General features: G+C 44.4%; 2 protein-coding genes across 2 annotated transcripts; one reads left to right on the top strand and one right to left on the bottom strand.

Annotated features, from left to right (window-relative positions):
- Positions 1–10549: 10549 nt before the first annotated feature.
- NSDHL (NAD(P) dependent steroid dehydrogenase-like) lies at positions 10550–22883 on the bottom strand. Its single transcript, XM_054996688.1, has 8 exons — positions 22821–22883; positions 20996–21110; positions 19844–20005; positions 18444–18590; positions 17559–17687; positions 16619–16761; positions 12824–12926; positions 10550–11429 (listed from the first exon to the last, which is right to left on the bottom strand). Exons 2-8 carry the CDS (start codon positions 21014–21016, stop codon positions 11097–11099), a joined length of 1038 nt encoding a protein of 345 aa, XP_054852663.1. The 5' UTR covers positions 21017–21110; positions 22821–22883; the 3' UTR covers positions 10550–11096.
- A 346-nt stretch (positions 22884–23229) lies between these two features.
- Positions 23230–34772, top strand: CETN2 (centrin 2). Its single transcript, XM_054996559.1, has 5 exons — positions 23230–23315; positions 27583–27741; positions 29063–29191; positions 30359–30496; positions 31473–34772. Exons 1-5 carry the CDS (start codon positions 23313–23315, stop codon positions 31560–31562), a joined length of 519 nt encoding a protein of 172 aa, XP_054852534.1. The 5' UTR covers positions 23230–23312; the 3' UTR covers positions 31563–34772.
- Positions 34773–62911: the final 28139 nt, after the last annotated feature.

Below are 62911 nucleotides of genomic sequence, written 5' to 3'. Positions count from 1 at the left end.
GAGAGACTGGGCAGGGATCCAAGTATCCCAATCCAGAATGTAATTGGGTGCCTCGCTGCTTTCCTCAACAGTCAATCTCCCATCGAACAGAGGCCAGGAACCTTCCCTCCCTCTCTCCCTTTTTCAAGCCGGGTGGCTGGCTGATGTTGAAAGTCAACCAGCAGGGTGTGGAGGTCAAACCACCCATTTGATGCAAGGGAATAAAACTGGTTTTTCATGAGTCGCCACAGAACCTCTTCCCTTCTTCACTTCGAGTGGAAGGCAGAACGCAGCTCTCTTGCCAAGACAGACATGAAATGCAATATGCCCTTGGGGAGGCAGGACAGCTGCCATGGCTCGCACGGAGCATTGGGGTTTGTCATCACCGAGTACATATTAACACTTTCATCTGCCATTCCATTGCATAGTTAGCTCATTTGGAGAGATCCTGGTGACACTTTTACCGTCACCGTGGAATATTCAGTAATTGGACACAACTAGCCAATTGCCTTCACATTCAATTCAAATATCCTCATTCCAGAATCAGCATGCCAACACCAGCAAAAAGGAAAGATTAGCTCAAAAGCCTCTAGTTTCAGTCAGAAAATAAACTAAAACTGATTTCATTTTACTCGCTGGAATCTTTCACCATTCATCTGCCTTATCCCCAGAGACTTAACTGTTTTCTTAACTATTTATTTATTTATTTCATTTATACCTTGTCTTCCTCCCCTGTGGGGACCCCAAGTGGCTTACTTTGTTCTCCTTCCCACTGTTTTATCCTCACAACAACCCTTTGAGGTAGGTTAGGCTGAGAGTATGTGTCTGGCCCACAGTCACCAAGCAAGTTTCCATTGCAGAGTGGAGATTCGAACCTGGGTCTTCCCGATCCTAGTCCAACAATCTAACCAGTGCACTGCACTTTTTATTAACACTTTGGCTGCATTCAGACATGACTTATAACCACAGCTATATGGGATGTCTGAATGCAACCTTTAAGGTTAATGCAAATTTTTTGAAGTCCTGTTTTTTTAAAAAATGCTCTTAGTTGTTTTCATATATACTGGGACTTTATAACAGTCCTGGAGCAAGCTGAGCCAAGGCAGTGGTATTGCCACAGGGTCTACAATGACACAATTACAATGCATGTAGGCACACTCCTTGGGGGTCCCATTAGGTGAGCCTACATCCGTTGCCATTAGCCAGGGCCAAACAACCTGGGGGGAAATCTCACAATCAGAGGTGTAAAACTAGAACAAGTCCTAACAAATACAGAGAAGACAATATGCCACATTTACAAATTTTAAATGTGCATTCACAAAAAGTGCATGAAAATCTTAAAAGTGTCAAGTGCTTACAATAAATAATCATTCTCATATTGCACAAAATACATACTAATATCCTGTCCATACATCTCAGTAAATATATCAATATATATATAAATATGTCAATAAATATGTAAAACAGCGGTGTTCTGCAAACGATTGTATAAGTATAATAGTTCACAGCCGTAACGTACCATGGTGGGTTGCACCGGGTTAGTGCTATGTAAATATTATTAATCCTTGTTTATTCTTTTTCTTTCTTGCAGGTGTGCCAAAAGAAGGTCTTCCATCAAACAGTGTATTCAGTGGTGGTAAATATGATTATTTGAATTTCAGGTGCAATACTGATACGTTCTTTCCCCAGCCCAAGAAGATGCCAGCGAACTCAGCTCATTTTGGATATCAGCTTTGTCAGGGGCACCGGAATGATCCTTCTTTCAACCATATCCAAGAGAGATCCAAAATTCATGCTGGCATAACGCCAAATGACGACCTTGCACCGGGGCCAAGCTGAGCGGATTCTAAAGCACTGCTAGCACTGCAGGGGCCACTTGGCTCATCTTGCTTCTGGATGCCGGTGGTTCCTGCGCTCCTCAGCGGCTCCAAAATGGGCCCGATCTGTGCCGAAATGGGCCTGTTTTGGGCACTGCAGAGCACAAGAGCGTTCCTATGCTCCGCAGTGCCGCAAAACGGGCCCAATCCACCGCAGAACGGGCCCATTTTGGGTGCTGTGGAGCGCAGGAGCATTCCTGCGCTCCGCAGCGCCTCAAAACGGGCCTGGCCCATGCTGAAACGGGCCCGTTTTGGGGCGCTGTGGAGCACAGGAGCACTCCTGCGCCTTCAGCTGCTGAAAACGGGTCTGGTTTGCCATGGATTGGGCCCGTTTTGAGAGCTGCAGAGCGCAGGAGCGCCCCTGCACTCCACAGTGGCCCTGAACCGGGCCAAAATGGGCCTGATCCCAGCGTCTGCGGTGCGTGGGAGTGCGCCGCACCGCGGGGGAGCGCACAAGGAAGGTGCACGTGCCCCCGCTGCTCAGGTAAGTGGGGGCAGGGTGTGGGGAGCGGGGGCAGGGGATCCTCTGCCCCCACCGGGGGTCTGGGATCCCTAGCAGAGCACAATATGGGAAGTCCCAAGGAGAAATGTTCAAACTCCATGGCCAAGAGGAGCAACAATTGACAAACCAATGGAGTACTATTCAGTTCAGATTCTTTCTCTCTCACCCTTCCTCCATTGCAACAACTATTTCAGCAGCTGTCACATCCTTTCCTGTTTGGAAGGAAAGACCTCTCAGTGGTGATGTTGCCTTTAGAAGGCTGCAGGTTCAGTCTCTGCCATCTCCAATAGCAGGTGATGGGAATGACCTTTCTCAAGATCCCAGAGAGCTCTTGCCAGTCAGAGGAGACAACGGCATGCTACATGGACCAATGGTTGGTAGGACAATGACGTGTATGTTTTCTCCCGTGGTTACTGATTAGGACTAGTGGCTCTTTCCACACATATAAGGCAGCCAAGAACCACCATTGGGCCCCCTAAATAAAGATTCCCTTTTAGTTGTCCGTGACATCACCTATACCAAACCAAAACCCCAAATGAAAATAAATCACACATCTTGCCCAGCTCTACGGGCTCCCAGGGCCTCTGAAATTTTGTTCTTCTCTCCGGGGGGGGGGGGGGCTACGTGCACATGCTCTGTCCTTTAGGGGGAGACCACGAGGGAGTCATGTCCAGTTCTGGGAGTGTCACATCAGCCCCACCCCTTTGTTTAAAATTGGCAGCAAATACGGCAGCTATGCTGTTCTGTGCCAATTTACACCTGTTCAGAGATACTGCACATTCTTCTACAACAAAAACCAGGCTTCACCTGTGCCCTTTTTTGCTACTGGGCACACCCAGAAGAGCTTTACACTAGCTCTGACTCATGGAAGAAGACTGCATGGAATTCGTTACAATAGAACGTTGCCCGGTACTCCCTTCATCCCCTGTATCTCCTGAACACAAACCCTCAAGGGTTGACCGCAATTCGTTGCCCCTCCCTTGAGACTACCTGGCTGCATCATCACAGGTTGAGGCCCTACAGGTGCTTCAATACTTCCCCTTTTCTTAAGTATCAACGCCCTTTGTTCACTCAATTTTCTTGAGAATCCAGACCGCTGCATTTCTGGTTGCCCAGCTGCAATCCCAGTTTGTAGAAGTACTGATACATACAATTTTTGGATCTTCCATTACAATTATGGTCTCTTTTTTTCAGGAGTGAGCTGATGTAGCCCTATTCTCTCACCTCTGGAGTTGCAACTGCATGCAGCTGCCTTCTATTGAATCAGGCCCTCGATCTTTCAGAGTTGGTATTCCCTACTCTGATGAGTGTTATCAGCCTTTATTGGCATATAACAAAGAAAACAGGATGGTACAGAGAAAAAAGTACAAGTTGAGCCATGTCAACAGTTATTTCTGAAACTTCTCCTGGTGCAGCTTTATAGCAAGTTGTAAAATCTTTGCTCCCTTCTCAGTTATATTGAAGGAGAAATCATTGAAAAGACAGTAAACCTTGTGGGAATCAGAAGAACCCGCTGTATTAGCTAAAGTAGAACTTAAATATTTAAAACAAATATCGGCATAAAAAAAGACGGTAGAAAAGAACATGTGGCATTGTCTTGGAATTACAAAGACAGCGCCTGGCCGCATATGCTATCTTATGGAATCTGCCATATAAAATTCCAGATGGCAAAGCATTAAATCTAGCTGATGAAAAAGCTCTGCGTTGTTGTGGAATTTGCAGGAAATAAAAGTATGGAGCCATAAGACCCAGTTATAAAAAAAAAATAAAACCCTTCCTAGATGTGTGCTGTCTGCCCCAACTCTGGCTGTTTCCACACAGCTTACCTTCCCTCAGAATGACCCGGAACATCGTGCAAAAAATGTGGAAGATTGCGTTTTCTTGCACGAGATTTGTGCGACATCGTGCAAATCTCGTGCAAGAAAACACAATCTTCCACATTTTTTGCACCATGTTCCAGGTCGTTCCAAGGGAAGGTAAGCTGTGTGGAAACGGCCTCCATCTTGGCTAAACTCACTTTTCAGAGTTAGCAACGCCTTACTTTGGAGAAGGTGAGGACATAGTGGTCCATAGGATACATACATTAATGATGCAGAGGAGTTAGACGTGTTAGTCTGTAGTAGCAAAATCAAAAAGAGTCCAGCAGCACCTTTAAGACTAACCAACTTTATTGTAGCATAAGCTTTTGAGATCCACAGCTCTCTTCATCAGAGGCATCTGACGAAGAGAACTGTGATTCTCGAAAGCTTATGCTACAGTAAAGTTGGTTAGTCTTAAAGGTGCTACTGACTCTTTTTGATTTTGATACGTTAATGAGTGGCCAAAACTTTGGGCAGGAGACTGTTTCACTGATGGGACAGCTGCATGTCTACCTGTCATTGCAAGGGCTCACAACACTGAGCCTCCACCTCAGTCCATTAATGTAATTTCATCAGCACTTCTGGGAAGCCCACTGCTCCCACTCAGTCAGAGCCAGGAAATCCAGAGAGACTCATCCTGGACTCACTCCAAACTCCTGGACTCTCCTTCCTTTGTGCTGGCTCCTATAACTGTTGCTGCTCCACTAGCCAAAGTGGGGGGGGGGCTCTTTCCCTTTCCCTCTGTGCAGAGGCTGCCAACTTCACTTTTCTTTCTTTGGATCTCTGTGATTTTTCCTCGCTACACAGATACATTCAGGGCTTTTTTTCAGGGGGAACGGAGTTCCGGAACCTCTTGAAAATGGACACATGGCTGGTGGCCCCACCCCCTGATCTCCAGAGGGGAGTTGAGATCACCCTCCACGCCACTCAGCGGCGCGGAGGGCAATCTCAACTCCCCTCTGTCTGGAGATCAGGGGGCGGGGCCACCAGCCATGTGACCATTTTCTCTGAGGGCAACCCACTGAGTTCCACCACCTCTTTTCCCAGAAAAAAGCCCTGGATACATTCTCCCACTATATCTTTTTATTATTTCCCAGGACCTTTGGAAGCTCTGCCCCAAATCCCCGGTTCATAATCTCTGGATCATTGAAATGGACAAGGTATTCTAACCAGTTCGGCTGTCTGAGGGAAGGTAAACTCCTTTTCTCTCGCTGGACTGAGATTTTTCATTCCTCGTCTCTTAAACACTCTCTCTCTCCCACTGCTCCTCATGGGCATTCTCCAGTGCAGAATTCTTTCTCAGCCAGTGCCAGGGGTCTCTTTCGGTTTCTCTCCTCTTGATTAACTCTTCATACTCAAGTCCTCCTGAACACAACCATTTCATTGTTCTTATCATGCCTGAGTACTTTTCAGTTCAATAAATTCTAGAGCTTGGTTTGGAAAAGATTCTCTTTTTTGTTGTTTGTGGTTACTGGTGGCCAGGGGTGGATCTACTATGAAACGAATGACACTTAAGCTTCAGGGCCCCTAATGCTGAAGGGGCCCTGATGCAACTTTTTTTTTTAAATGAATTTTTCAACAAAATTGATGGAGGCTTTTTTTTTTTTTTAAAGTGTTTGTTATTAAAATAAGGCTGTTTTAGGGCCAAGCTACAAGTGACGAATGACACTTGAATGGCAAGTGAACAGACTCACGCGTATTCCTCCCTGTTCACTTGCGCTCCACATAGTGATCAAGTGGAGCGCAAGTGGAGCGCAAGTGAATAGGGAGGAATACACGTGAGTCTGTTCACTTGCCGTGTCATTCATCACTTGTAGCTTGGCTCTTAGTGACAGAATCATAGGCCAATGGGCAGGGCTGGATCTACGGTTGCCGGCGCCCAGGGCAACCGAAGTCCGGTCACTCGCATGCACGCTGCGCGCGCTCTCCTGGTGCTGCGTGATGACACCACTCTATGATGTCATCATGCAGGCGGCGCGTGCTGCGCTGCAGCAAGCCAGCTGTCCCAGCGCGCTGCAGAGCTGGCGGTGGCAGCGCAAGTAGCTGGGAGGCCACCTGCACCATTCACCTGCCCCGCAGGACAAGTGGCAGCCAGCTTGCCATGCACCCCTTGTCCTGTTGGGCAGGCGAATGGCACGGGAGGCCTCCCAGCCACCCACGCTGCCAGTGTGCTCCCAGGGCTGGCAGCTGCACCTGGTGCCCCCTCTTTGGTGGTGCCGGGGGCAGACTACCCCCCCTGCCCCCCCATCGATCCAGCCCTGCCAATGGGTTAAAGTACTTAATATTGACCTTAGAATATGCTCTAATACCCATTTCATATGGCCTCAAAATGTCCCTGTAATTGGTCAAATTTCAAAATTTTCTGTGTGGCTTGCAGCACCTGAACCCCCAGCTGTTGCCCTATTGTTGCTGGTGAGAAGCCCCCCCCCCAACAGTTCAAGCTTCAGGGTTCCAAAAACGTAGGTCCGCCATTGCCGGTAGCCTTCTAGAGGCATTTGCTTGCCCATTATCCAGGTAAAGATTCTTAAACCACATGTTCTGCCCTCTCTAATTGACAAAGGGAGCTCTGACTCTGAAAATCTTGTTGGTCTCTAAGGTGCCACTGGACCCAAATCCTGTTGTTCTGAAACAAGGCTCCCCCCACCCCCTTTCAAGAGCCTCTTACAATTCCTACTTTAAAAGAAGTGTGGTGGCAACTGAGCTAAATATACAGCTTCAGAGAACTGATTACGAGAACTAGCATTCTGCAGTGGAGCAATATGTACAATGTTGGTGGAAAGGCTTTCTACTCTAGAACCAGTTGATAGTATGCTAATTGACAAATGGAAGACAATCCATGGTTGTAGCTGGCTACTGAGCCCCATCTACAGGCAGGACTTGACATTGGGCTCATTGGTTTTAATTGGTTTTAATTTCCTTTGAGCTTATAATGTAATTGCTAAATTTAAAGCAGACAAACTTGTGTCACCAGTGCTGTATTAGCAGGGATTTTGCAAGAGATAATTTAAAGTTTCCAGAAAAATGGTTTGACTCTACTCCTCTGCTGTCTTAATTGTTTTTTATTAAAATGTTTATACCTCACCTTTCCTTTTTGGCTCAAGGCAGCTTACAAATCCACAATTAAAATATACAAAGTACAATAAAACTACCAATAACTCCCCCAAACACACCAAATGCCTTCAGACTACACTCAATTAAAAGCCCGAGCATATAAAACAGACTTGCAGCTCCTCTTAAAAAATAGCAAGAAATGGCATCCTTTTTATTAATTCCATAGGGTGAGAGTTATGAAAAAGCACAGCTATTGTTCACACCTGGCAAGCCACTTTAAGCAGGGGAACAGGAGGCAATCTAAGTGCTTGAGTGCTTTACACCCCAAAGCCACAATCCAACACAGTTAAGTGGGCTTAAACCCATTGATCAGTATTTTACCCTCTCTGTTAAGTAAAGTGTGAGCCCTCCTTTCAACCTAAGGAGCCTTCCTCCAATTTGTGGCTCTCTCCAATGAAAGAGACAATAAATTTGGAGAAGTGCTGTTTAAGCAGGAGAATGTTTTACCAGACTAAGGTAGGATGCATGCCGCTGTAATCGAACTGGCTTCAAATTCAATGCCCTTAACTCTTATGTTTTTTATAGCCTAGCGAAGCACTCCTTAGCGAACAAGTTAACTTATCAGTTATTTCAAAAACAAATGCCACGTAATACTTTTTATTATGGCATTGTGTACGAGTGTGCAAGCTTTCAGGTTCTCCATAACTCTTCATCATGCTGATGTTTAAAAAACTAGATGTGAGACAGGAAGGAAAATGTCTACCTGCAACCTCTTTCTGTGTTATTTTGTGGTCTAAGAATTTAAAGATAGCCTAAGCACTCTTTAGCCATCTATTTTTCCCTTTTCAAGGTATAACGCATGATAAAAATGCATGGAAAGAGAGGCAGGCGGGGGGCTTGCCCTTTAAGCATGAAAACTAGCAGCAGGTCCTTCCAAAAGAATGCCAGCTTTATCAGGGCTTCTGCATCAGTAGACAGGGCATCACATCCCACCTAAGGCAAAGTTTTTCAGTTCTGTGGAATCACCTTGACTAATAGCCATCAATGGCCCTACATGAGTCAGTCAAGTCTCCTTTAAAGTGATCTGAGCCAGCGCAACTCGCAGCAGTGAACGCTGTAAGCTATTTATGCTTTATGCCAAGTTCTGTATCTTGCCCATCCTTAATCTACAGCCAGTCAATGTCATTGGACAAAGTTTCTTGTGTTATAAGAGACTGTGGAAAAATTCCCTCTCACTAAATCTTATTCAAAGGCAGGGCTTTTTTTCAGCTGGAATGCAGTGGAACGGAGTTCCGGCACCTCTTGAAAACGGTCACATGGCCAGTGGCCCCGCTCCCTGATCTCCAGACAGAGAAGAGTATAGATTGCCCTCCGCTCCAGCAGCACGGAGGGCAATCTAAACTCCTCTCTATCTGGAGATCAGGGGGCAGGGCCACTGGTCATGTGACCATTTTCGCCGAGGGCGATTTAAACTTTTAAAAACCTCCCCCCTTGTTCCAGCTGACCCAAAGTGACGTCATTGTGCAGTCCTGAGTTCCACCACCTCTTTTCCCAGAAAAAAAGCCCTGTTCAAAGGTATAATCAAGTCCTTTCATAAGGGCCTTCATTTCTTTATAAGAGAGGCATTCCTATCAACCCCACCCTCCAGAAGTTCACCATGCCTTGCACTAAATGTCAACTCATGGGTTATTATTGATTAATTTACTTCACTTATATGCTGCCTTTCTCCCCAGTGGGGACCTAAATCAGCTTCTATCATTCTCTTCTCCTCCACTTTATTCTTACAACAACCCTGTGAGGTAGGTTACGCTGAGGGTATGTGACTGGCCCAAGGTCACCCAGCAAGCTTCCATGGCAGTAGGGATTCAAACCTGGATCTCTGAGATCCTAAGATGACTCTCTAACTCCCACAACCACGCTGAGCGTCTATAGCTGTTGGGCTTGCTAATTCCAGGTTGCAAGAAACCCTGGTCCCGGGTCCTGTTTTGTTTAGACCTGGAACTTAGCCGTGGACTGTATTTTCCTTCCCTTGAGTGGAACTGTGCCAACAGATTTGTATTGCTGCCCTGGAGAGAGAAATGCCCATCATCTATAGTTTAATGGATTGAGAATCTCACCACCTTATCAATATGTGAACATGTGACATAGATGACAATTGTGTATAGTCTTGTTCTTAGCTACCCAGAACCCTTTTGTAGATGCTTATCTGTAAACCTGCCACTATAGTTGTCATCTTTTTATTTCTATTTTGTACAAAGTTCAATTTTTAAAAATTAAAGAAAAGACTAGAAGAAATGTTGGGCGATCAGAGATCAGATTTTCCCAGCAGTTTTAAAGGCCGTAAGCAGCTGGGCAACTCCACTTCGCCCATGCTCTCTCTCTCTCTCTCTCTGTGTGTGTGTGTGTTTCAATGGTTGAAACTGTCCAGCGCTGAAGGGTTCCACCTGTTTTTGTGCCATAGTTCCCACTTCAATTAGTGCCTTGGGTGGCTGCTATTGATCTTTTTAAAAAAGACCTGGCAATATCCATTCCGGGATCTGCCAGCATCTCATCTAGTTAAGCCCTGGAGCACAAAGCCCAAAAGACAGAATAAAAGTCAAGAACCTGCACCAAGTTGCTACACTGCAGAGAATTGCTCTTCTATAAATACAGTCCTAGCACCTGCCTTTCGCATACCAGCTCCATCTGACAGGGAGAATTCTAGGAAAGCCACAGCATTGGGGCTGGCATCTAATGAGAAAAATGCCACAATTATCCCAATCACTTATACGGAGCTTAATCGCTCAGCCAAGCAAGAAACTGGGAGAAGTTTTGGCTGCAAGTCTGATGGTTCTTAATAATGATGTTAGATTTATATACTGCCCTTCAGGACGACTTAACACCCACTCAGAGCGGTTTACAAAGTATGTTATTATCATCCCCACAACAAAACACCCTGTGAGGTGGGTGGGGCTGAGAGAGTTCCAGGGAGCTGTGACTGACCCAAGATCACCCAGCTGGCTTCAAGTGGGGAATCAAACCCGGCTCTCCAGATTAGAGTCCCACGCTCTTAACCACTATTCCAAACTGGCTCAATGTCATGCAAATATGCTACAAATCAAGGGTCAGCATTCCGGCTCTTTTCTCAGAATCATATTACTACGGAATGCTGCCCTGACACTGGCGGTCCACAGCTCTTCTCACAGTAAACAGACCACTTAGCATTAACCCACTAACTGCAGCTTATACATCTCCGGAAAACCAAAAGTCATTTACAGCATGACACTTCTGGGGGGGAAAGAAGAGAGCTTCACATTTTTATTTGGGAGACACCACCCAGTGTCATTTTTTTCATACTACACAGATAAACTCTTCCCTGTTGGTTAACAAGCAAAGTTCTCATAGAGTCAGCTTTTCAGACAGAATGAGCCATAACTCCAACTTTGGCATTTGGCCACAGATTTAGCCCCTTGCTCCAAGAGTGGCCTTGTTTGGGAAGAGAAAGTAGCTCCCCCACAACAGTGCAAGATTAAAAAAACTCTAGTAAGGAAAATTTGCCTCCCATGTGCTTTCCTGCCCTCTGAAAAGGCAAGGTATACTCAGAGCAGGAACGCACTCAAGCCGTGGAAGGAAGCAGGTAAGTTGGTCACGCTGGAGGTTTACAACCATTCAACCATGACTGGGACAGTCATATTTTGAGACGCTGGTCATGGCAGATCGGTCACAGGCAGTTCACGGTATAAAGTCGTTTCAGGTGGTGGCTTCCAAGATGGAGACCAGAGTGGAAGCCAAGAACCCGGAAATCCAGAGAGGTGAGATTCCGCTGATGGACTCTGAGGCCTTTGACAGCTACTTGGCACGGCGGAGGTGTGGGTAGCTCTTGATGGTTTTTGCCACCGCTTCGTCCAGGCTGACCCGGGGCTTGTAGCCCATGTCCCTCTTGGCTCGCTCACAGCTGTAGTAGTGGAACGTGCCAGCGAGCGCCACCCGCATGGGGGTGAAAGTGGGGTTGATTGTGACGAGGGGGCTCAGCAGCAGCACGACCACAGACAGGAGGAGGGCCAAGTAATAAGCCAGCCAGTAGGGGATGCGGTACTTAGGAGCCTCATAATTCAGGCCGGTCAGGACGCGCGACATGAACTCCCAGAAGGGGACGGGCTCATCGTTTGTGATGTGGAATGCCTGTGAGACAAAATGGGGAGGGAACAGTTAATAAATTCAACACTTGGCTTCTCTGCTGGGAAAAGGTTAGCAGAGAGAAAGCATTCTGAGCCTTGCAGCCGGTAGTTTTGAGCACGTGAAGCTACCAGACTGAGTCAGATGACTGATCCATGTAGCATAGTATTGCCCAGGGCTCATTTTGAGGGGGAACGTGCAGGAACGCAGTGCCGGTAGTTCTCTAAAGAGGTCACATGGCAGGTGGCCCCACCCACCTGGTTTTTGGTCATTTGGGGCCCGTTTTGGCCTGGATTGGGCCCAAAATGGCCAGGATCGGGTCTAAAACAGCCAGGATTGGTCCCAAAATGGCCAGGATCAGGCCTCTGATGGGTGGTGGATCACTCTCCCACTCAGCAGCAGCTGACCATTTTGGGCCCCTTTCTGGCCATTTTCAGCCCCTTTTTGCCATTTTGGGCCCAATTTCGGCCCTGAATGGCCAGGATTGGGTCCAAAACAGCCAGGATAGGTGAGGTCAGGGGGTGTGGCACATGCAAATCAGTTATTCTAATGACACACTTCTGGTGATGGCAAGGGGTGTGGCATATGCTAATGAGTTATGCTAATAAGCGCCTGCAGCTCTTTTTCTACGAAATGACCCCTGGTATTGCCTACTCTGACTGGCTGCCATTCTCTAGGTTCTCAGGCAGATCCAGGTCTCTCAGCACCCGCTTTCTGAGATCCTTTAACTGGAGATACCAAGGAGCACACCTATAACCTTCTGTATGCAAATCATGTACTATAGCACAGCCCAAGATCCCTCAACATGGTGCCAGTGGGCACTGTGGCACCTGCAGACAATTCTCCAGGTGCCTACCATGTGCTTCAGGAAAGTCAGTGAAAGGTAGAACAATTTTATATGTTTTATCCTCCATGTTCCACCCTTGGTCTCTGCATGTGTGTTTATTTTCTCTCCCTTCCCCCCTTGGCAGTCTTGTGCGTGTTTTATCCTTGTCTTCTGTGTGTATCGTCCTCCTTTGGTCTTCTCTGTGTGTGTTATGTCCACTTTGTCTCTTCCTCTCTCCGTTTTATCTTCTCTTTCCTCCATCAGTCATCTTCTTCCATGTGCATGTGTGTTACCATCCTCTGGGTTTCTCTTTTGTGTACGCACATGAGCGCATCTGAGTATTTATATCCCCCACCCACCTTCCTCTTGTGTAAGTGTGCTTGGCTCCACCTCCTGTGGCCACACCTGCCTAAAAATTCAAAAGTTGTCTGGCCGCAGGCCCCAAAGAGTCAGAGACCCCTGTTGTAGGCCATCCTTGGGGGAAAAACAGAAGCAAAGGACAGCTTGCAGCTTTAGTGGGGTAGTTCATAAGTGTTGCGCGTTCACTATGTAAAACAAAAAAAGGTGGCCTCACCTTCCCACACAGGGGAGAGTCTCTCTGAAGTTGCTCTGCAGCCAGTATATGTCCATGGACCACATTTTCCACAAAGGTAAAATCCACCAAGTTTTTCCCATCCCTGTCCAGACAAAGAGGAAAGAGGTTCAAATTAGTGCCACCTCACAAGAACCAAGCAGCGGACCACAGAGACAAGCGCTCCATTCCTACTTGCTCTGCTCAAGTTGAGGCGTAAGGAATGAGCAGGGCTTTTTTCTGGGGAAAGAGGTGGTGGAACTCAGTGGGTTGCCCTCAGAGAAACTGGTCACATGGCTGGTGGCCCCGCCCCCGGATCTCCAGACAGAGGGGAGTTGAGATTGCCCTCCGCGCTGCTGAGTGGTGCGGAGGGCAATCTCAACTCCCCTCTGTCTGGAGATCAGGGGGCGGGGCCACCAGCCATGTGACCATTTTCAAGAGGTTCCGGAACTCCATTCCCCCGCGTTCCCCCTGAAAAAAAGCCCTGGGAATGAGGCAGCCCCTGCTACTTCACCCATCTTTTAGCCTGTCACTTAAAGCTCTGCGAGACTGAGGCCAAGTCTTGTTTGCTCCCCAAGCAAAAAAAATCTCATCCAGTGCTTGCAATTACAGCTTGTTAGGATAAATGGTAACAAATGTATAGGGCCAAGATGGAAGAACAACCCTGAGAAATAACCACTATGGACCTGCAAAGCACTTTCTTCCTGAAATTTCTTCTCACATTCCTTTGACCTCTTGAAAAAGTAACCAGAGTCCAAACTCTGTGATTCTGGACCAGTACCAAACCAACTAGCAAATCCTTCAACTTAAAAACAGGAAATATGCTTCTGTTTTACAGGGTACATCAACCTTAACATTTGATCTCGGTGGGCTTATGTTCCCTGTCCAATCTTCTCAATACAAATCTGTTGCATACATCAGAGCAACAACATATAATCTTCTTTCAATAATACATACCTCCTGGCAATTCTTTTTTAAAAATCCCATCTAATTATATATATGGCATAAACCAAAATGTATCTTACTACATAACTGAGAAAGTGTATTTGAGACGATGCACATTTTATTCCGGTGCACCTGCGCAGGAGCATCAGGATAAAAAGTGTGTCTGGGCCAATGAGGCTTCTGGAGGGAGCCGCTGCCGCAAAACAGCCAGGCGAGGCCACCTGCTTGCCCCTCTGGAGGGAGCCATGGCAGCAGGGAGGCCACGAAAACCTACCCACCACACCTCTGGAGGGAACCACAGCAGCAGGGAGGCCAGGCGAGCTCGCCTGCCCCTTCGGAGGGAGCTGTGGCAGCACGGCTCCCTCCAGAGGGGCAGGTGAGTTCATCTGAATGGGGATTCACCCGGTGAGTTGGCAAGAGCAACAGTGCCCGGTTGCCTCCTCCCCGTCTGGGCAAAACGCGCCTCCAGCCCACCCGGTGCGGCCCCGAACAGGGCTGCACCAGGTGAGTTGGCAGGTGCAGCAGCGCCCAGCCATCTCCTCCCCCCTGCCACACAAAACATGCCTCCAGCCCACCCAGTGCGGCCCCCAACAGGGCTGCACCAGGTGAGTTGGCAACAACCAGCCGCCGTCTCCCCCCCCCCCCCCCGGCAAAACGCACCTCCAGCCTGCCTGGTGCAGCCTCGAACAGGGCTGCAACAGGCAAGTTGGCAAGCACAACAGCTGCCTGGTTCGCGCCACACTGCCTGCTCTCCTCCCCCACCCCCACAAACAAGGGCTAGGTCTCCTATCCCTTTGCTGGCCAGTAGACCTGGCCTCTGATCGCTTGAAGACCAGGTTTACCCTCCCTTCCTTAACTAGAAGCCTGGTCCAGTAGACCTAGTTTCTGGACCCTTAGAGACCAGGTGTACCTACCATGGCTCTGCTGGCAGGGTAGACCTGGCTTCCATACTCTTGGAGGCCAGGTCTACCTCCTATTCCTTTGCTGGCTTCCATACTCTGAGGCCAGATGTACTTCCCATTCCTTTGCTGGCCAGGTAGACCTGACCTCCATTACCTCGGGGAGTGCCCCCCAGCAGTGCTCCCCACCTGCAGCGCCCCCTTTTGACCCCAAGAGGGCTGGAACGGGCCTCTGCTGGAAGCAGGAGTCAGCTAGGGCGCCTTGCGCCCCCCCCCCCCTCGTGGCACTCCATGCCTGCAGCGGCTGGATCAAGCACCAACAGAGCCAGAACAGTCTGCTGCTGGGCGTAGGAGCCCACCAGGGCCCCTGGCACCACCCCCCAGCAGCGGTTACCTGAATTGGTCTCCTTGTGAGTAAGAGAATTTGTGGGGGAATTAGCAAGGAAGACAGCTATGTGAGTGGCCAGTAACTATGGGATCTTGTGCGCTAATGTCTATGAGGATCCCTTCCTCTACAGTACCCTTTCAATAAGCAGGCAGATATTCAATCAAAAAGGGGTTTTTGTTTAAAATATTACAGTCTGCACACAAAACACACAGCACACACACAGAGCTAACTAGAAAAACAGGGAGGAAAACTGGAGACAGTTGCAGAGTCGGTTTTACAGTTACCGGGTCCAGAAGATTGGGGGGTGTCCGAGGGAAAGCAGCTTCAATGACCAGTACTTCACGGCGAGAAGGGCTCAGACATGCCATCTGAGGGCGTGTGGAAGGTCCAGAACACACACACACACCAAGCACATGGCAGGACAGTCAGATATACTGTGAAACACACCTTGAGGCAGGACTGAGTCTCTCTGCCCTAAAGCAATGCCTTAATGGTTCTTCCCAGGGTGGGACAAAGGACTCCAGGGTGCGACAATAAACTAGGAAGTTTTGATTAGATCTTCCTGAGAGGAACTATAGGTGTAAAATGATTATTTGATGACTGGATGGGTGAGGCTATAATAGGAGAATGGGTAAAGGGGTAGAATTGGCAGGGTGTGTGAATGGATTCATTCAAGTACTTCTGGAGACCTCCATTGTTCTGTGGTTATGCACAAACTCTGGGGTGTGGGGCTAAGTTAGTCTTACTTCTCTTTTCACATTCTAGTACCTTTCCATCTCCTGCGTAGCCAGGCAGCTTGTCTGTGTTTTAAACACATGAGCAGAGGCGCTTATGATATCGCCATATTCATAAGCCTTAATATCGTGTGAGGGCACTTACAGCGCTTCCTGTCTGCAGTGGCCTGATTCAGTGCCAATGGGGTTGGAACAGGCTGCTGCCGATCGCAGGAGCCTGCCATGGCGCCTGCCACCCCCCATTGTGGCCCTGGGGAGGGGGCAGTGCCAGGCCCAGCCACCTTGCTCTCCCCCCTGACCAAATTGAGGTGCGGCAGAGGCAGCAATAGCTGGCTCGCCCGTCCTGCCCTTTCTATAGCCCGTTGTATTTCCCCCCCACAATGGGCTTTGTTACTAGTATTGCAATAATTATGCTAATTTCATAACTTCTAATTGATACATATGAACCTCCCCACACACAAAAATACACAGATTGCCGCATTTAGCCACTTTTCTGTATCCACACCGAGGTTTTTCTGGATGGCTGCTCTGGAGATTTTAGTTGAATGAAAAGACTGTTACTTCCCTGTGATTTTGGTCAGTACAAAAGTCTGAATGCATCCGCATCACAAACCCTTAACGTAAAATGAATGGCAAGGGAAGAATGTCTTGTTTGCAGGGACAAAGCTGTGCTCCAAGAATCAGAGGCCTATGATTTAGGAGATGTGCTTCCCAGGATATTATGCATACATTGGATTGTCTGACACAGTATTATATTCTATTGAGATGCAGGGGAACAGCCTGCCGCTCAGGCAGCACTTTTTGCACCACCGGAAAAAGGACTCACACTCACCCAATCATGAACTTCATCTTGCCACTTCGGGCTGCCTGGACAAGGATGGGAACCAGCTGGGGGTCCCGTGGACCAAATATGCCATGGGGGCGAATAGCGGCAGTGAAGAAATTCCTCTCTGGATCACTGGCACTCAGCACTTCCTGTGGGAGACAGAGACTCAATGGAACGACTCCTGGGCACCAGGGACCAAAAGGAATGAGATTTCCTCAACTCCAGCGCTGCCAATCTCTTCTTTTGCAGCCCCTTGGCGTGGTGGAGGGGGAATAAGAAAAAATAGTGTGGCACAGTAGAGATAGACTGAGGAGACCCGGGTTCAAATCCGTACTCAACAATTAAATCATTATCAGCGCAATCCTAAGCAGAATTACACCTTTCTAAGCCCTCTGACTTCAGTGAACTCAGAAGGGAGTAACTCTGCTTAGAACTGCACTGCAGATTGCTATGGCTCAGCCTATATTGGGCTACCATGAGGATCTAATCAGCATATTGTTGGAGAGACGATGGGATACAAAAATGTTACCAATAAATCTATTTTTCTGTCTACACTTTTGCAGCGGCTTCCCCAAGCAATTCCAGTTCCTATTTGTGCAATTCCCTCTTAGCTTTAAAAACTCAGCCCTCGATAGCCCACAGAGGGAAAAGAAGACTGATGGGGTGCTGCTACATAAGATGCCTGCCACAACGGCCTTTTGTGGCCAGGGTCCACACAGGCCTGGCTTCCTGGTTCCATCTTGGAGGAAGGATCTGATGGCTGGCCAGCGAGCCATCAGCATACAAAAACTTGCTTCCTAATGCAGGTGGATCACTGAAGGGTCACATTGATGGAAGTTTCTTGACGGTTCATTTTTCACTTAAGAGCAGAAAGTAACAGCTAAGCAAGACTCCTGTCTCAGCCCAGCATCTATTGGTCCCAAAAGCAAAGGAAGTACATGGGCACCTTCTCCTGCAGAATCTTAGTCTCCGTATAGTAGTCAATGGGTTTTTTTGCATATGGTAGATCTTCAGTCCCATTCTTGATGTCGGTGCCCTCAAAGACAACGCTGGCACTGCTGGTCAACACCAGTTTCTGTGAAGGGACAAATAAAGAAAAGAGGCATTTTACAGGAAGACACAGAATGCTTGGTGGGAAACCAGGGACTCTGATTGCATTCCCAAAGCCAGACATTTGGGGCAGAGAGGCCTAAGGGAACATGGCGGAGGTTGTGAGTGGCTGAAACAATTCAGGACAGCAGCAATTAAAACACAGGAAGTCAAATATACTTAAAAGTTATTTAACCTGTGGACAGGCCAATTTTTATAAAATGGAAAAATGAGTGCCGTGCTTGTCAATCACTCCAGTGCTTTTGCATTCAGCAGGCTGAATGCTGGAAGGCAGGAGCTGGTTACTGAGCAAACAACTGAGTAGGATTCTGCCAACACGTTTCCCCTCATATCTTTGCAAGAGAAAGGGTGAGAGATTTACATTTTGAAAAAGTGAAAGCTGACAATGTTGAGGGAGTGCCCTGGGTGGGAGGGGGCACTCCCTCACAGGCCTCCCAACAGCTTTGACTCTGCTTTGCTGTGTTTTGTGCAGGCATCCATGGGTACCTGGAAAGAATTCCCGCTCCACTCTGTTAAGGCTCTGGGCCACAGGATTTCCGCAGGCACACTGTGACTACACAGTAGCTTAGAAAATGAGCAACGATCCAAGAAGTCCTGTGTTCAAATCATGGCAATGCACAATCCCACACATGCCTGCTTAAGATCATCCTGCACACAGAAAAGCAGTCACTGGAGCATCATCCACCTGCCATGCACCTTCGGCTTGCTGCTCTGCCCTTACCTGGACACCAGCTTCTTTGCAAGTCTCAATGACCACTTTTGTCCCCAAATAATTGACCTTGTAGAAAAGCTCTCGGTTGTTGCTGGAAGGTGCTGGTGACGCGCAGTGAAATACCACAGTCACTCCTTGCAAAGCTGGAAGCAGATCCTGGGGGCATAGAGAAGATGGTTAGGGTCACAAATCTGTGACAGCAGTACCAGTTGTGATAGAGAGTCAAACTGGTTTATAACTGCCCTGCTGCAAAGCCATTTCGATTATTCTGTTGCAGCGAGCACATGTGGCTGAAAGGCAGTTTTGGGGCAGAAACCCAAATCTCTCTAGATCTAGGTCTGGGATTTGAGACTACAGTGGCACAAAGGCATGAGAGAGCATGGCCAATTTATAGAACAACAGAAGGAAGACACAAACCATTTGTCTAATATAACCTGGCAACCGTTTATTGATATAATAAGGTTGTGATCATATAGTTTCCTGGGAGTAAACCTCATTAAACAAAATGAGTCTTGTTTATGAGGAGACCTTGCTTAAGATTTCCTCCCTCTGGCTCCTGTGTCAACATATGTGTAGTACTGAGTTAATTTATTATAATACAATATTTTGTATTGTTGACCACTAGGACCAATTGTCATGCAACCTATATTTTTAAACAAATAAACGGAAAAGGATAGGGTCTTATTTGGGATCCACCAGCAGCAAGAAGGAGTTCTGGACAATTCTGCCCCTCCTTTTGGAACATTCGAGACCCGATCACCCTGGAAGTCCATGCAGTTCAAACTGATGCACAACCACAAACTCAAAAGCCAAACCACACAGACGTTAAATTATTTAATTTCCTTAATTTATACACTTTTCCTCCCCAATGAGGACCTAAAACAGCTTACAACAGAGTCTCCTCCTCCATTTTATCCTAACAACAACCCTGTGCCTTAGGTTAGTCTGAGGGCCAAGCTACACGTGACGAATGACACTTGAACGGCAAGTGGATCGAGTGGAGAGCAAGTGAACAGGGAGGAATACGCTTGCCATTCAAGTGTCATTCGTCACGTGTAGCTTGGCCCTAAGGGTGTATGATAGGCCCAGCAAGTTATCATGGCAGAACGGGGGATAGCAGTCACACTATCTCAGGAAGGGAGCTTTGACTCTCGAAAGTTCATACCTTGGAAATCTAGTTGGTCTTTAAGGTGCTATTGGTCCTGGACCATGTTCTTCAACTATGACCCACCTGAAACTAGCCACAGATTAGCTCACTTTGCTCCATGAACCCTAACTGAGCAACCTGCACACACGGCTTCAATCTCCTGAATCAACCCCAGGTAGGACAACCAACACTGAGTGAAGCACGCTGATGCAGCTGGCATCTCTCTGCTTCTGCACTCACCACAGTTTCATCTGGCCCGTACCTCTTTGCTGCAGAGATCTCCCAAGAAGAATTGCACCTGGTCATTCTCAAAGCCCTTTCGGACATCAAACACATTGACTGAGTAGCCTTTCTCCAGGAGGCGCTCCACCAGGTGCTGCCCCAGGAACCCCGAGCCACCTATCACGGTGCATTTCTTAAAGGCCTGCAAAGCATAAGAAGGCAGAGACCAAAGATTTATCACTGACTGCAAAGGAGTTCCCATGTGCACGCAGCTCTTTGGGACAAGAGGAAAATGTTACAGGAGAGCTCATCCAGATAAGAACCATAAACAGGAAGCAACAAGCCGTCTTTCTGAAAGCCCGCACAAAGAGTTAGAGGTGGCTTGAATGCAAGACAGCTTGAAAGTAGCATTTGGGAAAACACAGGCACTACAAGTTGGTAGTCCTTAAGGAATGCTCATCCCGCATTCTGCTATCACTCAGCCAGCACCAATGCACGCTTTCATATAGCCCAGTATCCTGGTACCAACAGTAGCCAGACATACAGGAAACTCATAAACCTGTATAAAAACCTTGCTTTGTATATCTTCCAGCATCTCATTTTCAGATAGACTGCTACTAATCATGGATCATTCACCTAGCTATCACAGAAAATTATCATGGTACAGAGTTACCTACCAGGAATTTATCTAACTCTTTAGGAAATATAAGAAAAACCCAACGGGATCGGAACCAATGTCCTTCTAGTCCACCATCCTAGCTCGTCAGATGCCTTTGGGAAGCAGGGATGAGGGAAATAGCTCTTCCCCACTGTTGCTTCCCAGAAAACAGTTTCAGGTGGGTAGCCATGTTGGTCTGTAGTAGAAGAGCAAGGTTTGGGTCCAACTGTTGGTCTCTAAGGTGTTACTGGACCCAAATCTTGCTTTATAACTTCCCAGAAACTGGTAATTCAGTGGCAAACTGTTTCTGAATACAGAGGTTCCTTTTAGCTGCTATGACTAACAGCCACGGATGGATTTCTCCTCCATGATTACATCTCATCTCCTTCCAAAGCCATCTATGACAGCGGCTGCCACTTCATGTTATGGCAATGAGTTCCATCTTAGGTGACATTTCTTACCGACCATAATGAAGTGGAAGCAGTCAGAAAAGGACTTTTCCCAGAATGAGATCTTTCAGGAAAATCAACTTACCGGCCTCAGTCGTGTAGCCATGTTGGGAGATTAGTGAGGACTGTGCAGCAGATTCTTCAAGAAGGAACACCTGCTGAGCAGTTCAGCTCTCCAATTTCCTTTTGGGTTCAGCCACCTGCAGAAAGCAAACATGCCAAGAACTCTCATTTCCTTTTCGCACAGTCTGTGCCAATCAATAACCTCATAAGCCTGTACATGCCTTTTTAAGAGAAAACCCCGCCCTACCACATGCCAGCAGTCTTTTCAGTGACCAAAGTTCCTGTACCTGGAACATCTACACATCTGTATGATTTTATTTTATTTTTTTTTAAACTTTATTTTTAAGTTCATTTATTTTCTTTGCCTCTCTTCCCAGTGGATGCCCAAAAAGAGTTAAATATTTCTCCTTTCTTCCATTTTATATGTATATTTATCCAGCCAAGGGGATGCCCAATAAGGGGGGGACATCCCCAGTCATGTTTCTCTGTCCCTTTAACCATTACTCAAGATCATAGCCTGGCCATTCCATCTAGACTATTCCAGTCTGCACACTGGGGCTGCATTGTGCCCAGTAATATCTTTTCCTCTCTTGTCCTCCACATCCTTTAGCATCAAGCTTGACAAAGGGTTTTGATGAATCTGGAAGCTTGCTTTCTTCTCTGTGCCATTTTAATTGGCCCCAATGAAAGCCCTATAGCCCTGTTGATTAAAAAGCTTCCCTCCTACACACACACACCCCTGTGCAATAAGCATAAATTTAAGCTATTTTAATCCTTACCACATCTCTGCAATGGATGAGGGAAAATATATCCACTGAACCCACCAGCTGTCACTCAACCATCAGAAGCATGGAAAAGGTGGCAACCCAAAGGGTGAGAAAGAGGCTGAAAGAGCTGCCTGTGGTCACTTGACCAAACAGAGAGACTGATGGGCAACTCAAATCATATAAAACCCACTTACACAATGGGCATCAGCTTCAGGCCCTGATCCAAGGCATGTCTACTTATGTGGTTAAATGGTTTGGTTGCAAAACAGCACCCTGCTGATTCCGATCTCATGGCTGCCATGAGCTCAGCAGGTGGCCTTGGGTAAGCCACTCCTCTTAGTCCAGCTCCCCAGCTGCATTGAGGGGATGATAATAACACTGATTTTATTCAGTGCTCTGAGTGGGGCTCTAAGCTGTCTAGAAGAGCGGTATATAAGTGCAGTTACTATTATTGTTATTGTTATTTATTCAACAGAGATTCTTTCTAGGTAGAAAGAAGCTATACACAGCTGTGTTGATCCAAAGCAAAATCCACATAATACCTTTTCTTACAGCCAACCAAAAAAGACAGCAGATGTCTTGTGTCTTGATCTTATGACCTGAAAGCATTCAGCCTCATGAAGAGCTCGCGTGAACTCGAAAGCCTGCTCGCTGGTTTGTGTCATTTTGGCCGGTCCTAAAAAAAGGTATTGCTCTGACCTGGATAGCGCAGGTGAGCCTGATCGTCAGATCTCAGAAGCTAAGCAGCGTCAGCCTTGGTTAGTATTTGGATGGGAGACCTCCAAGGAAGACGAAGGTTGCAGAGGCAGGCGATGACAAACAACCTCTGTTAGTCTTTTGCCATGAAAACCCCAGCAGGTTTTCTATGGCCATAAGTCAGCTATGGCTTAACAGCACTCGCCACCACTAGTAAAAGGTATTACGTGGGCTGCATTGGCCATAGGACGGCCAGTTTCAGTCCTGATCCTGGGCATGTTTACTCCAAAGAAATCCCCACAGGACTTACACCCAGGTAAATGAGCACTGGACTGCAGCCTTCCGTGCCATCCCTTCCCTCCGGTCGCCCTGAGCATCACTTACCTGCTAACAGGAAGAAGTCGCTGCAGATCCCCAGCAAAGCAACTCAAATCCCTGAAACTGGCACGGCTTACCGACCACAGACCTAGACCACGCCCAATTACTCTTCTCTTCCAATGAGCGGACGACATCATTCACGACTCCTCCCACTCCGGCCCCTCCTCCCACCCCGCCCCTATGCCGAGAATCTGCCGAGCGCCGGGCTGCTCGCTCATTGGCCGCATAGCAATTCCCCGGGAACCAATCGGTTCCCTCTGCAGAAATAAGCCCCGCCCAGCAAGCGCTCTTTTTGCATTAACCAATAGTCGTCGGGCGCGGTCCCGGCGCGTCGAAGTCGGTAGCCAATGGCAACAGCGGTTGCTATGGCATCGGCGTGCGGCGGGGCTGAGCCAATGAGGTGGCGTAGTATTGAGCGGGGTTGCTGGTAACTGTTGCGCCTCTTGTGTTTTCCTTTCGCCTCACGATTGGATCTGCTTCGGACGGTCCCTGCGCGGGATGGTCAGTGTGGCGGCGGCCGGAGGGGCGTTGGCGGCTCGGGGCACAGGACGGGGACGGGCTAGGGCAGCTGGTCCCTCGGCGCTCGCGGGAAAGAACCTCGCACATGCTAATTTAAGCAAATAATGGATTTGCATATGCTAATTGAAGCAGCCGAAGCCCTCTTTCTCTTCAGGATGGGCGGGGAAGGTATTGGGACTTCGGTTGTTTTGGGGGGGGCGGCCAGTATCGGCTCTTCCCCCCGCGTCAAGGTTTAAGGGGTCGGGGATGTTTGTCCTACTGCGCATGCGCTGAAACTGACTGTTGGTCATATGGATGTGGTGGTTGGTTTGAATCTTGCTTGCGCATCTGAACTAACTGGCCCTTCTGGGTGATTCCTCGTGGTTCGAAGCATTCACTATCCTTGCTCTTGGGAAACGTAGCAGCACGTAGGTCTCCTAGGGTTGCCAACCTCTCCCGCAATTTCGACTGATCTCCAGGCCATAGAGATGAGTTCCCCTGGAGAAAATATAAGAGTCCAGTAGCACCTTTAAGACTAACCAACTTTACTGTAGCATAAGCTTTCGAGAATCAGAGTTCTATGTATTGTCGAAGGGTTTCACGGCCGGAGAACTGTGACACTGAGAGATCTCTGTCTTTTGGTGCTACACGTCTGAAGATGCCAGCCACAGCTGCTGGCGAAACGTCAGGAACTACAATGCCAAGACCACGGCAATCAGAGTTCTCTTTGTCAGATGCATCTGACGAAGAGAACTGTGATTCTCGAAAGCTTATGCTACAGTAAAGTTGGTTAGTCTTAAAGGTGCTACTGGACTCTTTTCTATTTTGCTACTATAGAATAACGTGGCTAACTCCTCTGGACCTGGAGAAAATGGCTGCTTTGGAGGATGGACTCTATGGCATTATACCCCACTGAAGTCCCTCGCCTCCGCAAACACTGCCCTCCCCGTCCGCCCTAAATCTCTAGAAATTTCCCAACTTGGAGCTGGCAACTGTAGGCCCTGGTGTGCTGGGTGTTGTTTGTTTGGAGTCCTGGAGATACACATCGAGGGAGTTGTATTCCATGATGCAAGACCACCCCGCCCCCCCTGCAGCCTGAAGTGCTATGGAGTGACCGCCTTGGTGAAAACTACCCATAAAAACTCACCAAAGAGGATACTGGGAGATCAGTTGAATCTTCCCTTTATGAGTGTTTTTAAAGGTAAATTGCAACTGCGGTTTTGAATGGGACGGGGTGGTGGTGCATAACTCCCCTCCCACACATACCATGTAGTATTGCTTTTGAACACATGAAGCCCCCTTATCCAGAATCAGACTGTGGAGTCAGTATTGTCTACTTAGGCTAGCGGCTAGCAGTGGGTCTCCAGTGTCTCAGGCAGAGTTCTTTCCCATCAGCTGTTTTCTGATTCTTTAACGAAGGTTCAGGGAATTGAACCTGGGACCTTCTGCATGCTGTGTAGGTGCTCTGCCTCTGAGCTACGTTCCCTCCCCTTTTGGCACTGATCTGGGTCATTCATGTCTGCTATTTTAAATATAAAACCCCCAGGGTTTTGTCTAGTTTGACCCAAGGTCTGACTTGCTCTGTCTTTTGGCTGATCAGGCCTGTATTAAATTCTTCTTGAGCTTTTTCCTGTGACAATCTCCCAGTTTAGGTAGGTGAATGGAAAGGCTTAAGTGAAGATGAAAGTAATTCTTTCCATGTTTTCCTCAGGCAGAAATTGGGGCAAGTGTTCAGTTTTTTCGATTTTTTTCAATGTTTATTTCAGTTGAAAACTTAAAAAGCTTCATACATAATAGAAACAAACATATGACAACACATAAGCATGCATAAAAGGTTTCCAAATATATAAAATGCAGTTATCTATATGCCATACATTCAAATATAGCTAAAGTTTTAAGGTATTCTATCCATTGAATTATAGGAGGTGAGCAGTTCTCTCTCCAATGTAATATAAGTTTTTAGATACAGTAAGGACATGGGTGGACACCATTTCCATTGACCATCAGTTATATTCTAGGATACGGGCAGGTAATTTAAAAGTAAGTAAACATCCTCAAAGAGCAAAGAGTATTTCAATACAAAATTAATATGAATAAATAGCTTCCTCTCAAAAAGGTCAAATAATAACTGGACATAGCCAGAGTATAGCCAAGAGATGTCTCCTGTAAACTACAGTGCCAGCAATTAGACACTATTATTTATTATAAAGGCGCTGTGGTGTCCAATGTACCCTAAACATATTTTTTCCTGAATAAGTTGCAGCTTAAGATCCATAGAAGTAACCAGTATAGCATTTAAGGACTTATCCCATTGCTTTGGCAAAATTGGGCAGTCTAACTCCTTATTCCATTTGTTCCTAAGATTTTGCATATCATGTTTAGTAACCAACATCAAATATTTATAAGCATAATGATTATTTATGTGCCATACTTTCTAACTGCAGAAATTGCTGGAGGAACACAATCCAGTTTAACACGAGTAGACCCTAATGTGCTCCATTTAAATAGAGGGAACAGACAAGAAGCCTCCAAAAGTGTCAAAAATGGACCATCCACCTGGGAGGAGCAGTCCCAATAATTAGTACAAGTTAACAAGTATGCCTGATGATATAAACTTAAGACCAGAAAGCCTTCATTAAATGGAAGTGGAATCCTCTTTAGAGAAATCTGGGGTGGTAAGGAATGCCACATAAATTTTCAAAATAATGTGTTTTATGAATATTTCTGCAAGGTATATGAAAAGAAATTGCATGCAATATATATATAATTTTAGACAAATAATCATTTTGAGGGTATTCACTTTTTCCCTTAGTGATAGGTTTAAAGCTGCTGCAGGGGTTCAGATTTGTGCATTTCTGTTACTGAGCTGAAGATCCTTTTCATTCAGTGCTTCATTTTAAAGTGTGTTAGGCGAGATTTCTCAGACCATGAAGAGTTGCACTGGGGGCTGAAAAAATCCCTTTGCTGGTGGATGTTAAAGCTATCTAAACTAGCTTAAGGATGTCTTAGCGTTATACATTTGACTATTTTGGTGCCAATGAGGGAATCAGGTATACTTTGTGAACAGCATTTTAAGTTACTGAGGATGTGGTGCCTGTATTATATTTATGACTTTGCAACAGCCCTGCAAGGTAGGTGAGTATTATCCTTGTGTGGGTGAGCAGGGAGTGAGTAGCTTGCTTAAATCCCCCCTCCCCTGTGTATTCATGCAGAGGGTGTTTCAGACCAGGGGTTTCCAGGTTCACAACTCCACTTATTAGCCATTAGTAGCCACTTATTAGTTTCCTTGGATATGGTATAATGGCTAGACAACAGTTAAATTAGCTTTGAACATTAAGGTTTAATGTCTGCTATGCATGAAGCTGGCAGGGTGGGCAGCCTTTTCAACCCTGCCCTAGTTCAGAGTTCTGGCTAGAATAAAATAAGAGAATCCTAGATATGCACTGAACAGCAGAGACAACATAAACTTGATAAGAAGTTGGTAGCTTTCTGTTCTTCGAGGGAAAACCATAACAATTAAATTAGTTTCTTTACATATTTGGTGTGAACATGTCTTAAAGTTGCCAGGTGGTGGGGAGGTCCCACCTCTAACTCAAAAGTAACCCTTTCCCAAGGAAAGCTCCATTTGAACTTGCTTGCTTTGGCGGCATTCCCCTTCATCTTTTGATTTGCAATCATATGCTAACTATGGTATGGGTCAGAGTGCTACAACTTAGTAGATGACAGAAGATAATACTCCACAACTCTTTACTGCTGTTTTGTGAAGAATACTTGAGATGCTGCCCAATCCTTGTTTCAACAAGCTAGTCTAGAAAAATTATATGCCACGTTTTCCACCAAGTAACTTGTAATCAAACAGCAAGAGATTTCTTTGCAGTCCTAGCTTTGATATCTGCTTACATTGTATTGATGTATAGTAGGTTAAGTGGGAGATTTTGAGCTTTCATTGTATGAGGTGCGCTTTTCTATGAGTAGAGCCTTTCTATATCAGCTGAGTTTGTTCGATGAGATTTGTATTTTTGTTTTGTATTGCTCTGCCCATATAGAAGATCTGTAACTGAATATGAAATTAATATTCTGACAGTTTCAGTTTCACCTTTTTTTAAAAGATAGAAATATCCAAGCCAATAGGGTTTTGGAGAAGTGTTTGCAAAACTGAGCCCAGTGTCTGTTCAGTCTGGGGAAGGGGGTTGAATTGTAGCTTGGACATCAGAATCCTGCTTGTGAATAGACTAAACAGGCTTCTTTTTGCCTTTTGATATGTTTTAAGGCCTCCAGCTACAAGAAGACGCCACTGGGGGCTCCCTCTCAGAGGAAGAAGACCGCACCCAAAACTGAACTCACTGAAGAGCAGAAACAAGAGATCCGGGAGGCCTTTGACCTGTTTGATACTGATGGGACTGGAAATATAGATGTGAAGGAGTTGAAGGCAAGTGGCAAAAACATAATTAATCTGTGTCAGAGTTGTTAAACCTGAACAAGCCTAGAGACTGAAGTGACCAGGACTCAGTATGCGTGCTGACTCGGAGGGATTGTTGGGTCCTCCTCCTCTCTCACTCTTGCTGCCACTGTTTCCTTTGTGTATTTTTTCCGAGGCACAATCAAGGATGTACTGATTGTTATTTGATTAGAATGGAATAGAGAAGAAGGGAGATTTGTCATACCTCCTGCCAGTTTAGTCACTCCAGCAGTGCCAAGAGAGATCTTTTCCTCAGGATAATTGGTAGCTATCTTAGAGGATTGGATTCTACAGGAAACAGAATAGTATATATACTGTGTTTCCCAAATGGTCCAAATCCATCAGCTGAAGTAAATGAACTCTGGATGGCTTCTTAGAAACAATTTGGAGTTGAGATTTTATTAAATCAAGTTTATTTATCACAGCAATATGCCTATATAAAAGATTTCATTAGGGGAGAAAGTCCTTTTATTGTAACTGTTACCAAAGAACTTCCTATGGGCCCCTGAACCATATGCATCGGAGACAGAATGGGGGTCATCTTCGCACTGGGAACTAATATGGTATGTTCAGAATTTTCTGGTGAACTTTATTTGTCATATCCTTCCATGTGCAAAGAAAGTACTTCTTCACACAGTGCGCAGCTGGCTTTGGGAGGTTAGTGCTAAGGGATGGCTTTAAAAGAAGAATAGACAATTATTTTAGCCAGACAAAGCTAAATGGAATTGTCTTCTTCAGACATAGTGTGCCTTTAATCAGCAGCTGGAAAACCATAGCTGTGGAGGGCTTTACCATCACACCCACTTGCAGGCTTCCCACAGGCATGCCTCTGATTGGATCCTGTATGAATCTGCATACTGGGTTAAGTAGACCTTTGGTCTGGGCAGCAGGACTCTTGATATTTTCTTATATTATTTTTCATGGATGTTCTGAACACTTTTGGCCCAGTATTGGATAAAGAGCACGGGTTTCCATTTTCCAAAGCAGAACTGAGTTGTTATTGGCAGTTCAGAGTCCAGCCACTCCTTCTCAGCTTTTTTAGCAATTTAGCACTAGGTATTCCTAGTGCTGCTCCTCAGGCCAGCTTCACTCTATTTCCAGGAGCCCCATTATAAGCACACTTACAAAACCTCCGTAGTCTTGATGCCCCGGAACCTGTTGATGAGAATACCAGTTCTATCTTTCTCAGATGCAAAGTTCAGCTTATGTCACTTTTATATCCAGGCTTGTGTTTTAGATTTTTGCTTTTAATTTTCCTTCTGAGATGCCACATTGTTTTCCTTGTTTGCAGGTCGCCATGAGAGCACTTGGGTTTGAACCTAAGAAAGATGAGATCAAGAAAATGATCTTAGACATTGATAAGGATGGAACTGGGAAGATCAGCTACAATGACTTCTTAGGAGTGATGACCCAGAAAATGGTAGGTTGACCTGCTGGGAAGCTTTGCCCAGGAGCCTGGCTGTTTGCCAGCGTTTTTGGAGAAAGTTCAGAGGGACCTTAAATTCCCCATTTAAATTAAATCTCTCCATCCAACTATGCAAAAGTTGTTGTTAAAATGGGACTCTGTCCTGTTGTACCTCTGGGTTTCATGCTCTTACTGGGATGTCTATGGTAGGGCCAGTTTCATGGCCTTCAAATATTTGTGAATGCAAACCAGGAAACCCTGCAGGTTAAGGATTCCTCCTTCAGCCTCTGTACATGCAAGGGGCTTCACTATTCTGCACTAGACACAGATATCTGTTGGGAAACTCTGTGAAGGGAATAAAAGCCCCAACTCTGCAAGGGTCAGGAGATGCACCCTGCCTTAGAAGGCTGTTGTTAGACCTGCCTGGACTTCCTTCCTGGCTAGCTCCTGATGTTAGAAACTTAGCAATGCATACAGAATAATGAAAGAGAGAGAGAGAATGGACACAGGACAACTTGTACATAGCAGGGAGTGGCTGAAGCGAAGAAAGCTATAAATTGATTTCAAGTCAATATAGGATTGGATTCTCTCATCTTTTGTGCTAGTGCAAAAGGAAGGTGGGAGAATCTGGTCAGGTTCCCCTCTTTGCCACAGGAACCAAAAGGAGTCCCTCCTCCCTCTTGTGCTAATGGAAAAGCTGCTAGGGTCCTATTCAATAGTTAGCAATTACACAATGTTTTTAAAAGTTCAGACAGCTTCACATATATTTTTGTTATTTGTACAACAATCCTGTAAGTTCATAAATAAGCATTAATATCCCCATAGTGTAGATGGGGTGAGGGGCACAAATGCAGAGTTGGTTGCCAGTGACATTTTGAGCCAACGGTTTCCTGATTTGGAATTCAGCCTCTTAACTACTTGCCACACCATCTCTCTGTTTTTTGGCTCATGAAAATCTGTAAATATTTAAATATACTGATGGTGTGATATAATCATAACTGTTAATAATAATGAATGACCAGCTAAATTCTTGGACAGCTGCTCTGTATTTTAACCTTCATTTGATTTTGATTTCTTCAGTCAATAGGAAAGAACTGGCATTTTAATTTTCAGCCACTGATTGCTCTCATTCAAAAGTACACATTGTCTGAAATGTCTGTTATGATTTTCCTTTTTCATAAGGCTGAAAAAGATTCAAAAGAAGAGATTCTAAAAGCCTTCAAATTGTTCGATGATGACGAAACAGGCAAAATCTCTTTCAAAAACCTCAAACGTGTGGCTAAAGAACTGGGGGAAAACCTCACAGACGAGGAGCTGCAGGTTTGCAATACGCAAGCAATTGTGTGGAATGCTTTAGTCCTTGGTTAATCTTTTCTATGTAAAGATTTAATTAGGTTACATTTCTTAGAAGATCTCTGAATTTATACAGATTCTGCAGTTTATCATGTTGAAGACCACAGATTCTGTACATTTTTGAAAGAGGAAGAATTCTCTTTCTGTGAGCTATTTCAGTACTTTTTGCACCCATTTCTCTAACTTACAAAAGTGTTTTATAGGCTGCTTTCAGATATGACTGACCCATCACTAGCACGTTTTCTGTCATGAGCATTGTAGCTGAGGAAGACGGGTGAAGTTGTTCCCACCATTTATTTGCAAGTTAGGAAAAGCTTTACCTACCCACTTAGGTTTAATTTTTATGTACTTAATTTTGAGAGCCACAGCTCTCTTCGTCAGATGCATCTAATGATGCATCTGATGAAGAGCGCTGTGGCTCTTGAAAGCTTATGCTACAATAAAGTTGGTTAGTCTTAAAGGTGCTACTGGACTCTTTGCTATTTCTCTCCAGTGCAGTCCTCCATTTGATCCTGTGAGATATGTTAGGTTGAGTGTGAATGCCCCAAGGACACCCAGCAAGCTTCCATGGCAGAGTGCGCATTCAAAACTGGGTCTTCCAGATCCTAGTCCAGCATTCTAACCACTCCACCATACCGGTTCTTGTTCAACTTACTTTAAAAGCCATAGGAGCAGAGCCAAATGTTTGAAGCCTTCCTGTGTGCTGACTGAAGCACAATGGGACAATACAGATTTCAATGCCAAAAGTTACATCTACGTTGCCACCCTAAGAACACTTTCCTAGGAGGAAATCCTAGGGAATAGACTTGGAGTAAGGCTCTGCGTTAGACCTGTTTAGGCACTATTAGTCCCTTTGGGAACTTTCTACTAAGAAATAATGCATTGCCCCCTCCCTGCCACTTTAGTTCACTGGGTCTTCTTTTGATTCCTTGTCATGATACAGGAAATGATTGACGAAGCTGATCGGGATGGTGACGGGGAGGTCAACGAGCAGGAGTTTTTGAGGATCATGAAGAAGACTAGCCTGTACTGAGATTCTTGGTGTGTTTTCTCTGTGTTTGTCAAGCCCTTTTCTGTCCGTGGACTAAGTCCAGACTCTCCCTATGTCTGTTGGGAAGAGCTGAGCAGCTATCCGGATCTTACCAGCTTTGTGAGATGTCCCTCACGGATGACTTTTTTTTCACCCTCATGATATCTGTTGACTCCTCCCTTTGCCTTCCTTGTGTTGTCTTATAAAATACATATTTTATATTTTCAGCAGTCATGTGAGATGTCCTATTGGATTAAGTTGCCTTTGAAGGTAGTGATGTGCACGGGATATGAATTTGGCAGTGATCATTCAGGCATTCTGAGAAACAAGGATGATGCTTTTTAAAAACTTACTTAAAAGAGCTGAGGCTTCTATTGTACGGCCCTTAGTCTTGCCAAAGGAAAGATGTCAGAGTGGGCGGCTTCAGATCCTTTTCTGCTCCCACCCTGCCTTAATCGGTCTGTTTGTCTGCTACCCAAGAATGTACTACGTGCTGAACCTGGAGTTTAGATGTTGAGGTTGAAGCTCAGAGCCTAAGCTTTCACTTTCAACACTTACTAGCCTTTGTACTTTTTCAAAAGATTGAATGTGAGTGTGTCTTTAATGCCTGAACCTTCTGGAAGCAGCCTGTAAGCATATTTTCCAGATTCCTGTGGTTTATCTTATTAGCCATCACCTGTAACCATGACATCAAACAGTACATTGCAGCAAAGTTGCCTATGTCCTTCATTAGCAGATCTTTAAGGGGAGGCACCTCATTATCCTGTGAGTGAGGTCATGTTTACATTCACTCACAATCCATAGAACTAATTTAATCTCTCAGTGGTGTCACAGTAAGGTACCTTGTGATGCTGCCAATACAGAAGTAAACTAATGCCATATGGGAGCAAGGATAATGTCCTTGCTCCCTATTGTGGAGGTCATCAACAGAAGGCATGAAAGACCCTACTGTCAGGGCACTTTAAGGAGTGGAGGTTAAGGCATTAGCCAGCCATCGCTTCTCAAAGAGATCTTTTAGGAAGCTAGTTGCTGACCAGAGCACCATAGCTCTCCTGTTATTGCACCAGTAGTTAATTTCAATATGTGCCATTGTTTCTTGAAAGTTAGACTGTCTTATGGCAGCTGAGGCACAGCTGAGAATTTCCTGAGATCGGTGATAGCAACTGAAGTAAGTGTTCCTTGCACAGGAATCCAACCCCGCTTCCTGTCTCTCTGCTAGTTAGCAGTAGTATTGTGACGCCTTCTGTGCTACGTAGTCCTCTCATGGCATGACATCTCAGTTCCGCACAAGAGTTGTTATGTGGTCCTTTCTGAGGTGAGGGCAGAGGAAATCCTACTGTGATATCCTGGTAGCCAAAAAGGCTACAAGAGACCCTGAAAGCCTCCACGATCTTGTATGTGGTTTCCTGGAAAATGGGCATGGGGAATAGGTTGCCCTAGACAAGGAGCAGAGCCAGCTGCTTTAATAACAAAGCTAAACATAATTTATGCAAGATAAATCTGTAAGACCAAAGTGCATGTGACATTCAGAATATTCGAAAGATTTCTCACTTAAAGAAGTTCTGAAATCTTTTAAGATCCTCTGGTATTATTACAGGCCCTAACTAACAAACTGTTCGTTCAAACAGCTTTTATATTCCACTATAATCTTTGCTAAACATTTAAACACTCTAAGTTTCATCCACTCACAAATTTTAAAATACCTTTAATGAACAGTCGAAGATGTTACACTTTCTAATTAGAAATCTTTCAAAGCAGAAACAAAAATGAGATCTGGGAAGAGTTTGATTGCAAATCTAGGACCAAACTGTTTTGTTTTTTTTTTGAAGTAATTATTAGTCTGGTTTTGACCTTTAGCTAGCTCTTGTTCAAAAACCAGAGAAAGGGGATGTCTCTGCTGGGCAGCACTGATCAGCTGTGCGACCCAGAGGTGACAGCCTTGGCAGGTACTTGATTTAAGCCCCTAAAAGAAAGAAAATAAATCTCAGCATTAGAGATAAATATCCTGGTGCTTGCTTCAGTCATCTGTAGTGTCAACTTCTGCTATTAAGGTCCAAGTTTTATTTTTTTCTCTGCAGCATGTATTCAGCTTTATATGTTGTTTTTATTGGCTCAAATAAGAGTTGGGTCTCTAGTTGGTTAAATCCTGTGAGATGCTGTACTGGAGCAAGAGGTTGTAAGACTTGTGAATACAAGTTCTACCAATACCACAAATCTGTGTTATGAATAAGGGTTACGTGCCTGCGGAACCATTTAGTCTACTAAGATACCACCAGCGCTGCTTTCTTCCGCTTTTGTGTTGTGCAGTCCACACCTCCAGCTTGCCAGCTAATGATCACCCTGGGGCTGGGAATGACACTTATGGTAAGAGACAGAGCAGAATGCGTCCCAATGGACCTGTAAAATCCTGATGTGGACCTGAAAATGCATTTCCTTTAGGTGGAGAGGCTAGAGGGTTTTCCCTGTGGTTTTCTGCAGGCAAACCAGGTATTCTATCACAGAGCATGACCCTTTCAGTGTACCTGTTGCTATTCAGCAATTTCCTAGCAGATGCAAAAGATTCCATGAAATTAAGGCAAATAATAAATACCTGCAGGTAATGCAACACCCTACGGATCACAATCTAGCAGCCTCTATCAGATTGTCATCAGCTGGAAAACAACCCAGTTGGAACCATGCAGAGAAGCTTCCGCAAAGGAGCAGTTCCACAAGTGTGTCACGCATGCAACCATTATTGTGGTTGTGATACTTTTTGCAAGCCATTTCACTTGTACAAGGTGCAGTGGCTGTGTATGCAGTTTCCATAAGGAAGTGCTGGTTTGTAGCCATGTGGATGGAGTGTCTGGATTAAGCTGCAACTCCTCTGATGATCCTTGTCCATTTCTGGTGGTAACTGTTGGGTGGCTTTATATGGCCCTCTGGACAGGACTGGAATTCCTGTCTTTCAGTGTCAGAACTGTCCGTCTTTATTCCCAGGCTCTTTTGAACATGTTCAGCCAGTGTCCATTTGGAGACTTCATGATGGTTCATGAGATCTTGAGTTGGCAAAGCCTTTTAAAAGCAGATCGTCTTCAGGATCCAAGGAGAATGATTTCCAAGGTTAGATGTCCTGGTGACAATTTCTCAAGTTGCCCCCAATAGTTTTTTTTACAGTTAAAGAAAAAGTGAATATTATTGTAATCAATTGTCAATAAAGCATGTTTCTGAATAACATTTTCAAGAGTTTCCTATTTTCCTCCATCTGGTCTGTTTCAAGTTATACCACTAGAGGGCATCAAAACATTTTCAGGGAAAGGAGAGTCTCTTCAAAGTTGTCATTGTCTTCCAGCCCTAAAGCAGAATGTTGAGATTGTACTCTTTCCACAAAATATTAATTATCATCTCTATGCAATAAAGATCTTGAGTCGCTGCTTGACAGCTGTGGCCAATTGGCTGCCAGCAAACAAACTGAAACGGAACCTGGACAAGATTGAAGTGATGCTGATTGGAAAGTCAAAAGACATTACAGGACACTGGGCTCTACTTTCAGTGAGTTTCAGCTGACTTGCGCTCTCAGTTGTGAGCCTAGGGGTTATACTTGATCCAGTGCTGCTGGATCAAGATGCCGCCTTTCCCTGGCACGGCCAACTTCGCCAACTGAATTCACGAGACTACTGAATGCGCACACTCTATAGGTCTGTCAAATTCAGCTTGGAGACTGTGGCGCAGAATTCTGCATCTCGATCATTATCAGGTACTTCATGGAGCATGCTTATCACTCCCGTTCTGCAGCCACTCCATTGGGTACCCCTCAGTTAATGGGCTGAATTCAAAGATACTGATGATCATTTACAAAGCTCTTAATGGCCTTGGTTCCTCACTGCCTTTCACGCTATGTTCTGCTATGGCAACTTCGCTCGTCTGAACAGGGCCTTCTGCAGGTGCCACCCTGCAAATGGCTGGAACGGCAGCTGCCTTTCCATGCACCTTCTCCGTGGTGGCCCCCATCTTGTGGAACGGCCTGTCTGAAGAAGTCGGGGAAACTCCCACTCTTTGTTTTTGGTAAAGTGCAAAACTGAATTATTCAGGGGGGCTTTTTAACACAAGGCTGTGCTGTAAGATAATGGTTCAGAGAGATGCTTTGATAAAGGGACTAGCCTACAGTACTATGTAGTACATGTTGCAGTAACTATGTTTCTCCTTTGTAGTTTCCATATTGTTTAATATGTCAAATTGTGTTTTTTTTCAACATTGTACTATGCCTATTAGATTTCTACTCATTTCCAAATATATTGTCTACTTGAATGTCCCAGCCATTAATGATGTTGATTTATCCTGTGTAATCCACCTTGTGGCTCAGTGAGAAAGGCGAAATAATAATAATAACCTGATACTGCACTGTAATTGTACATTGGACAAACCAAACCGGGTGCACTAGATTGCAAAACGAGGAAAATCATGACAGCCAATCATTCCCTACTGTCTCCAAGCAACATAGATTACCTTTACTGCCATGAAATAATGGTGGTCAAGGATTGTTACAACGAACAGTAGAAGAAAAAAGTGAATACATCAAAGAGCAAGAAAGATGCTGGCTGACATTTACAGAGAAGGAATAAGGGTACAAAAAATGACTAGGAAAGAAACACTGGAAAACTGCTTGGCAAAGTAAACCACTGCATGGTCAGTACATGAAGTATACTGAGGGTAAAGTCAGCAAGAGTAATAAATGGAAATGTCTAATGCAAAGGATATTGAAAGAAAGGACAAGCTGCGCAAGAACAGACATTAAGAACGACTGAAAGCAAAAATTGAAAAGATCATGAATGATTGCAAGTGTTGATTATGTAACAAAGCAGATGAAACTGTTGACTATCTCATCCGTGGGTGCAGTAAGATCGCACAAACTGACTATAACAAGTGCCATACTAAGGTAACTGCAATGCTGCAATGGAATTTATGCAACAAGTATGAGCTACTGTCCATGAAATATTGGTAGGAACATTAGCCCGAGAAGGTTGTTGAAAATGAGAAAGTTAAGATCTTGTGGGATTTCAAAATCCAAACAGATAAGTTAGAACATAATACTCTGGATAATACTGTGGTTCAAAATAAGGTCAAACTTAATGATGTGGCAATCCCAGGTGACAGCTGAATTGAAGAAAAGGAGACTGAAAAGATAAAATATTTAGATCTAAGATTTGAAGTTCAGTATCTCCGTAAGAAACATACAATTGTTATTCCAGTAATAATAGGAGTGCAAGGTGCGATTCCAAAAGGACTAACTAAACATACCGGCTTAGTCAAGAATTGGACAGTTGTAAACAGCCACACTGCTTGGAACATGCCACCTACTAAGGTGATAACTCTCTGACTCCTAGATTCTTGGATAAAATCTGAGTCAGTGAAGGACCAAATAATCCCAGCCTAAATATCTGGTGGACTGTGATCTCCAGGGATGTGAAAGAATATGTGTATGAAGACACTGCATTCACAGCACAGTCACAAGACTTTGCTTTATTTAGATTTCTTTAAAGTTCCTGAGGCTATGAGCAAGGGGCCACTGCCTGTGATTCGGGTTTGTTAAGGAACTAGGACCCCTTTTGCTTGATGCTATGCTTCTATGCCAATAGAATGTAATCCAAATGTATCCAGTGAAACTTTTTTTTTTAAATTTCCACCAGTTTCCATGGGAAAGGCTTAAAATCATCAAGGGTTTTCTGATGAAATCAAGAGAACTTTGCATAACTTTGACTGGATTATACACTTAGATTTAAACATTGGATTGGGAATACCAGGATAGAATAATGCCAGTGAGAATACCTGATTTTATAAAGGCAGAAGGTAAGCTGATTTATAATAGGCTGATCCCATGCTCTGTCTCACTAATGTCAGGCTTGCTCCTTTGGAAGAGTTACGTTCTTCTGAATGAAGTATCTGGTGCTTTCTGCACTAGAGGAAGGCCCTGCTGCTAGGGAAATGCATTTGTAGGATCTGATCCTCTGCTTGCAGGTGTGAGTAACCACGTTTGTCTGCAGTAGAGCAACAAAATCTGAATCCATTCGCACCTTAAAGACTTACAAAATCTGCAGAGTATAAGCTTTCAGAAGTCAAGCTCTCTTCATCAGACCTGTCAAAGGACGTTTGACTCTCGAAAACTTAAACTCTGCAAATCTAATTGGTTTTTAAAGTGCTATTGGACTCGAATCTGCAGGTGGGAGTACAATCTTATTCAGCCTGGCTTGGCTCTGGAAAATAACTACAATGCTTGGCGAGCCCCAGATTCAAACTCAGCCACTGAAGTTTGCTGAGTTTGTTTAGACCAGCATTGACCCTCAACCTAACCTACTTCTCAAGATCATTGTGAGGATAAAATGGAGGAGAGGAAATGATGTAAAGTGCTTTAGGTCCCCATTGGGCAGGATATAAGTAAGTAAGTAAATGATTTTTGATGGCTGTCTCTACACAAGGCATTCCATAGAATGAGTGCTGCCATAGAAAAAACCTTGCTCAGTCCTTGATAATATGAAAAGAGGTCAAGTGAGAAACACAGCTTCTCCCAATCCTAGAGGACTAGGAAAGACTCAAGATGGTGTGTGCTCAGATATAGAACTGGAAAATCACGCCAACTATTTGCATCTCTTAAAGGCAACTAGAAATCAAAATATATCAAAGGAAATATCCTAGAAGATACCTGCATTCATTTTTTTAGCAACACTCAGCTCGTCTGGAATAACTAAGAAACTCAATTGCCTGCCCTATTTGAGACCTCTACATAGATTCTGCATTTCATCTCATTTACTCAAGAGATTCAGGATTAGTTATCGTTCTGTCTGAAAATATGCAGAGCAGCTGCTGTCTTATTAAGGCAGTATTTCCTTGGTATAAATTGACCTATTAATTCTTCACTCAGCGTTAGGCCTTTACATTTCTCTTGCATTTCCTATTGCAGACATTCAGATGCGTTTGCCGTTTCTTTCAAAATGCGTTGCAGCCATGGGGCAATCTTTTGCAAAACAGAGAATGTTTGTACTGAATTAATCTTACCCGCAAGAACACACAGAGAATTTAACTTGATCCACTGGATATTTTCTTGCCAAAGTAATGACAACGCACCTTTGCAGAGCCCTGAGTTCGTTCTTATCCATTTGTGGAACTGGAGAATGAGTGTAAAATTCCTGTGTAACTCTAACCCCGTACCCTTTTTAACCTTCACGTATTTTACTTTGCTTTACCACACTGTGTGTTGTTGTTTGACTGAACTGTGTGTGTGTATTTTTAATCTTTGAAGTATTTAGATCTTTGGAATTATTTGGGGAAGCTTTCTTGACTGCTTTATCTCCCATTTCATTTCCTTTAATACCTGCACAAGCTGAGATCTATACAAAAATGTCATTGTTGCTGTGACATATTACCATATTAGAGACATCAATAATTTCCAAAGCCAGACCCTCACTGGTGATTGAAATTTCCAGGATGATACCAATGGCACTTAAAAGATCTGGGGAAGTGACAGATTGTAAAGGTTGCACTTTAGCAATCTAATTCAGTGCCATCAGAACGTCAAATAACTCAGCGGTATAACCTGATAAGTAATCTAACACCCTCGCTGTCTTAACAGAAATTTACACATAAGGGTGTCTGAATCTTTCCAAATCCAGAAAAAAACGTGGACAGATTCACGCATGCATGTTTATCCTTTGATGATGGTAGAATCCAAGCTTTACTCATGTGTATGAGTTGCCTACAAGTGCCGCACAAAGTGAGATTGAAGTTTGGTTGCCAACTCCATCTTGGGAAGTTCCTGGAGATTTGGGGGTAAAACTCAGGGAGGGCAGAATTTAGGGAGGGCAGGGAGCTCAGTGGGTGTGATGCTACATAATCCATTTGCAGAAGTTGCCATTTCTTCATTTGGAACTGATGTCAGTAGTCTGGAGATCAGTTGTAAGTCTGGAAGGACTCAAAACCCCACCTGTAGGATGAAGAAGACATTTAAGTGTTTAGCTCTGCAATCTTATGCTGAATTTCTTAAATCTAAATTCTTTGGCCTATTTTTGTTTACAGTAACTTATGTTAAAACAAATCACAATAACATTAGCGAAAAATCAACATAAAACATCATGTAGCATGGAAAAGCTTATTATAGCACAGCACACACACACACCCTCAAGCCTATACCAACTATCAAGGAAAGGCTGCAGACAGTCTGGAACCAGACAGCTTTCAAAGATGGGGCCATTCCCAGTTCCTGAGGGTAGGAGATCCAGAACTGGGGGTGGATAGCTGAAGAGACCTTCCCTTAGGTCCCAGCAAGCTACACTTCCTTTAGCAGTAATTACCTGGATAGCCCAGGTGAGCCTGATCTCATCAGATCTCAGAAGCTAAGCAGGGTTGGCCTGGGTTAGTAATTGGATGGGAGACCTCCAATGAAGGCCAAGGTTGTATTGTAGAGGCAGGCAATGGCAAACCACCTCTGTTAGTCTCTTAGCTTGAAAACCCTGCCAGAAGTTGCCAGAAGTCAGCTATGACTTGAGGGCACTCTCCACCACCACTGGAGGAAGACTCCATATGTGAACCTCAAGTTTTGGATAATGTGGGTGGAGTCAGTCCTTCATTTGGACCAGAGTGCCTCTATACTGGGTTGCACTGCAGCTCTCCCATTGACATGACTGTATCCTTGAAAGTGCTTCACGTTGGCTGGTTCAAGTCCTGCATTTTTGAACGTCTATTCATACGTTCACCTGCAACTTGTCAACCTAAGAAGAATTCTGTTGAACCAGACCTTTCTGGTACATGGGAGCCAGTTATGTTGTGGTTAGGGTATTGGACAAGGATCTGGGAGATGCAGTTTCCAAACTCCACCCTGCCTTGAAGTTTGCTGGGTGGCCTAGAATCAGTCAGAGTCTCTTAGTCTAGCCTAATTTAGGCAGTGGTGGTGAAGATAAAATGGAGTAGGGGAGAGACTTCCACATTCACTGCTCTGAATTCTTTGAAGAAAGGGCAGGACAAAAACGGGATAGTCAGCGAGATCTAATCTAACATTCCATTTCCTACTCTTGCCAACTCAATGACTCTTGTGTGTTCACAAGCAGGGCACGAATGCAAGAGTTAAGGGTATAAAGGGCATCTTCTTAAGTATTATGTGCCAGGTAAATATGTTTTATTCTTCCAAGCTTTTAATGATTTTTAATACATGTATGGCTAGTTTCCTGACTTGTCCGATTCTTCAGGTTTCATTACTGCTAACTTAAATTTTATATTTTTATTTTTCATCATTATATCTAATTCTGGACATGGCCCTAGATGTGGATCATTAAGTTCACAGACTAGGGACATGTAGAGAAGAGGGGGACCTTTCTATAAACTCGGGGGAGCCAAGTAAACAAGAGTTTTAAAGTACTGAGACTTTCCTCCCAAGATTTCAGCATCCATTTTGGATTGCATAGGCAACTCTGGTAATCCAGAATGGCTGCTTGCCACTTCGTTTCAACACAGGAGGTGAATTGTGCCTAACCAGGGACATTTGGAAAGACAAAATATCAGAATATGTGGTGATGGCAACATTGATGAATTACATAAATAGAAGGCCAATTAAAGAATTTGAAGAGAAATGGGGAAATTATTTTGCTTATAATGGATAAAATTTATAAGATGTCTTAGTCCTGTAAATCTGAAAATGATTGCATATTGATGTATTTTATAATTTGATTGTAAGATAATTAGTTATATAAAGATAATTGGTAGAATAGACTGTATGGTAGATAATATTGAAATATTGGCAAAAAGTCAACATTGCTATTGTTACGTAAAACGTAAGTAAAAGGTAATGATAAATATAGTAAAAAAATAATGATAAGTATAGGGGAAATAAGGAGTTTTTCATTTTTTAAGATAAGTAGTAGAAATTAGTTAAAATCTCTAATAGTACTTTATCTTAATACTCTTAAAGGTTATAACAATTAGTTATATTAAGTAATAAGCATTGTTATGGTTAATAATTGTTATTGTTAAGAAAAGGAAAGGATAAGATGAAGCAATAACAAAATAATGAGTTTTTTATTCTATTATTTTTTATTATTACTAAAATAACTAGTAGAAATAGGTTTGAATTTTGTGTGTTGTTTATCTGGAAAAATATACACTAAATAGGCTTAATTATTATTCCAATTACTATTCTAATATATATAAAATACTCTGTATTTTAACAATCCTTGTAGCACACAGCTTCATATTTGTCTTGCTTGTCCCCGTTCTTGCCCTTTCTTTTTCTGTACTCCCTTTTTGTTTTAATAAAATAAAATATATCAAAAATAAAAAAACATGAGGTGAATTGAAAAAAAAGGAATGGGCAGACAGCCAAGACAAGGCGACGGGGTTTGCAAAAAGCCAGGAGAATGGGAGATTTCCTAACGTTTTCACGCAGTCCATCCCATAAGGTTGGGGGCACCACAGAGAATGCTTAAAGCAAACCTCAAGGGAACAGCGCTTGTGGATCCAGAAACATGTTCGATTTGAATGGCGCTAAGGCTCTGCTTTTATAGGTAAAATGTGCCCCGAGGTGGAGGAGAGCCCTCCTAGCAGTTAGGAGAAAGACTCCAATGGTCAGTTCCTGGGTTAGACAAAAGGCTTGATTGCCTTGATGGATAGCTGCTGGGGTGTGTGAATGCAGATGCAAAACTAGTTCTAGCGCTGCACAAAAAGGACAGTTTTCTGATGAAGTCCACCAGAGCTGGGGGGTGTGGCGTCGATCTCAAAGTAGATGGACACGCACTGAAGGAGCTCCGACTCCCCCCTGCCTGGATCCAAGCAAATAAAGCTTTTCTTCACAATAAGAAAGCAAGAAATGAGGAGGCAAGGATTGGGAAAGAAAAAATTGCTCAATAAAACACATAAATCTCTGCAGCTACCTTTCCCAGACTGCTGTCCTGCAAAGCCGCGGCATCGAGAAAACCAAAATGGCCGACGGAACCTCCGGAGCTGACGCAGCGGTAAATATTCAATCGATGCCCCTTGAAAAGCAGTTTGCAAAACTACAGCAGTCTCTGGTTAAGCAAATGACTGATTTAATTCAGCCCTTATCAAACCAGCTAGCCGATATAAAGCTTGAACTAATCAAAACTAATGTGAAAGCTGATAATGCACTGGATATGGCTTTAATGTCCCAACGAGACATCCGTAACTTGCAAGAGTCCTCTGACTCATTTCAACTGAGAATTATTAGCCTAGAAGTGGCTTTGAGGAAAAGAAATTTAAAGCTGAGAGGGATAGAAGATTCCCAAAACAACAATGAGGATTTAATTTTAATACTAACCAGTTGGCTAAGAAAGCAACTAGATGTATTGTCGAAGGCTTTCACGGCCGGAGAACGATGGTTGTTGTGGGTTTTCCGGGCTGTATTGCCGTGGTCTTGGCATTGTAGTTCCTGACGTTTCGCCAGCAGCTGTGGCTGGCATCTTCAGAGGTGTAGCACCAAAAGACAGAGGTCTCTCAGAGCCTTGCTACAAGTGACATTTTACACGTGAAGGATAAAGGATCATTTTCGTGAGTCTTTCTGGGAACTGAAGTTCCTCTCCCCCACCCCTTTTCCTTTTGTTCCTTCCCCTCGCTGCCAGAAAGCCTGAGGCAACAGCAACGTTTGTAAATCGTCCCTCCAGTCACAAGCCTGCTCTCAATGATCTTTGGGGCAGGCAGCTGCAACTTTCTCAACTTTCTCTGGAGCATTCCCCCACCCCCACCCAGCAAGACGATTTGCAAAAGATGATGTTGCTGTCGGCTCTCTCTGTTCAGGCAGCGAGGGGAAGGAACAGAAGGAAAAGGGGTGGGGGAGAGGAACTTCAGTTCCCAGAAAGACTTGCGAAAATGATCCTTTATCCTTCACGTGTAAAATGTCACTTGTAGCAAGGCTCTCAGTGTCACAGTGTGGAAAAGATGTAGGTCATTTGTATCTACTCAGGAGGGGTGGGGTTGAGCTGAGTCATCCTGTAAGAGTTTCCCAGGGTGTGGAATGCTAATGGCGGGAGGCTTCACTGTATCCTGAGGAGGTTCTTTTGCATATGGATTGGTGCTTGATGTGCTAATCTTCTCTGCAGGGCTATTGTCGGGGATAGAGTGTTTTGTTAGCCTGGTGTTTTTCAGAACTGGAAACCATGCTCTGTTCATTCTTAAGGTTTCTTCTTTCCTGTTGAAGTTTTGCTTATGCTTGTGAATTTCAATGGCTTCCCTGTGCAGTCTGACAAAGTAGTTGGAAGTGTTGTCCAGTATTTTGGTGTCCTGGAATAAGATACTGTGCCCTGTTTGAGTTAGGCTATGTTCAGCCACTGCTGATTTTTCAGGTTGTCCAAGTCTGCAGTGTCTTTCATGTTCTTTTATTCTTGTCTGGATGCTACGCGTTGTGGTCCCGATGTAAACTTGTCCACAGCTGCAGGGTATACGGTATACTCCTGCAGAGGTGAGGGGGTCTCTACTGTCTTTTGCTGATCGTAGCATCTGTTGTATTTTTCGGGTGGGTCTGAATACTGCTTGAAGGCAGTATTCAGAGTCTAGGCAAAGCAACTAGACTTACATGATACTGAGAAACTACTAATTATAAATGCGTTTCGCATTGGGTCTGCAAAAGTAGCCAAGGCGAAGAATACACCAAGAGACATTATTATAGAGATAGAGGATCCCAGCATCAGAAAGCAGCTTGTGGAATGATCCAGATCTCAAGGTCCTCTACTCTTTAATGATAAGCCTATTTATATCTTCTCTGATCTGCCCAACGAGGTGTTATCTAAAAGAAAGGAGCTGAGATCTGCAACTTTGGCATTGAGAAGGGCTAATATATGCTATAAATGGCTAAATTTCATCAATCTCTCAGTTATCCACAACGGAAAACAGATGGTAGCCTCAGATCCAGAAGAAGCCGAACACCTTATACAAAGCCTAGAGCTGGAATCTCCGATGGAGACCAATAAACCACGCTTCAAAAGAAAACTCCTGATGTCTCCTTCTCAGCAAAAAGGGAGTAAAATCCCAGTTAAAAACACTTAATTAACGAAAAATTTCAGCTTTTGCAGGATTATATAGCTATTATTTGTGATGAGAACATTCACTATTTCCAGGAGGGTGTGTGTGTGTGATTGTATTCCTTTGCTGTTGCTCTCTTAACTTTGTAGGAGTTCCTTAGGAGTGGGTTTCTACCTAACGCTAGTGTATATATTACACTAGCCCAAGAGAACTCTTTTTGCTCTCTTTTATATTTTATTTTATTTTACTCTAAAGAGAAAAAATGTTTTTTTATTTTATTTTTATATTATTTACAAGTGATATATTACTCATATACAAATTATAAATATCTACACACACTGGAGTTTAGTTTTAGTTTTTTAATAAATAGATAACAACAGACTTGAAAAAAAAGATTAAGAAAATAATTGTTAGTATTTAATAAGCAATCAATAGCATATACATGGAAGTTGATTCAGTAATTTATTTAGTGTTGAAATTTATAGTTGGATAAAAGTAGAGACACTGAAGTAAGATTTCTTTCCTTAAATATATTTGATTGTTTATATTTAGAAACATTTTATTTTAGATAATCATTCTGCATGTTTGGGGTAATTAAAAAAATATTTTAAAAAAAGAGGAGGGGGAAGGGGGAGGAGACAGGGAAAGGAAAAGAGAGGGGAATTTAACTATAACATCTCTTTAAAAATAATAATAATAAATAAAAATAAAATAAACAAAAAGGGGAAAAAAGAGAAAAGGGTGAGAAAGAAAGACAGAGAGAGGGAGAGGGAAAGGAAGAAATGAGGGGGGGGGAGAAAAGAAAAAAAGAAAAAGGTTGAAGTCCACCAGAGCTAGGTTAAGTACTTTTTAGGGAGGGAACGCATGGTGCCAGGAACAACTGTGCATGCTTATGAATGTCATTTGATTAGCATCTCAATCATGGACAGGAAATCTCATCACGGAAAGAGGGAAAGGAATGGGCTAAGTGGGGGTGACTCTGTGAGGCCTTTATTGCTCTGGACCCTCCCGGGGCTGGGATGGCAGTAAATCCAATCAAGCTGCAATCACTCCGCATTCCAGGGCAGCATTCCTTGCATGCTTGGTTCTCCTGGGCGGGATGTAGCAACGGCAGAGGCTCTCTGGTGGCTATACGGTAGCCATTTTAAACTCCAGAGGCTTGTACACTTTTAATATTACATGCAGCTATATGAAAACTGCTGTACAACTGGCGAAGGCTGGGCTAATTGCTTACATGGGCACTAAGATTACCTCCTATACACGTCCATCATAATTCATGGAAGAGGCTTAAATAATTGGGAATCCGACAGTCCTTGATTACATATACAGAGTGTACCATTGGCTCTTTCACATGTTATGGTGAATACACACATAAGAGTGGGTAGGGCCAGCAGGCACAAGTGAGCATGATTCCATCTTCTGTTCAGATAGACTGTACATACAGAACTGGATCCAGCAATGCATGAGACAAATGAAAAATGTGCTTAGCGCAATGAATGCAGAGAGACACATGGCACTTTAATAGTGCCTTGGGTGGTCTTACTTTTGCTCTGTGTGTGCTTCTTTTCTGGTGCCATTGAGGTAGTCTTTGTCTGCAGAGCTCTCTTCTTGTGCTAGCGCATTTCCATTTGCCTGATTCCTGTCCTTTTAAATGAGCTCCCAGTGCCCACCGCAAGCAGAAGCGAGCTTTGGAGAGAAGGACTGACTCAGCAGCACCTGGGGAGAAGCACGGATGGAGCAAAGGTCAATGCTGTTCTTTTAAAGAAAATCACAGTGTGCATCTAGAACAATGGGATGAACAGCAGATGGTTCACATCATTTCAACCACTTTGCTTCTGAAATGGTATCAGAAGAAATGCCTTGTGCTATGTCTTGCATGCGCCTATAAGGTGGTGGGATAGCATCGCTTTTATGTAGCGCAAGCAAACAGCGAAGAGTGATTTTAGTACTTCCACTTGTGACAGATATCTTCCATGAGATCTAGCACTTTATAATATGTTCTAGTTCTAATAAGGTTAACAGATCCAATAGATATGCCACAAGAGGAACGAATGAACCTAACGTTATTCATCTGTGCCTCTTCTTGCACACATACTGAATATCCAATATCATTCTAACATCAGTTAACCTTACTAAAATATCAGCTTTCTGTGTGTATTCTCTCATTCCTAACAAGAAAATTAGAAATATTACATATAAACTATATAATATATGAATATATATATATAGGCAATGCTGTAAAATTCTGAGTCACAATGACCTAACTACTTCAAGCTTTATTTTTCAGAGGCTATCAGTTAAAACTAAAGTATGTTAGAGTTTTTCACTGTCTATAAAGGCAACACATAAAAAGTCCTTATTACAGAATGCTTTATTAACATCAGCAGACAGTCTTACAGTGTGATCTATGGTTGATCGATTTGCCTGAAAGCCACTTTAATATGGAGGAAGAAGATTGTTCTTCTCCAGAAAGAATGACAGCCGACAATAAATCATCTCCTCCATCATCTTGCAAAGCGATGAAGTTGGGGGCCAACAGATCATAAGAACCTAAATCAGAATATGATCCTATTTTCTTTTTGAAATTGAAAAGTGAAAAAAAAATCTTTCAACCATTCTTGAGACAAAACTGCAAATATAATTATTGCTAGAGCTGAGCCAAAACTACTTGCCGTTTTTCACAAAGGGTTTTGAGAAATGCTTCTCTTTCTCACTGATTTTTGGCACTCAAAAATGTTCAGAAATTCATTTATGTTGCCCTCATTCGCCCTCATTCTCAATTGCTTTCAATCGTGTTTATTGACATCACAGCCAACAGAAATGTGGTGTTTTTATGTCAGATTGTTCACCATGTGATTCTTGGTTGGATGTGACTACCCATGTGACTAATCAAGAGGAAAGCAACAAGCAGCGTATGGGTGTGTCTGGGGGGGGCGGCACTGAAGATACAAGAACCAGGTGACACAAAAGTGCCCAAATCAGAACATTTTTTGGAGAACAATTTCTATCCCACTACATCTGCTCATTTCAGCCTCAAAACTGAACCTGGAAAATATTTGATGCGGCTCTAATTAATTATAATATTACGGAGTCTGATAAAAATTTCCTAGTGACATTCAGACTCACTCAGTATCCCAGGATTCTTAGTAGCTCCCAACTGGGTTTAGGAATGCATTTCCCATTACTCTGGATCGTTGGGACAGCAGCTTTTTATTGGGATACAACCTGGGAAAACGGTTGAGAGCAGCTGGAACAATTTTACTGCTTTACAAATACACAAACACAGGACGTAATTGTAACAAAAAACAGGCCATTCCTGGTTCTTTTGTTGAAGTTCTATCATCAGCCACGTATTCAGGCATTGTTTTAAAGTTTTTTTTTAAATCCTTTCTGGATTTATCACACTAAAAAGCTTTATTGAGGTTTTGATTTTCTCTTATCTTAATGCAATAAAGCCACTTAGCATTGCCTTATCAAGTGCAACTAATTAACAACAACAAAAAAGATATTGTTTGCCATAATCATTCTATGATCAGCCATATGAATGCTGAATTGGCTGTTCCAAGTCTCATTCAATACATTCCCTTTAAGTACCATATAGATTTTCTTCTTTCAATAGCATGGGACTGTTATCCAAGTTAATAATGCATAAGCGTTTGACTGGAAAATTACCTCTTCCTGAAGACACATCAAACCTGTCCATTGACATTTTATAGAAATTAAAAAGTAAGAAATACTTCTCAGCTTAACAGCAAGATGGCAAGAGTCTTTCCTCATAGTCCTTGAGATGACAGAAAAACTAACCAGAGGACTTCCTTTTTGCATTGTAAGGTCCAGAAATTTGGTCTCTTTTTTTTAAAAAAAAGACACTTGTGGCTAGGGAGGCTGGGATTCCCTGCAGCGGCGAGACACTCTAGGTATAACCATAGAGCTTGGGGTAAATCCTACAATGCTGCCCCAACATGATATCATGTCCAGTTTTGTGCTAGAAGCAGGGTTGCCAACCTCCAGATGGGACCTGGAAATCTGGAATTACAAGTCAGGGCTTTTTTTCAGCGGGAACACGGTGGAACAGAGTTCCGTCACCTCTTAAAAGTGGTCACCTGGCCGGTGGCCCCGCCCCCTGATCTCCAGACGGAGGGGAGTTTAGATTGCCCTCTGCGCTGGTGTGGAGGGCAATCTAAACTCTCCTCTGTCTGGAGATCAGGGGGCGGGGCCACCGGCCAGGTGACCACTTTCGCCAAGGGCAATTTAAACTTTAAAAAACTCCCCCCTTGTTCCAGCTGACCCAAAGTGGCATCATTGTGAGCTCCTGAGTTCCACCACTGAGTTCCACCACCTCTTTTCCAAGGAAAAAAGCCCTGCAAGTGATCTCCAGATGACAAGGACAAGTTCTCCTGGAGAAAATGGCTGCTTTGGAGGGTGGACTCTCTCTCTATATATGGGCTAATGCTGTGCTTAAGGGATTAAATGAACACTGAATATTGTGGATTTGTACTGTTTTTATTAACTGTGTTTACTTTTATTGTCTTACCTGAATTTGATAACTGAAAATGGTTTATTGGTTTTATGTAGTTTTAAATTTTTCTGTTTTGATTATGTCACATCAATTTTATTCAAACATGTTTCTGTTTTTATTCTTGTTATTCATGACTTGTAATGGCCTATGGCTAAACACAATAAACCTTTACTACTACTATATATGGTACTGTATCCTGCTCAGGTCCCTCCTCTCCGCAAGCCCCCCCCCCTGCCAAATCTCTAGGAATTTTCCCACCCAGAGTTGGTAACCCTAGCCAGAACTGATGGTGTATATTGGCATGATGCTAAATCCCGTCCCCACCTCCTGATTTCTTTCACTGGATACCTGGGCCATTTCCACACTACTCACCTTCATCCAGAATGCTGCGGAATGTTGCAAAACTCCCACAGAAGGTAGCGTCTTCTTGCGCGAGAAGACGCTATCTTCCGCGGTTTTTTTTTCAACGTTCTGCAGCGTTCCGGATGAAGGTGAGTAGTGTGGAAACGGCCCAGGTAGGGCTGGCATCCTTCAGGATCTGTTATACTCTTGAAACTCTCTTCATCTTCACCTTGAGTGCTCCATCCCTCTGTGACAGTGTCACCTTCTGAGAGAATGGTATTCTTGGCACCGATTCCATAGAATGATAGTGGTGGCATAAACTAATGCTGCCTCTGCTTCAAACTGAAGTACAGCGATTTCTACTTTTAAAAGTAGACTATACACCGTATGTCACCTGTGTCAGTTTTGAAAGCACAGTAAAATAGAGCTATAGTCAGAAGACCACTGTCAATTAAGCAGAGAATGACTTTGCCCTGAATGATCACATTCATTGCTTCTTCAAGCTCATCCAGAATTTGAAATTTTAACCATTCTTGGCTGCTCTTTCAACAATGCTAAATGTGCATTTTGGCACCTCTTTCCTTCCCAGTATGCTAATTACTGTTGGATACACTTTTTAAAAATGTCCAGTTAAGGCTGTAGACAACCTGCACCTCTGTTTTTACCCCCACTTATAAAACTTGAAAAGCTAGATTTTAGAAACCTGTGTTCCATTTTTATCCTGCCATTGTGCCAAGGATCTCAGCACATTCTTTCCAACAACACTGTGAGGTAGGCTCAGCTGAGAGCGAGCGAGTGGGAAAGAGACAGAGGGATTAGTCCAAGGTCAACCAGTGAACTGCATGGCAGAATGGGAACTTGAACCAAGACGTCCCCAGTCTTAACTAGACAATCCAACCACTACACCAAGCAGGCTATAATTTGAGGTTTGATAGACTCTATTTAAAGTGAGGACTTCTTTATAGAATAAGGAAAGGTCTAGTTAATTAAAAAGTAGTGGTAGCTGCACAGGACAGGAAGCATTAGAAGAAAAGTGGTTTCCAGATGTAGCATGTTCCAGAGGTTTCTGAAAGCCCCACCAACCAGGTACCACAGTGGACATGGAACCATCCCCCCATGGTCTGGGGGCAGAGGACCGGTTTGTCGGGCGCACCATGGGGCAGGGCTCATTTGACCCTCCCCTTTATCAAAAACCCCACCAATCTGATTTGAATTTATGAAGATGGCTATGCTGAAAAATGCCCCTTTTAAATACTATTTGAGAATAAAAGAATCAGAGAGTGTAGGACTACTGCTTTTTGCAAACCTTCTGAATGCAGTGGGTGCTGCCACCTAACTATCTTCAAGCGTATATATATAAATCCAACAGATAAAAATAAATAAAAATAAAGCAGCATTCATACAAGGCATGTTCTGGCAGCTTTTGTTGGAAGAGGAGGATTCATCGCTGTCTCTTTCCTCAGGTTTCAGAGGGGGACAAACCAAAGAGTTAGAGAGAGAGAGAGGTTAGGGCACTCTGTTTACTGCTCTGACTGGCCTTTGATATATAGATTGCTATTCTCAGGATTCCCTTCTCCTGACTTCCTCTCTCTCTCACTTCTTCTCTTCTTGGCACTATTCCAGGCAACACCTCTCTCCCTCTCCTCCTTTCATCTTGGCAGCATGGATGCAGGCCTTGTCCTGCCATCCATGCCCATCCTTGGACTAGATAGGTAGTGAGGGTTTCCTTTCCTATCAGAGTATGGAGTTCCTACAATAAAGAACTCTCATTTCTTATCTAAATATAAAGCAAGTGTATGAATTTATTATTTTCTCTCCTGCACACACACCAGCCAGCAGAACGAGCTCACAACTACCTATAATCACGATTCCTATGTCAAACGATAGACTCTGCTAACGGCCTAAACATGGAATTCTTTAATTAGGTTTCTGGGGCCCACATAACAATGTATTTATCAGGTTTCCCTTGCCATCATGTGCCAATGGCACAGATTCAGTCTCCTTATAATGAGATCATTGTCATTTTGATTTTGTTTGTTGGCTTCCCCAGTTACTGTATTGTTGCTTGACTGCAGAAAGGCTTCATCTGATCTGAAAAACTGTGGCATAGACTGGTTTCCTTTAGCTTCTTTTTGTCCTTTTCTTTTACCTTCTTCCATTTCTGGCTAGGGTTGCCTGCCCCCCGGGGGGGTTCACAAGGAAAACAAAACAAAACCCTGTAACTGTCTATCTATAGATAAATCACAGTGCAATATTAGATAGTGTACAATTAACTCTTACTCAAGGTAGGTAGAAATTATAACATCAAAAATCCAGTCTCCCAGAAGGAGAACATCATATATCATCATCCTATCAACATAATATAAAGTGACCAGTGCAATATAGGGCAAAATGCTCCCTGGGGCAAACTGACGTGTTTGCCTCAAAAACAATAACTTGATGGGTTTTCCAGAGGTGAATAATGGGTTGGGAGAGGCTTCCTGCAGTGGACTATAGGTGTGAATGGTGCTGGATGACCCTTTGAGTACCGGATGGGAAAAGCGACCAGGTTTGCTGAACAGCGTTAGGTGGTGCTTAATCAAGGTAAGTGGGTGAGGGGAAGTGAGGCCGGGCGTGGATGAGATTAGTCAAGAGTTTCTTGGGAGCCCCATTGTCCTTCGTTATGCATCTCTTCAGGGCAAGGAGAGGGTCTTTAGTCAGCCAACCGGTCTGACTCTCATTTTTGAACTTTTTCCAGGCTTTTACCTGGCTGGCATCCATGTTGTGCCAGGCAGTGCCTTGCACTTCTGCTATATGAAGGAAGTTTATGATTTCATATCTATAAACTGCCCCTCAGCAGAAGGGGATGCCTGAGTGCAAACAGCAGCACTTCCAGGGCCTCGCTGGGTATTTCCCACTGGTTGCAAATGCCAACAGAGTGCCAGATGCGCTCTCCCAAGCTGGCCCTGGCAGTTCCAAAATGCTTCGATTAAGGCTGCCTCTCATCCCAGTGGAGAAGCTGAATGATCAATGAGACTGAAATGGGGGTGACTTTTCAGGGAAAAGCCATATCCTGTGAGTTGCTTTGTGAGGCCGTTACATTTTTATGGCTCCCTCAGAAGCTCTTTGAGAGAGGCACAAACCTCAGGCCACAGCATCTGACAAGTTTTAATGTTTTGCATCAATTCTCAGTCGTTATACTTTTAGAAAATAAAAAAGTTTCATCTTGAAGGAACACATAAAGGTCAGGATGTAAAGAAGATACATTTCCCAAAAGAGGAAGAAAGGTCAATGTGGTGGGGGTTTTTTTTAAGCGCACTGAACCCATCATGAGTATGCAGAGATGCCTGTTCAGTGAGGAATGTCTTGCGAAAAAGAGCCTGTCCCAGGGCAAAGGCAGAGCATTTGCTCCACTCTTTGCTCCCTAAAAATGTTTCAGCAATTCAAACACGTCTGAGAATCAGGTCTTGTTACCATATTTCTTTTCTCAGAAAAGAAGCCACAATCTCATTCACATTCATTCATTCATAGCTCTCAAGTTACCTGCTGTGGGAAGAGTTTGCTGGCTTTTGGAATAGACTCAGAGCCAAGCTACAAGTGATGAATGACACTTGCCTGGCGAGTGAACAGACTCACGTGTATTCCTCCCTGTTCACTTGTGCTCCACTTGCGCTCCACTTGGTCAAGTGGAGCGCAAGTGAATGGCAAGTGGACAGGGAGGAATACACGTGAGTCTCTTCACTTGCCAGGCAAGTGTAATTTGTCACTTGTAGCTTGGCTCTGAGAGTTTAGCCACTAACTTGTGGTCATCTGATCGGGAAATTGTCACTGGCCAATCACATTCTGGGATGAAACAATGGCATCAAAAAGAGCATATTTTATTTATTTGACAATCACGTACTGTGATGATTTTATATGTGTGTGTGTGTCTTTAAATGCTTGGAGTGGTACAGATGAAGGGGGGGTCAAAGAGCAGGATAAGTGAGTGAGATGATTGGTTGAGGACTGAGAGTGTGGTGGAGTGAACTGTAGTTTTTTAGTTACTGAGCAGAAAGAGAACATTCAGTCTGGGCAAAGCAGGCAACCTGTGTGGAAGCCTGAGAGCCAAGCTACAAGAGACGAATTACACTAGGAGGAGCACATGAAGGGAGTCACAATGTTAGCCGGGAAGCTGAGTTTTAAGAGAGATCCGAAGACTTTGTCAATTTCCCCTCTATACAGAGCCAGCAAAGATGGCTCCTCAGAGGGTTTGTTAATTTCCTCTTTGCCTCTTAGAAGGGGAGCTGAAACTGACAGAGCCTTCTGGAGGCAAAGAGGAAATTAACAAATCCTCTGAGCAGGGCCACTGGCTAGGCTAGGCTAGGCTAGGCTAGGCTAGGCTTGGCTTGGCTTGGCTTGGCTTGGCTTGGCTTGGCTCAGGAGCTCAGAGGAGGAGCAGGAGGCCTATGCTAAGCACTGGTCACCTGGATCACAGGCTTATACCTAGTTGACAGGTTGATCCAGCAATTCAGCCTTCTCTAGCCTCAGCCTAAATAGGCTTAGTGGTGATCTGGCTCAGCTGCCTCTGCTGGCAGGTGCGGAGGCTGTTGGGGCTGTGGCCATGATCCTGCAAGGAATTACCACGCTCAGTGTTCTGCTTTGGATCTACAGGGAGCTGGTGCACAGCCAGCCTGGCTCTTTGCCTTCTCTGTGCCACTGTGGCCCAGCTCCTATATGGCCATTGTTCCTGCAGAGTGGAAGAGGGGGCTGGGGCTGCGTCCTTCCTGGATGTGACCTAGTAGTTATCTCAGGGGTCAGCAGCAGGGGATCACTGGCAGGTACTGGCAGGGCAGCCCCTGATATTGCAGGAATATGGTCAGCAGGTGCTTCCGCAGCATCTGGCCCTGCCTGACCTTGCAGGTCCTCCTGGTTCCCCGGCCCTGGCTTCTCAGGCTCTTCCTCTGAGCCCTTCAGGTCAGCATCACTGGCTTGGTCAGAGGGGGGTCATGACATTTCCTGATGCCAGGACTTGTGGTGGTCATGTTGGGAGGGGTTGACACTAGGATTGCCATGCCTCCTCATATGGCCGGCAGGCCGGTGGGGAGACAGCTGCAGGGAGGTGCCTTGTCACACTGGAAAATAATGTCGTTTTCTGGCATGACATGGAAAGTTCAGGTCCTTCCCAGAGACAATTAATTAAAAATCACTCCCAAAGCAAGAAATTTTTAGTGACTTGCCCTCTGGCGTGACCCGTAGCTTCCACGTTGCACTGGAAAATGATGTCAATTTCTGGCGTGACAGGTGTACACAGAAGCAAGCACGTTTCACGTGCAGACAGGGTTAAGTTCCCCACTGCCTCCCAGTTTGGTTCCCGGGGGACCTGGAACCCCTAGCTGACATGAGATTGTATGGCCCCTGCTTGGCATACCAAAGATTTCCAGTACCATCTCTGGAAACTCTACTTAGAAGATATCAAAAACCCTGGAGAGCCATTACTAATCAGGATACGTGGATGCATTTCCTTCCATTTTAAGTATTTATATGAAAAACAGCCATTTCAAGAGTGCGCAGGCATTTATTGGCATACCTCAATATTCCACCTTCCCACAAAAAAAGTGTTGTTAGGCACTCTTATTAACAAATTCAGTATCCTATTATGTTAGGGGGTCCCTCTCCCCACCACCGTGGGAGGGGAGGTGTCTCTTTGCCTGTTCATAGCAACTGAAAAATAGATGTTGGTGCTTTTGATGCTAAAGCCATCATGGTGTCTAAAGACAAACGTGAGCCCAGCTAATTCTATTAAACTGCCAGATGCCAATGAGTAATACTGTACCATTAATCATTGTGTCAGGCCAGCTTTCTTCAATGAGTGTACATTTGAATACATACAGAGCACTTGACCAAGAACCCTGTAAATGTTTCAATGTAAATGAAGAAAGTATTCATCCCAATGGAGCAAGTTTTCATGTATGTATTTCTTTTGTACACTTATTAGCCACTTGGCAACTGAGAAAACAGTACTCGCATAGCGATTTACCCCAATGCCTTTTCTGTTTTACACAAAAGTAAAATAAGGGCCCTTCCTTGGTTCCCTCCAAATTGTAACATTGCATAATTAAAATCATTTTTAATCTAAAATAAAGAAGCTGCAAATTGAGAGCTTGCAAGGAATTGTGGGCTGGGGTGGATAAATGATTAAGACGTAATTAAGCTATTCCCCGTACACATAGTGAGATCTAAGGCTATATTTTTTAAGAATATAAGAAAAGCCCTGCCAGATCAGACCGGTGACCTATCTAGTCCACCCTTCTGTCTCATAATGGCCAACCAGTTGCATTAGAGGGCCAACAGATGGGGCATAGAAGCCAAGGACTTGGCCTGACGTTGCCTCCTGATGCTGGTACTGAGAGGCTCACTGCCTCTGAATGGGAAGAGTGCCTTTAGTCACTTTGGCTAGTAGCCTTTGATGGGTGTCTCCTTTATGAATCTCTTTCATCTCTTTTTTAAAGGCATCTTTGTTCGTGGCAGCAAAATCCCACTACTTATTGTTAAAGTAAAAATAAATATATTCTTCCTTTTGTCTGTCCAGAATCTGTCGCGCATCAACTCATTTTCAGTGAATTGGCTGCAGGCTGCTCTTTGTTTAGTTGGGGAGCATCAAACCAAGATTGGAAACCATGACTTGAAGGTGGTTTATTAACAACAGTTAGCCTATACCATGGGTTAGATTGCACAGATTTCCAGATAGGATTGGTAGGTCCCCTTACCCTCCCAACGGGAGTGGGGGGGACCCAGCACTTACATTCCCGGCTGTCCTGGGATACTCCTCACTCATGTGTGGCTCCACACCAATGTGATGACATCACTTCCGGGAAGCAATGTCATTGTGCAAGGCTGGGGAGAGATCCTACGCGTCTCAGTGGGCTGATTTGGGCCCCAAACAGCCTATGTTTAGGGTCCAAATCAGCTCGCTGTGAAGCACAGGAATGCTCTCAGGGTGGCGCAATGAGGTCAGTGACGTTGTCACACCAGCCCCAGGAGCATGCCCACTGGGGGAAATGGGATTCCTCATGAGCAACAATGCTGGCACAAATACTAAAATTACTCCTCACTGTCTGCTTGCCTTAAGTGAAAACAATTGTATCCCCACTTGTGCCATGTGCATAAGACATAAACACAAGGTATTTCTGACACACCTTCAAAACCAAAGTAAATACAATCCTACTAACCGTCTGTTGTGCAGTTGTGATTTGCACATTGTAATTTGGTTAACAGTTACACTGAAGTGCCATGGATTGTAACAGGCCTTGCACTATTGCTAGCAAAGGGCTACATTTTCCTTTCCACTCTCCCTTCGTTGGGTCCAAGCTGATGCTTTTGTACAACATACACCTGCAAGCAGCCTATATTAATCCTTACTTTTTAACCAAGGGCAATGTTGCTGCATCACAGGCTGGGATTATAGATGGGCATGAACAGCAATATGAACAAAAAAAGAGCCACGAACAGCCCAATCTGCAGTTCGAGAACAAGCTGTTCGGGAGGCCCCATTCTAAATGAACAGTTGGTCCTTGCAAGCCTCGTTTGTTGCTATTTGTCAAGCCAGACAGTCTGGCACCTGCAATCAATTCCCTTGGCAATTTAGGCAGGGACTGCCTGAACTCTGTCTGAACTCCTGCTGTTGCCCTGGAAACCCCAATCTAAGACCAATTTAGCTTGATAGGCAGGTCTTCCTTTCAAGTGTGGAGATCCAAATTTGTTACAAGGAAGCAAAGAGGAGCGGGGAGGGGGGCTCCCAGCTCTGACTTTGCAGACAGTGGAGAGGGAGAGGCAGTTGCTGTGTCTGTTGGCATTTTGACAGAAAAAGTGCATTGGAGCTTGAATTTTCTTTGTGTGTGGTGAGATAGGGATCTACCCTTTCAAGTTCCAGGGCTGCTGCCAGGCTCTGGGCTAAGCTATTATTTATTATTGGTACCTTTCCTGCTGCCTGCTCCGGTAAGGTTTCTGGGAGTGGTGCAGTAGGGATCTTGACCAAACTTGGATGATGGCTGGAGGGCAGCCTGCTGGCCTCCACGAACAGCCAACCACAAACATGTTTGTGAACAGGGCCATGTTTGTGGTTGTTTGTGAGTCCCTGTTCGTGGATGGCAACGAACAATGAACATCATGTTCGATTTTTTTTTCTGTTCGTGCCCATCTCTAGCTGGGATACCAGGTGGGCCTATGCAAAGGAAGCAGGAAACTATCCAAGGCAATGAAAGTGCCATTTGCTGTGGCAAACCAGGATTTGAATGATCATAGGTGAGCTAAACCCTGGTTAAAATAAACCATGGTTTTCTATTATACCTGAACATAACAGAAGTGCTGGATCATGTTTGTATGGAGGAAAAGATGGGACTAAACTTTGGTCAAATTTTAAATATTCCCTAAAGGTAGGCAAAAAAAAAAAGTAATAATGGCTTCTCGAGGAAGTAAACCTTTTTCGTTAAAGTTTTGCCGCTGACAGTGCACCGTTGTCTGTCAAGTCGGGTTGCATCAAAGCGCCAGGTGATGAAAAAGTAATGAAATGTGACTGATAGAACTTGGGGGAAACTGTTACATATTGTAAGCTAATGTGTCAGCAACTTTGCTGGAGTCTCTCCAGAGTGCTTTTGGGTATCATACCTTAAAAATCAAAGCAACGGCCATAAGACATTGTCCACTCGCATTTTATAAAGCAGTTTTTTTAATAAAAAATTGTCCATTGGTAATGATGGAGAATGCCATAAGGCACCTTGCCTGATCATCTTGAAGGTTATTACAAACAGGGTTTAATCTAATGTTTTAAATACAGGGGTCATTTCGTAGAAAAAGAGCTGGAGGAACTCATTAGCATAACTCATTAGCATATGCCACGCCCCTTTACATCACCAGAGGTCTGTCATTAGCATAGCTGATTTGCGTCTGCCACATCCCCTGACATCACCTATCCTGGCTGTTTTGGACCCAGTCCTGGCCATTCAGGGACAAAATTGGGCCCAAAATGGCAAAAGGGGGCTGAAAATGGCCAAAAAGGGGACTAAAATGGTCAGGATCAGGCCGTTGCTGAGAGGGAGAGTGATCCACCACCTGTCAGAGACCTGATCTGGACTGTTTTGGCCCCAGTCCAGGCCGAAACAGGCCCAAAATGGCTGAGAGTCGGGGGGCGGGGCCACCTGACATGTGACCTCTTTGGGGAACTGCCGGAACTGCGTTCCTGTGGGTTCCCCCTCAAAATGAGCCCTGTTTAAATAGAATATCTAGGTTAGGGTTGCTTCCACATGGAGTTTTTCCTCCAGTCTGGCATTCAGACAGGAACTTTTTTCCATCTGAGTATCCACGTAATGTTGTCCCTGAATCATCCGCTATCTGTTTTTAAGTGTATTTCTGTAAATTGAAATGTTGTACACCGCCCTGAGCCCCCTGGCAGGGAGGGCGGACTAAAAATTGAATATAATATATAATAATAATAATAGCCAGAATTTTCTCTGCTTTCCCCAACTTTGTTTGATATAGTCTTCTGGAAAAGATTGCAGTCAAGGTGTATTTGTATGTTGTGCGGGTAGGAAGCATTTTTTCCGCTCTCACCTATGTTGGAGCCATTTTCCTTGTGTCCTCTCCCTGAGAACCATTCTCCCCCATGCCCCCAGAGGGCTTTGGAGGGCTTTAAAAATGGATAATTGCTATCTCACTCTAGCATTATAATGATGCACCAATAGTTGATTTTTTAAAGCCCAAAGACAGCCCTCTGGTGGTAAGGGTTGGAGAACAGTGGCCATAGGAAACGGAGTCAAGGAAAGTACAGGGAAGGCTGCCATGTGGACGTTTTGTAGTGATGAGAGCTCCATGGAGAACAGTCACTGAGTGGAAGCAATCTTAGTATCACTGTTGAATATTAGAAAGAAGATATGAATTGGATTCTTTTCAGTATATTAGTATTTTTCAGACATCCTAAAGAGATAGAATGAACCAAGATTCCATTCTGACCATATGGAGAGACCCACAGGGGCGGATCTACTATGAAACTAATGAAGCTTCAAGGCCCCTAATACTGGAGGGGCCCTGAAGCAACTTTTTTTTAATTAATGAATTTTTCAACAAAATTGATGGGAGTTTTTAAAAGTGTTTGTTATGAAAACAAGTCTATTTTAGTGACAGAATCATAAACCGATGGGCTGAAGTACTTAATGTTGACCTTAGCATATGCTCTAATACCCGTTTCATAAGGCCTCAAAATGAACTTGTAATCAGTCAAATTTCAAAATTTTCTCCCGGGCTTGCAGCTCCCGAACCCGCAGTGTAGGGGTTTGCTGAGTTTGCGAGAATATATTCATAGCCTACATTTTGGCAGCTGGATCCCCGAATCCTTTATTCACGCAAGTGACATGTGAGATAACCCAGTACAGCAATGTTATTAATTATTATGATTATTTATTTAATTTATAGTCCACCCTCCCAGCAAGCAGGCTCAGGACAGGTTAAAACAAAAATAAAAACACAGGCATAACAATAAAATCACAAATCTTACAATACAGCACTTCAACAATTCACCTGCTCAAAGGGTGAAGGTGTGGGTTGATATCCTGTGGCTGCTCATATGTGGGGGCAGATGACCATATAGCACCCCCACACACAGGTGGGAGGCCAGCAGGGAGACTCATTTGATGGATTTAATGTTGGCAGAACATCAAAATCTGAGATGTAGTAGTTACATTTTTTAAAAAAATTGTTATCTACCATGGAATAACCCCATTGAAGAAGATAACAGCAGTTTCCCAGACCTCATTGCTCGTTGGAAGGGGCTCTCTGTATGGACCATTTCCAAGGGCTCCACCCCACCGCCAGCGTTCTAGCTAATGTGTGCTCATGCACAATTGCGCACTAAGTTTAACCCTCTAGTGCACAAGCTGAGAAGCCCAGCACACAGAGTGGTGCCCAGGGCCTTGCCCTCCCTGTTTCCTGCCCCGAAGACCTGCCTGGTGAGACCCTGACCCTGGTCTGACCTTGGTGCAGCCCTGGCCTATTGCTCGTGGCACAACTCCGGCCCCAGCCCCACCCCCGGCTTCCCTGTTTCCTGCCAGAAGGGCCTAGTGCGGCCTCAGCCATGTTGTGGAGGAAGGGGGACCCGGAGTCAGAGGCAGTGGTGGGCGGGCAGCCTTGGAGCCTCTCTGCAGTCTGCCACATGCCTGCAGCTCCAGGAACTGGTGGTGGCATGGGGTGGGGCCCTCATGGCCTGTCTGCCTCAGGCCCACAGCTCCGGGAGCCGGTGTGGCAGCGGTGGTGTGGGGCTGGTGGCCTTGGCAAATGGGCACCTGTACTGCCTCTCTCTTTTCCCTCATGGAGAGCTAGAGGAGGTGGCAGCGGTGGGCAGGTAGCCAGCCCGCCTCGGGGCCTCTTTGCCACGCCCACAGCTCTGGGAGCCAGAGGCGGCAGCAGCGTGGGGCAGGGGCCTCACAGCCTGTCTGCCCCAGGCCCGCAGCTCCAGGAGCCAGCGGCGGTGGCTGTGTGGGGCTGGTGGCCTTGCGAGCAAGCACCTGCATGGCCTCTCTCCTTCCCCTCACGGGGAGCCAGAGAAGGCAGCAAGGGTGGGCAGACAGCCAAGTGCTGGTGGGCAGTTGGCACCCTGGCCTCAGCAGACTCGCATGGACACGATGGTTGCCAGCTCCAGGTAGGGAAATTCCTGATTATTAGCTAGCATACATTTATTTCTGTTTTGTATAGTTGCATTACAGTGACTATGTATGGTGAATTAAAATGGGCACAGCTCTTTAAAAATAGTGTTTTTCCTACATCTCATCTTCTTTTTAGTAAATATGCGGTTTTAGCAATATCTGCTTGAACCTGGGCCGAATCCACACGTCTCAAGTTTTCCGCTTTCCCCCCACCCATTATTCGCTTCTCAGAGGGCTGTTCACATACTCTTACCTCAATCCCGCCATTCTCTTGCGTCTTTCGTGTTGCGCCTCAAACGAATTTGTCATGCGTTCAAATGCTTCTCTTGCGCGGTTCTCACCGTGGATGTGGACAAATAGAAACGTTCCACAAGGACACCGCCCCCTTCAAACCACCCCACTTCCGTGTTTGCAGCCTTTCCGGAACACCATCCCTCTTTACCGTGGAATTTTCAAGCTTTTCCACTCTCTCCGCAGCATGCCTGCCTGCCCGCCCTTTCCCCCCCTTTTTTTTAAAGGGGACTTTCTCAGCATTGTTGCACAATCCCAGCCATAAATCTTAATTGGGGTGCTCCAAAATCCTCACGGAGACATCAAGGGGTGGCGTCATTTCCATTTCCATGTCATTTTTAGGATGCCGGACAGTCGGAAATATCAGTGGCTATTAAAATTATTTTTTTTTAACTGTTGAAATTACCGTTATAGCAGAAATCCGTAATTCTAACATTACATTCAAGCGTCAAATAATTTGTCTGCCCGTTTGGAGAGTTCACTCCCACCTTAAATATCAGTTCAAATTAGCCCGCCAGAATAATGGTCCAATGGATTTCAAAGAAGAAGGCATAGAATAACATTAACCAATCACAGGCATCATAGGGGTGTGGCCTCACCATAGCAATTTAGCAAAAAAATGCTATAGCGGAAATCTGATGAAAAAATAATTTTAAAAAATGAATGTGATGTCATCATCAGCGACGTCGGATCTAAACCCGCCTCGTATTGCGTGATTCTACCAGGGATGTGGACAAAGTATAGCGCAAGGCAGCGGCAGTAAGAGAAGAGATGTGAACACAGACTGGGACATTGCGGGATAGAATCCAACGCGATTAATGCACATAAAAAGCAGAAGGTAGGGAAGTGTGGATTCAGCCCTGGCATAGTTCGGTATAGGTTTTGGATTATGTATACAAATCTAAGGCTGAATAGAGTTCGGGAGGCTACATTCCTAATACTTCTCTGGAGTGAACCCTTTTGAATAAAATGGCTTACTTCAAAGCAGAAGTGTTTAGGCTTGCTCCCAGAGCTACTCTGAGAAAAAAAATCTTATTCTGTTAATTTAAATGGGTCCACAAATTTTCAAAACTGTCAATATTTGCTTTCTTATACAAACAAAATGTTTGAATCAAAAGTTGTAGTTTTTTCCTGTTTAGACAACATAAAATTAGAAGGATAGGATAAAACTGAAAATTACAGTGTTACCCAGAACAGAGTTACAAAATTCATTAATTTTAGTGGATTTAGAAAACGTGTCACTTTTCTGTGGTCACTTAAAATGAAAATTATTTGGCATACACATTTCTATATAAAGCTTGCATTTTTGTGTTGACATCTTTGTTTGTAACACTATCTTTTGAATAAAATCAATCTATTCATTTCACTGCAATGGATAGGCTAGGTACAGTAATTACTATTTATCCATATCCAGGCTCCTGCGCATTTCCTAGGGTTGTTTCTCAGTGAACGAAAAGGCTGTACCAGTTGTATACTCAGATAACATAATAAGATGCAGTTTAAATATATGTTCTCTTTCATGAACTGGTACACTGAGATAGTAGTTCTAAAATACTGTGGGTGTG

Source organism: Eublepharis macularius, chromosome 13 (assembly GCF_028583425.1).
Source record: "Eublepharis macularius isolate TG4126 chromosome 13, MPM_Emac_v1.0, whole genome shotgun sequence".
In the NCBI taxonomy this organism is placed as follows: Eukaryota; Metazoa; Chordata; class Lepidosauria; order Squamata; family Eublepharidae; genus Eublepharis; species Eublepharis macularius.
Note: the sequence above shows the minus strand (reverse complement) of the source record. Positions and strands in the feature narration are given on the sequence as shown.

What these genes read in the sequence shown, in the direction of transcription:
- NSDHL (XM_054996688.1), bottom strand. Translation starts at nt 21,016, where the DNA reads ATGGCTACACGACTGAGGCCG. An exon ending in GCAAAGAAGCTGGTGTCCAG is followed by an intron (nt 17,688 to 18,443) that starts GTAAGGGCAGAG and finishes GTCCCTTCACAG; the next exon opens with AAACTGGTGTTGACCAGCAG. An exon ending in AAGATGAAGTTCATGATTGG is followed by an intron (nt 12,927 to 16,618) that starts GTGAGTGTGAGT and finishes TTGTCTGGACAG; the next exon opens with GGATGGGAAAAACTTGGTGG.
- CETN2 (XM_054996559.1), top strand. An exon ending in GAGTGATGACCCAGAAAATG is followed by an intron (nt 29,192 to 30,358) that starts GTAGGTTGACCT and finishes CTTTTTCATAAG; the next exon opens with GCTGAAAAAGATTCAAAAGA. An exon ending in TCACAGACGAGGAGCTGCAG is followed by an intron (nt 30,497 to 31,472) that starts GTTTGCAATACG and finishes GTCATGATACAG; the next exon opens with GAAATGATTGACGAAGCTGA.